Source organism: Magnolia sinica, chromosome 11 (assembly GCF_029962835.1).
Source record: "Magnolia sinica isolate HGM2019 chromosome 11, MsV1, whole genome shotgun sequence".
Classification (NCBI taxonomy): domain Eukaryota; kingdom Viridiplantae; phylum Streptophyta; class Magnoliopsida; order Magnoliales; family Magnoliaceae; genus Magnolia; species Magnolia sinica.
In genome coordinates this window covers 15057873-15129961 of record NC_080583.1, presented here as the reverse complement: position 1 = coordinate 15129961, position 72089 = coordinate 15057873, and the positions used below count along the sequence as shown (strand labels likewise).

General features: G+C 40.5%; 1 long non-coding RNA gene, 1 other non-coding gene and 1 pseudogene across 2 annotated transcripts; all 3 read right to left on the bottom strand.

The window, feature by feature from the left end:
* Window positions 1-33890: 33890 nt before the first annotated feature.
* Window positions 33891-66052, bottom strand: LOC131218026 (tuliposide A-converting enzyme 1, chloroplastic-like; annotated as a pseudogene).
* On the bottom strand, window positions 41258-53462 carry LOC131218866 (uncharacterized). Its single transcript, XR_009157877.1, has 2 exons — window positions 53219-53462; window positions 41258-41639 (listed from the first exon to the last, which is right to left on the bottom strand). It is a non-coding gene; the product is annotated as an uncharacterized LOC131218866 (long non-coding RNA).
* Window positions 45764-45870, bottom strand: LOC131219651 (small nucleolar RNA R71). The gene has a single exon (XR_009158298.1). It is a non-coding gene; the product is annotated as a small nucleolar RNA R71 (small nucleolar RNA).
* Window positions 66053-72089: the final 6037 nt, after the last annotated feature.

Sequence of the window (72089 nt, the reverse complement as noted above, 5' to 3'; positions counted from 1 at the left end):
GTTTACACTACAGAGTTTATTAATCTAGAATGAATTGCTTACTAGGTTCGCTCCTGGTATAGCTGTACTTCTGCATAATGATTGGCTACATTTGGTGAACCAACCAAACCTTGGTATATTTGTACATCCCATCTAGCCTATACGGTGCATATACAAATTTGAAGGAATTAGATCTCTACTTTGTCTGAATAGGAATCAAGTATTAAAATTTGAATGCACATCTACACATTAAAGCTAGCATAACACAGGATGCATATAAACAGAAAAGGAACATAGAGATAGAATTAGTGTCTTAGATAAAAAATATTGCAATGGATTTATTTATGTTTATTTGTTTTAATATATGACAACAACTTTTATTAAGAGAGATATCAAAAAAATAAAATCAAGAAAGAGGCTATGAGGAACCAGTACAGAGGCTAGCAATTTAATATGCACAATGCAATATAAGTGCAAAGTATAAATTTCCATTTTGAACATTCTTTTAAACTAAATAAATATATTACCCAAACAGCGAAGGTTCTCTCCTTGTAGTGTCATGAGGGGCATGGCCTCTAAAGAAAGGATAGTAAGCACCTAACTGATACCAGTGAACTAGCAATTCAGGCTCAGGGTTGCCAAAAAATCCACCAACATCAGCATCTGTATAAAATACATCCATCAAAATAATTTACCTAAAAAAAGGAGAACGACGATCAAATAGAAACACCTTGAGCCAATCAAATCATGAGCTCTACTCACTAGAGAATGACATCCCAGTAAGGCCAAGAGTCAAGATCATTGGAACTGAGACTCTAAGGCCAAGTTTCTACCATTTGATTAGTTTCTGCCATAAACTGGATATTTTAGTAACCAATAAAACAAAAAATAGATATTTTAGTTTACCTACTGGATTTGACTGGAAATAAATAGCCCCAAATAGAACCATCTATTCTATCCCCTTACCTACTGCAGTTTGGTACTACCAAATTAGATAGTTTTGTGGAACTGGAGCTGTGTTATGGACCTGTTTTTGTATTCTGTTTGCTTTCTAATATTATATTCTGATTATCCATTTTTTTTAAAAAAAATTACTTCTTTCAATATGCATAGTTCTTCATATGCATATTCGCACATATACAAATGAATGTATGTGTGTGCACAAACATATGGTTCAACACAACATTAGCATCTTAAATGTCCATATTTAGGATTGTATGTGTTGCTAAGATCCCTTGCTAGGTAAATTTTGTTATCAAGAGACAGAGAACTGAAGAATAGAAGTTTAAAACCTTATATACATCAATGCACTCTGGTGCATAAAACACTATTATTTATTTGATTAATAACCCAGAAACAGTTTCATTTGACAATAACTCATGTTTCTGTAATCATGGATTTTGAAACTCAAGCATCACTTGCTCCATACATAAAACTCGTCCCTTGCTCATGAAAAAAGTTCAAACAGGAAAGATTTACATAGCTTGCCTAAGAGTGCCACATAAAACATAAGCTAGCAATGATATAATCAAAACTAGAACTACTGTATGGATATACCAAATAACAAGTGAAAATAGATAGGCATTTGCTTCAGTATTGATTTGGGGAAGGCAACTAAATGTCAATGTGCACAACAGTAACACCGTCCATGTCTTGATTTTCAGCCCAAATCAAGGGTTGATTTATCCCACTTTGGATTTGGAAGGAAATCAAACGCCCAAATAAAAAGTCCTAGTTGTGAACTTGTTTCTCCCTGGTGTTATTTGAGAAAGATGCAGACCAGATTGCTCATGCATCGAATCTATTTAGACAATAACAAACCCTGGCTGCAAGTACCACATTTGTATCTACCATGTTCATGAAGCTATCATTCGAAAACCGAATCTCATACTAAAAAAACTAAAGAAACAATTTTCACAATACCGTGAGATAAAAGTACAAGAATAAATAGACAAGGAAATTTTCTTATGCAAATACAACTAAACATAGATATGCAAATACTTGTTGTGATGTAACTATCCAAGTTACCATTTTATAAGTATTTTGACACATAAATGCATGTGCAAACACAGAACAGGTGAGGAATATCGCCAAGCTTTCTTGATTGTTGTAGTCTTGGACTTTAAGGCACTGCTATAAAAACCATGAACTTCCTCTAGAGCTGAAAAGCTTGCCAAGCAAGATTCTAGGGGCTCTTTTGGTTGTATGTTTTCATCAGAAGCTCTGCTAGAATTCAGAGGCTCTACTTATCAATACAGTGCAAACAAAGAATGACAAAAACACAATGTCTAATCAATGCTTCTATTACTTACACTTCCTTTCCCTCCAAAGCCTTTTCTGATTTTAACTTTTGAAAGGCTTTTAGCTATTCTAAATTCCCAAATTACAAGATTATTAAAAAAAACAGTCAAGGTAAATTACCAAAGAAAAAGAAAATAAAAAAGGAAAAAAGAAAAGATGAGAAAAGTTGTACAAATGGAGGTAAACATGGATTCTATGTTAGAACAAAAAATAGAGAGAAGTTGTACAAATGGAAAGCAACTGACATGCAATGATTCTCTTCTTGCAATTGAACTACCCATTCTTTTTGCTATTATCGAACATGTCCGTGAATGTGGTAGCATGTAAACAGGGGCCTGTAATAAAGAAACAACATCCATCATTACATGCCATACTGCACTTGGGTTGTAATTCTTACAAGCTCATAAAACTGGGAACTATCAATGCCTGAACTGCTGAGAGGGATAACCAATTTATATCTTATTAACCAGAACCATAGTAAAGTCACAAACCCAACCAAAACTGCCTGAACAGCTGAGAATGATAGCCAATTTATATCTTATTAATCAGAACTAAAGTTAAAAGTCACAAACTCAACCAAGACTTTGAAATATTCACAATTATTCTTGCATATAAATGATTTCGAATTGCAGAAGAGTCACATAAATGAGAAAAAGAAAAAGCCTTCCTACACAAATTTCTACTTACCTTCCTTAATTATTAGAAAGACTTTCTTAAATAGAAAGGATTTACACCCTATGTTTTTAATGCAGGCACCTTTTTTCTACTTTTGGTATTAGAAAGGTACAAAAAGTATAAAAAGTTCTGCTTGCCTAAAAATCAATCCAGTGAACAAAGTTCCACCAGGAATTGAGTGGAACCATCAGCAGTGCATGGATCTCAATCAAATCCAAGACAAAGGAGAAGACCTCATGGTTAAGAAAATTTCCACAGGAAAAGGAAACTAAGAATTACATTTGAGATGACACCATTCCCTTCCATAAGTATAGCTCCTCGAACAGATGGCACTCTAGAAGGATTAGTTAGGCTTGAACCCAGATACCAAATGAAAGCTTCACATTAACAATTCCTTCATGTTTTTGCTTTTTCAAAGAAAGTGAGAGCACACACCACCTGTCATTATATCTATAAAGCTGAAATAAACACTTAAGATAGGGAGCACAGGAACCTATAGTAAAACATGCTCTATACAATGTAATGTAAGGACACAACAAAAAAACCAGGGTCTCCAACAAAAGAACAGGGCAAGCATAAGGAAAGTATGAAACCCCCTGCTCTTGGAAATACACTGGCATGGAGCTATGAAGCAAAACTAACAGTAACACACGACCAACACATGACAAAAGCAACAGGTGTCCACGTTTGCAATTTCCTACAAACAGGAAAAATTGCAAAATCATGTCATCATAAAAAGCCACCTAAAGAATCTATTAATAAACCCTCGACTCTGTTAGCATGAATGGGCGGAACACGCAAAATTCAAATCAAAGTCAGTCAATTGTCATCGGCAACATAGGAAAGAAAATCAAGTGGAGAGATTGATCGTTTGGTCCCAACAAATGTAAGAAACAATCACATGAATTCAATTAACAGAATTTAGGGAAATCTCAATCAAATGACTAATTTAATTTTGAAAAAAAAATGAGAAGACAAAAGAAGGAAAATGAGAATTACTTGTGGAATCAAGGGGAGGAGAAGGACAGTGAGCTGAGAACTTCAAGGAGAGGAGGAAGCATCTGCTTTAATAAGAGTGTGGAATGAGATCCGGATCTGTCTTTTTACTCTCTCAGCTTATGAGAGGAGAAAGTCTTGAAAAATACACAAGAAATCCACATATGAAAAATGGAAAAAGAAAAAGCATCTTCTCACTTGCATCTTCTGAAATCCAAACCCTAGTTCTAGATCTAGTAAATCCCTACCATAACGAGTCAAAAAACCTTGCAAAGTGCAGGAAATAGATCCAAAAGCAGATCTAGATACCTAATGGGTTATCAGGTTGCTACAGCTGGAGAGATCCGAAAGGAGCCGTGAGAGAGAAAGAGGAGAGAGAGAGAAGGAGAGGTGCAGGCGCGAGAATGCTTGGTTTGGGTTTTGGGAGAGGGGCGGGCGCACGAGGGAGATGTGAGGGATTTGGGTTGGGAGATGGGCGCGCGCGGGACTCTTTTGGGGGGAGGCGGGTGACGGACGACACTTGTATATGCATAGCTTTAGGTCTTGTGGGGCCCACCGTGATGTATGTTACGTATGTACTCCGTCCATTCTTTTTAAAAGATCATTTTAAGGGTTGATCTAAAAAATGAGTTAGATCGAAGCTGTAATCGGACCACATAAAATATTAACGATACAAATTTATTTTTTATTATTTCTTATGGTGTGGTCCACTTAGACCTTAAATCTACCTACTTTTTGGGCTCATCCAATGAAATTATATATCATAATTTATGGACGGCTTAGATAAAACATATATATTCCAATGGGCCCTATGGAGCCCCTCAAACACCACCAACTTCTAATAAGATCAGGGTGGAAGGCAGGTTTTAGCTACAGATTAAGGAGGTTTTAGCTACGGATTAAATCCGTAGTAAACTAGCTACGGTTTATATCCATAGCTAAAAGTTTCCATACTCCATAGCCTTTGCTCGATTTTTTGGTAGTGCTTGAGAACTTCTTAAGGGCCACAAAAGTTGACATATTTTATGTACCGAGTCTTGGTACGCATGTCATGCATTGAAACATCAGCGGAAAGCAAGAGCAGCTAGTGGCAAGAGAAAAATAAAATAAAATGCATTGGATGTGATTGCCTCCTAGGTTGGTCTTTGAAACATAAGCAACTCTTATTTAAGGCAAATAGATGGATGACATGATTGATAATTCGACTCATAAAAAATACATGAACTCCATCTATGACTAATGTTAAAGCCAGAATGCGTTGGATTTTTGATTGAATTTTCTAACAAGATTTCTTGCAGTCCCAGCCACTTGTGAATCGCCCTTTGATTTTATCCTTAATTGTTGCCCATCTACATGAGTCGTGGATCTAATTAATCACCTGGCATCCCACCAATTTTTATTTTTTGTTTTGGTGTGTGTGTGGTGTGGTCCACCTGAGAACTGTAAGTTCTAGTTCTCCTTGATGCATGAGTCTACTTGGAAAGTCCAATGGATCGATATAAAATGTCCATTAAGTCCACAACACATTACTTGGGCTGACACGTAAAAAATTGAATGGATTGGATGGTCCAATCCAACCTTTTCTTTCCTTTTCTCAATCCATGGATGGAGTGACTATGATTGCCTGTTACTTATGTTTACATGCACCTCTAATAAAAAAATCTCTTTTTATCTGTCCGACATCCATGCGCCTCTAATATATATATATATATATATATATATATCTCTTTTGAAATCCAAGATTGATATTCTTTGCTAGATTTCTGAAAGTGAAAGATGTGACATTACCATAAGAAAAGAATTGAATGAGGATGCAACCATTTATTCAAGTCAAAAAGAATATTGAGAGAAATAGAACCAGCTGCTTTGATTCGTTCCTAGAAGTACTTTTTTTAATTCATAATTTCACGATGAAACCTAACAAATAAATGGCACAGTATGTTTGAGAATCAATAGGCTACCTCTTTGGTGGGCCACAACCCAAAATTCCTAGTGATAGAAATTGAAATCCATGGCATAAAGTTTCATTCCCTGGTTTTAGACCACAAAATAAGCTCTCTAGCAACGAACTTGTGCAGCCCTAACACGAAATGGGCCAGGCTGGCCCATCATGCACTGGGCCTGGCCTCTGGCTGGGTTGGGCTAAATTACCAGTACCAAGGGGCTTAGAATAGAAGGATGTTTACTATACTAGCCGAGTTCAGGCTGTGTGTAAGGGCCTGTCAGCGTTGACCAATCTTGGCCCACCCAAACCCGTTTAGGGTTTCAGGGGTTTTTTTTTTTTTTTTCGTCATATATATATTGTGCATCATGGGACAATAGTCATAAAACTCACTAACTCTACTTAAAAGACAGCCAAGTCATCATGACTCAGTGAGACTACTACCCGATTTGGTGAGAAACTCACACTTGAGTTTGACTCAGCAGAGTTTGAAAAAGACTCATTGAGTTGACTAGGATCAACTCAGAATGACTTGAACTGAGTCACTCAACAGGTCAAACCCTTTTTCTCTTTTTCGTTTGGCAAAACTCAAAATGATCTTGAACCAATTGCATTATTGTTGCTGCTGTTGTTTACTTCGGTGATTTCATTTGTTTTATAATATTGTAAATATTTCTTACTCCGTTAATATTCTTACTTAATTATTAAATATCAAGCCATTTCACGATGGAGACTCGATCTAGCCTTTGAGTCAACTCAACCTGTCTGTACACTGAGTCGAGTTGAGCTTTTGAACTATGGATGAAGCACACCTAAAAATGGTCCAATATTTTTCACAAAGCTGGGTGGCCGAGCTTGAAGCCTGAGCAAAACTCAAGGCTCAGGCATGTTTGTCTTGGCCCATTACGGGACTAGACTGGAGTAGGCCCATATGTAAAATCTATTCTTGTTATTAGATGTGTAATTCCAGTTTAGGCCAAACACCAAACAATCAGAATAGCTTATGATTCAGGTGGTTAAACTAAAGAAAAGAGTTGAGAGGTCCCTCAATTTTTATAAGCCCATTGTGATGATTATATGAAATCCATTCCAACTATTATGTGTTGCCTTTACATACGGTTTTTAATCATATGCTCCACCTTAATCAACGGATGAGGTGGTATTTAGGCCATTGGCCTAACAGGCACGGATTTTCTACTAAAGCCTTTCCCATGGAGTTCTCATGTGGGGATGCAAGGCAGTGCCCATCAGGATGTTTGTGAGAAATCCACCTAGATCATCCATTTTGTGATCTCATTTTAGGATATTCTACCAAAAATGAGGTGGATCGAAAACTCAAATGGGCCACACAAAAGGGAAATTTTGGGAAATAAATTTCTACCATTGAAACTTTTCTAGGTTCCACCTTGATGTTTACATGCCACCAAAATTGTTTGTGTGTTTTCACCCAAAAAAAGAAAACTGCTGTCTGATACAAGACTTTTGTGGCCATGGGAATGTTTCATTGATGATATAACTGAATTCCTGATACCAGACTTTTGTGGCCATGTGAATGTTTCATCCGTAATAACTGAATTCCCACTGTTTCCTCTTGTGTGGTCCACTTGAGTTTTGGATCACCTCATTTTTTGGGGAATGTTTTAAAATGATCTGCAAAACGAATGGATAGGGTGAATTTCTCATAAATATAGAGATAAACCCACCTTGCATCCCAGCACGAGAACCTTTTTCTTAAATTGTTTGTTTGTTATTAAAAAATTTTATTTTATTTTTTAAACACACGCACGGAAACTTCCTGCAAAACTTTTTGCAGGAAAATCGTGTCCTGGCCTAACAGGAGGTGAGCACCTGGCCGTCATTGTGGATATTAGATAAATATTAGGGTGTGGCCATCTAAGCAACCAAATATTTGATCAGCTAATCCTCTTTCAAAAGAAAATGGTCAATCGTCCATTCAACAGTCGGGATCATAAGGCGAGGAATATCTCGTCGTCGAAAATTATAGTTTATGGTCCAATGGCATTGGGTCCATGATTAGAACGGTCTAAATTGAAGTGTAGGCATGCAATTTGTAGGGTATATGAATCACCACCATATAAGAAAGGCCGTAAAACACAACCGTGCATGGACTGGTTGGTAGATGTGCTTCTTGTGAAATGGGTCAATATCGACGGTCACCCATAAGATAGATTAGTCACTGTCATTTAAGATATGGAAAGACGAAAATTGATTACTGCAACAAGGACACTGCTAGAATACAAGCATATGACAGAGAATTCCTAATATGAGCTTTGCGAGGCCCACACGCACCTCTTCTTTACAAAGACCACACGTGCTAAATCAACAAGTGTGGAAATTCGAGCATGCAATCAAATGAGTGTAGTCAACTCATGACGTGGGCCACACATGTACCTAAACAATTCTGACTTTTGAAATTTTTACTACAATCTATATTCAACCCAGAGCCGTGGCCGACGCCAAGAGCCAACAAACCTGATTTCAGGTACAGCTCATCTTTACGGTGGACCCCACATGATCGAAGACTTGGATGTCTCATGTACGTGCCTGTCACAACGTGTGGCCATGAAAAGTGCGTGCGTGTGGAGAGTGCTTAGCAAACAACTTCTAACACGTATATTCAATCGCCTACAACCGGCTGTATCATAACTTGGAATGCAACACTTTTTTAACTACCAAGGTGTACGTCCTACTTGTAGGAAATCTGAACCTTTCATAACGTGGGCCTCACATGTAGATCATATTTCCAAAAATATTCAGGCCGTTTACCCACTCATTAGTGGGTCAAACCAGTCCGACCATCGACGATCCATTTATTTCAATAGCGTTGGTGAGCCTGATTTTTCCACCAGATGATCTTATGGTGGGGCCCACCTGTTCGAATGGCTCCGATGCACTGCAAAACTGGAAAATTTGGCAGGAAATATAGTGCTGCATGATAAGTTGGAATGCAACCAGCAGATGCACGTGATTAATTCCCATTATTATATACTTGTAGCTCCCTCATTGCATCCGAATGAATTCCGAAACGGCGGTTATCAGCATATCCGTTTGGATGGCCTGCTGCAAAATATTGATTTTTAAAAATATATTTTAATAAAATAAAAAATAATATATAATATATAAAAAAGTGTTTGAAAAAATACATTTTCATAGGTTTTTGGAATAGTCTCATGTTGGAAAAAGAGAAGAACTTTTTGTGGTTTAAATGAAAACAGTGAAGTATTATAATATTTGCTTACCTAGTCCGAGGACTATGCACCCTGCGTGTTCCAGTGTGCGCTCGGGCTCCGGCTCGGTGCGAGGGCGTGGGCATGTGAGGCAGTGTGGCTGTAACAGCTGTGCCATTAGTGCAAAGTCCAACAGTAACTGCTGCATGGCTAGCCTAACAGCCAGAAAATGGCTATCTGCTGTCTCACAACAATCAGCATGCAACAGCTTAATAGCCCATGCACAACAGTCAGAAAATGACTATAAAACAACTAGTTTTCTCCAATAGCTAGAAAACGATCATGAAATTTAATGTAATGACCCGGAAAATTTTGTGCCTACACCCGAGTACTACCTCTATTTTCCTTGGAAGCTATTTGTGGGGTAATTAGCGTTAAACTCGATTGCTTGTGAAATTAGCATCAATCACTTTAAATTTGATCTGCATGACTCAAAACCTGTAGAATCATTAGCGCTACGTTACTCTGAAATCTGGGATTCATCGCTAAATCCAGTTGTTCTCGAAAATTTTTGGAAACCTTGGATCGGACCTGGACCGCGTGTTGAAAGTCCGATAGCGATGATCTTAGGCTGTATTGGTCACCATGTTGGACTTGGCCATCACCTCAAAAATCAAGTCCAGATGATGTTCTGGGTCGATTTATTTGAGTCCGGAGTGAAGAGTGTGAGAACAGTGAAAATTAAAATAAAATTTTATGAAATCTGAGTCGTGTCGCTTGCGCGATGATTTTAAGCAATCTGACCGTTGGATTCTGACCCAATTTCACCCTCTGATCAGGGAAGGTGGCCTAGGCATGTCATTATGCTTGTGGACCTGATCGAGTTTCGGTGACCGTTGAATTGAGTGTGGTCCACCACAGCTGATCTGTAAAGCCGATCAGTACGAAAACTCAGTCTGACCTAGATCCATGGTCAGTGAGCTTAAGTCCGACCTCTCCTGAAAAAAGGCCCACCGGAAGTGTTCCGTTGAATCGAGAGAGGCCTGTTTTGGTTATAACCTAAGTATACCTTGGCCCTGGGGTTATTTTCATCAATGTTAGGCCTATATATAGACCTTAAAACCCTAGCTCTCTTTTCCATACGAATTTCCTAACCCTAGCTAAGAAAGAGAGAGGAAAAGAGAGAGAAAGTGAGAGAGAAGTTGGTGAATCATTTTAGATTCTTTCCTATCACTCTGCATCTTTAAACCTTCACTTTGAAATCGTTATTCCACCGATTCTGAGTTCATCCTTGGATAAGTTAACCTAACCCTAATCTGTTTTAGAGCTTAGATGAGGCTTTGTGTTGTTGTAGCTCATTTCTATTCTTACCTTAGGTTATCCTATCGCCGTTGACGAAGACATATCGTCTGAAATCAGTTCGGTGTTCTTTTCTGGTTTAAGGTGCGGACTTTAATCGTATAGGTTATGGTTTTCAAGGCTTTCAATGCCAGCTAATGGTTTATTCTTGATATGGATGAGATTTCACATGCCAAATGTTATGTTTATTTTACGTTCCTGATATGCATGTGTTATATTGAGATTTGTGTATTCTATGTATATGTATAAAGTACCGTATACGTATAAAATATGAACATGTGATTGCCATGATTATCTGTCGTGTATTTGTGCTAGATGTATGTGTGACAACTCCTTGGCAAAAGGAATTGTCCAAATGCGTGTATTTCAACATACGTCATGTATGTTGAACTATGTATTCTAAGTGTTTGTAGAAATGTCTGAATGATCTGGTGTGTAATATATCAACCTAGTATGGGCGTTGAGAAGCGATTCTCAACTCTCTTATTAGTGTGTATGATTTCCTTCATGCAAGTTACATTCCTTGTTGTTTAATTTCAAGTATTACTTATGTGAAAATCCATGTTAAGTTGATATTCTTCAAATGCTTACATACCACATGATTTGAGTTGTTATTCCATTATTATTCTAAATTGTCGATATGAACATCTGTTGTAGTGGAATGTATTTGAGACTATGAATAGTCTAGGAAGTCGGTAATCGGCCTTGAGATTGTGGCTGAGGCTGCTTTCGCCACAAAGGACGCGATTTGACAAACCCGATTCGTATTAGAGTTGTCGGCAGTGGTTTGGACACACGGAGTGTTTGCGCACTCTATGTCGTTCAACCCAACATGCGCTCGTGCTAGTCGAGTTCGTCAAGTAACCCAATTCTCTGATGTATGTTCACCATGTATGGACGCTATTGCTTGAATCTAAAGTACCGAACTTACCAGTGCAAATCCTGTTAACCGTTGTACCTTGATCCGCTAAGACTCATGAGCAAGACATGGTGGTATGGGACACCGTGGTCGAGCTGTCGGCCTATGCTGGGGTGACGAGTCTCCCCGTAGTGACCAGTGAGCAACCAAACTCGTGAGTCGATTATGGTGGTTTGGGACACTATATTCGTGCTGTCGGCCTACATTGATTGGTGACGAGCCCTTTGTAGTGACCTCGAGCATACCTGGATACCGCATTGAGGTGATGAGCCTTAGTGTAGTAATGAAGGTATGATAGGCGTGCATTGATTGGTGACGAGCCCTTTGCAACGACCTGAAACCATATGATCGTATGAGATACTCTAGGACTAACGACCCTAGAATGGATCACTGTTTGGACATTAATATGAGGAAGGTATCTTAGCTTCCCAATCCTGCTGTATGAAAAGGACTAATAACAACTTGGTAATCATGTTCATGCACCGCATTTGCATGTGCCTGGAAGAGGTGGCGCACTTTGAGGCGATGTCATGCGTAATGTAAGATGAAGACGCTGAGGGTGTACGCGTGAGGGCACGCATCATTCTACATACATCTTTGCATTAAGAAGAGTACTTAAGACATGTTTGATTATTCTACGTTATCATTACTGCTTGATTGAATTGATAACATGTTAACCTTTGCTTTATTGTTCCATTGAGTTGATCACTCACTCCCACGTTCTGGGACGGTGTTTAAACACCCACCAGACTCTGTCTTAGTTGCAGATGTTGATGCGACCTCTGGGGTAGATCCAGAGTTCGATGATGTTGAGGTTGCATTTTCTTTCATGCAGTTTTCAGACGGGTTCTACTGAGCCTTGTTCTGATGCGTAGGATTCTGGGATTTCTTTTGGGTATAGATGATGTAATTGATACTTGTAATTTTGATAGTAACACTTGTAAGTATGACTTGGTATGTATATGTATTTCAGGGATTTGCATATGTACACATATATTTCTTTAAGTCTTCCGCTTGCGTTCTTCACCTATCCCTGAATTATATTTGCAGTTTGGCTTAATCTACTCCATGTTTTATGTACTCATACAGACAACATACATCCATCATTCAAGATGTTGCATAAGTGATGTTTTGAAACTCGGGAGTTGAGTTATGCTCGACCCCCGAATTTCAGGGCGTTACATTTAATTCCCTCGACCATAACCCCCAGCCACCATAGCCTATAAAGGGAGGGCCTGGATGGGTTTCCAAACCATCTCTCAACCCACTTCAACAGACCCATACAAACTGAGACAGCCCACTACTCATTTCCTATACTCCAGTTATTCCAACAAGACAGCAAGGATTGAACCTTTGCTTGAAGAACAGACCAACGGTGTGGTTTAGAACGGTTCAACTGAACCAGTGGCTGAAGAATTGACCAGTGCAGTGGTCTAATTTAAATATTCTTCTTCTCTCTTTTCTTCTGGGATTTTTCTTTTCTATTTATGCCAGATTGTGTAACAGAGTTCCATTTGGTGGGCCTTCGTGTTTGCTGAACATAGACCCACACCAGGCTCGTCGTATCCTAGAAACGGTTTGCCTGTAACCAATCAGTATACTCAATTTACTTGAGAAGGGGCAAATAACGCTTTAAGGATAGCGTTTCAAACGTGCTTCAGCCTGTCCATATTTCAAGCTAATTTTTTATTTTTCAGTTTTCACATTATACAAAAATTATATTAATCTGTATAGTTTCCAACAATCTTTAAGCGTTATTTGATGGAAGCCGACAGTGTTTCATCCATCAAGTTGATGAATCAGGACTTGATACGTATTGATCGATTCGATGGAACCAATTTTACAAGGTGGCAGGACAAGCTGAAATTTCTTCTGACGACACTAAAGATTTACTACATATTAGATCCAAATCTGCAAGTACTACCTGAAGCATCCGACTCAGACACACCTGAACAGGTGACTGTCCGCACCAAACAAGCTGAAGACGAACTCTTGTGTCAAGGATACATTCTGAGCGCGCTCTCCGACTGCCTATACGATCTGTACCAACAGACGTCATCAGAAAAGGAGATCTGGGTTGCTCTGAAGTTCAAATACAATGCTGAAGAAAAAGATACCAACAAGTTTCTCATCGCCAGGTATTTTGACTTCAACATAGCAGATAACAAACCGCTGCTGCCCCAAATCCAAGAATTGCAGCTAATAGTAAACAAAATCAAAGCTATCAAAATTGATCTTCCTGAATCATTCCAAGTCAAGGCTATAATCGCCAAATTATCACCGATGTGGAAAGACTATAGAAAGAAGTTGCTGCATAAAACTAAGGACTACACACTGGAACAAATACAGAAACACCTTAGAATTGAGAAAGAATTCCGCAACCGCGACAGAAAGAATGATTACGAGAATGCCTCATCCAAGGTACATGTAGTAGAAAAACCAATATCAAGAATCCCGAGAAGAACAATTCCCTGAAACCTAATAAAAGAAAATTCAAGAAGAACGCCCAAAGAAGAATGAAAAGTTCAAAGGCCCATGCCATGTTTGTAAAAAAATCGGGCACTATGCTTGAGTATGCCGATATCGCAAATCTAAAAAAGAGGTAAGTGCAGTAGAAGAAGGCGATATTGTAGCTATGATCACTAAGGTGAATACCACCCAAGGCAAAGTTACAGGTTGGTGGTATAATACTGCTGCTACAATATATGTGTGCTATGACAAATCAGCCTTCAAAACGTATGAGGAGTTGACCGATGGTCAAGAAGTCCAAATGAGTAATGAAGTCCGATCAAAAGTCGTCGGCAAAGGAACTGTCGAACTGATATTCACCTTTGGGAAGAAAGTGATTCTAACTAATGTACCGCACGTCTCAGACATGAAGCGAAACTTAGTTTTCCAGGATCTTCTGGGAAAACCAGGTATAAGGGTGGTGTACGAGTCAGGTAAACTAATTCTGTCCAAGAATGAAAATTTTGTCGGAAAGGGATATGCTTGTAACGGGTTGGTTAAATTTTCTCTAAATGAAAGTAGCACTTCTGGGTATATGGTTGAATCCGTTGAACTGTGGCATAATAGAGTAGCCCATATAGGGTATAGTACCTTGAAGTTCATGGCTAAGAATGGTTTAATCCCATACACAGATAATGAAACCGATAAATGTGAAGTGTGCATACGATCTAAAATAACAAAAAAACCTTTTCCAAGTGTTGAAAGATCGTCTCAAATATTGGATCTTGTGCACAATGACATCTGTGAGTTAAACGACATTCTTACTCATGGAGGTAAATAGTACTTCATAACCTTTATAGATGATTGCACTAGATATATGTATATTTATCTGTTAAAGAGCAATGATAAAGCATTGAACATATTTAAAATATATAAAGCAGAAGTAGAAAATCAACTAAATAAGAAGATAAAAATTATTTGTAGCGATAGAGAAAGAGAATACATCTCCAATGAATTCGATAACTTCTGTGAAGAACATGGACTAATACATCAATGTACTGCCTCATACTCACCTCAACAAAACGGAATAGCTGAAAGAAAAAATAGAACATTAGTACAGATGGTCAACTCAATGTTGACAAGAGCAAAGTTGTCACTAAGTCTATGGGGTAAGGCACTGTTTGCAGTGTGTCATATACTAAACAGAATTCTGTCTAAAAAATAAAAATATCTCCATATGAAACATAGAGAGGTAAAAAACCTAACCTAAGATATCTTAAAGTGTGGGGGTGTCTTGCATACTACAGAACTCCTGATCCAAAAAGAACTAAGTTAGGACCAAGAGCTATTAAGTGCGCCTTCGTAAGGTATGCATAAAATAGTAAAGCTTATAGACTTCTAGATATAGAGTCTAATACAATAATAGAATCAAGAGACGTTGAGTTCTTTGAGAACTCACTATCCTTGGAGTCAAAGGATAATGAAATCCAAACTCCTAATAGAGAACCAGATAGCATAGCTCCACAGATGGTGGAAGCTCTTATTGAACCTCGTAGGAGTCAAAGGATAAGGATAGAGAAGAGTCTATGAGATGACTATATAAACTCACAACGTGTCATTTTCCATCTTATATAAAGAGATAGAAAAAATATTATAAGAAAAATACCTATAGTGATGACTATAGAAGATGATCCTAAAACATATAAAGAGGTTGTATCCTCTAGAGACTCAGCTTTTTGGAAAGAAGTTATAAACGATAAAATGGAATCCATACTGTCAAATCAAATATGAGAACTAGTAAACTTACCTCCAAGTTCTAGACCCATAGGTTGTAAGTGGGTATTTAGGAAAAAATATCACATTAATGGGACTATCCAAACCTTTAAACCTCGACTAGTAGCTAAGGGTTTTAGACAAAAGGAAGGGATAAATTACTTTGACACATACTCTCCTATAGCTAGGATAATAGCCATTAGAATATTATTTGCGCTAGCTTCCATACATCATCTTTACATCCACCAAATGGATGTAAAGACCACATTCCTGAATGGTGACCTCAATGAGGAGGTATATATGAAACAACCTAAATGTTTCGTTCTACCAAGAAATGAAAACAAAGTATGTAGATTAGTCAAATCTTTGTATGGATTAAAACAAGCACCAAAACAATGGCATGAGAAGCTTGATTCCAAAATACTGTCTTATGGTTTCATGCATAATATAGCTGACAAATACATATATTCTAAAGTAGATGGTAGTTATATCTTTATTATTTGTCTGTATGTTGATGACATGTTAATAATAAGTAATAAAATAGAAGGTGTAACTGAAATAAAGAGGTTTCTATCTTCCGTATTCAAAATGAAGGATCTTGGACAAATTGATACCATTCTAGGTATCAAAGTTAGAAAACATTATGGGGGTTACGCTTTATGTCAATCTCATTATATTGAGAAGATACTACACAAGTTTAACCATTTAAATATAAAAGAAGCAAAAACCCCATTTGATCCAAGTATCAAGCTAAAAGAGAATAACGGAAAAACAGTTGCACAATTAGAATATACGAGTGGTATAGGAAGTCTTATGTATGCTATACAATGCACTAGACCTGATATCGCATATGCTGTGAGTAAACTTATCAGGTTTATTAGTAACCTCAGTACTGAACACTGGAATGCAATCAGTAGAGTCCTTAGTTACTAAAAAGCAACCAAAGACTTAGGACTATTTTATTCAGAGTTTCCTTCCGTATTAGAAGAATATACTGATGCGAGCTGAATATCGAGTGTAGGGGACAACAAGTCTACTACAGGGTGGGTGTTCACCCTAAGAGGTACAGCTGTATCTTGAAAAAGAAACAGACTTGCATAATATACTCGACTATGGAGTCTGAATTTATAGCCCTGACTACAACAAGTAAAGAGGCTGAGTGGCTATGTGATCTTCTATTAGAAATTTCTTTCTGTGTAAAGCCTATATCGGCTGAGTCACTACATTGTGATAGTGAAGCCACATTAACTAGAGCCTATAGCGGCACATATAATAGTAAGTCTAGACATATCAGTCTTCGACATGATTATGTCAGATAATTGATTCGAGATGAAATCATTGTTATTTCCTATATGAAATCAAGCAATAACCTGACAGATCCTTTCACTAAACCTCTATCGAGAGAGGTAGTAAAGGCTACATATAGAGGGATGGGGTTGAAACTCTTCAACCAAAGTTCCACTAGTGATGGTAACCCAACCTAAAGTCAGAAAATCTCTAATTTTGGATTCTATGGATAAGAATAAGTCACTGATATGTGGAAAGTTTTCAGCACTAAATTATAAAACCTCATCCATAATAGATAAGTGCTGAGCGTTATGAAAGAGTGGTGAGTCTTAGAACTCTTAATGAAATCCAATCTATAGGACAAGTATCTTATAGTAACGAAGACACTGGAAAGATTTCACCTATATGAACGTAGAAATGGTGTCGTCCCTCATGAGAGTTAAGAGTTTTCTCTTGGATCGTTCACGAATTAGGATAAGCACTAGACCATTAATTGTGCTGAGCAAGATTGTGGAAACTCTAACAAACACATAGCGAATATGTGTGTGGTTTCTCCAACTCTGTTATCTAGAAATAACTGGTTTAACGTTACGGCTACCAGTCATTTCGATAGAGTTTTGAGATACTTACACTAAAGGAAGATTAAAATCGAAAGATATCTATCTTTATGCATATAAGCTGATTATTCTAGCAGAAATGTTTAATCGAGAAAAAATATTTTTTAAAATCAAGTGGGGGATTATTGCAAAATATTGATTTTTAAAAATATTTTTTAATAAAATAAAAAATAATATATAATATATATAAAAAATTTTGAAAAAATTACATTTTGTGGGTTTTGGGAATAGTCCCACATTTGAAAAAGAGAACTTTTTATGGTTTAAATGAAAACAGTGGAGTATTATAATATTTGCTTACCTAGTCCAAGGACTATGGACCTTGCGTAGCACTGGAACACCCGCGCACGCACGCTCGCACTCAGGCTCGAGCATGGGCACAAGCTCGGGCTCAGTCTCGGTCATGGGCACGAGCTTGGTGCGAGAGCGTAGACATATAAGGCAGTGTGGCTGTAGAGGAGCTAGCGGCGCACTTTACACTTCGCATGTCCGTATCGTGTCGCAGAGGGTCGCTCCTTCGCAACCTTGAGTGAACCAGAGCGAGACGTGTGCGAGTTGCAGTGCGACTAAGTGGCTAAGACGGATGGCTGGATGAAGGGGAGACTAGAGGATTGAATGAGAGTCCTCCAGTATATATAGAGAGCTGAAAAAAGAGCTGTTGCAACAGATCTGTAATAGTTGTGTCATTAGCGCAGGGTCCGGCAGTAACTATTGCATGGCTAGCTCAATAGTTAGAAAATGGCGAGCTGCTGTCTCACAACAGTCAGCATGCAGCAGCTTAATGGCCCATGCACAACAGTCAAAAAATGGCCATAATATGGCTAGTTTTCTCCAACAGCTAGAAAACGGTCATGGGATTTAATTCCCTAGATCATAACCCCCAGCCATCATAGCCTATAAAAGGAGGGCCTGTGTGAGACCCGTATCCTAGACCGTACCGTTCTATATGTTTTCGTTGTCCTCCTGGTTGAATTCTGGCAACCCTTGACCTGTATCCAACATTTACGCGCGATCCTAAGCCGAGTCCTACATACCAATGTTGGCTCGACTCAAAACTTGTACATTAGTGATTGCGCCGTCACCGCGGTTCCAACATCGCGACTTATGCACTGATGCGATAGCCAGGTTAGGAGATATGAGCCCGCGTTCAGTTCGAGGAAAACGCCGCGCGTTGTAAATTTTGAGAGAATCTCTACAACATGTCACATCAAATCAAGTCAAGTACACCACCATACCTCAATATCACTTCACCCCATCACAAGTACAAGCAACCATCACTCTTTTTCCATAAGTCAACTCTCTCTCTCCCTTACCCATCCCTCTTTTACAAAAAATTCAAACAAATCCATGCTTTCCCATTCCCCTTCCTTACAACACCCATCCCATATCAATCCATCATTCTTCTCTCTCTCTCATTCTCTAGCAATTCCCAAATCACATGAGAGCTTCCAACGTTCAAGCTCATCTCTCCCAAAACCTAAGTGTGGCCCACCTTCTCGTCTCCCATCTCAACCACTCATTCTCCATCAACCTCCATTAAAACAGAAGGCAAGGAGCATAGGAGTCCAAGGAGCTAAAGAAGAATGCCGATAGATGGATGATCTATCGTCAATTTGCATTTGAGGGTCCACTTATAGGTGGGACCCATTATGATGTATGTGTTGTAATCATGAGGGGGCCATAGTGGCGGGGTCCCTCCATCGTCGTTTCTCTCTCTCTCTCTCTCTCTCTCTCTCTCTCTCTCTCTTTGATGGGTGGCCCACCTGGATGAATTGAGTAGATCCACACCATCCATCAGTGGCAGCCACCTTGCTGTCCACCTGTTGGATGGCTTTGGGCAGACCTGAAGCATGGGAAAACATAAATATTAGCTTAATCCACTGATTGGCCACACTCAAGTGGACCCACCGTGATGTTTATGTTATCCACACCGTCCATATCTCTAGACGGTGGGCCCCTTGAGACGTATGTTATGTATCCATCCATCCAGGCCGTCCATCTGGACGCCGGAGTGGATGTGTAATATATGAAATATATATATATATATATATATATATATATATATATATATATATATATATATATATATATATATATATATATTATTGTATGTTGGGTGGGCCCCACGTAGGATCCACCTCTGTGGGCAGCCGAACGGCTGTGATTTTATACAGCAGATATAGTGCTGTTGTATTGAGGGGTTTGATCACCCAACCGTCCATCTGCTGGCATGGTGTCAGCCAGATTCTATGAGCCGCACATGAGACACGTGCCAAATCCACGCCGTTCACTTATCTGGTGGGACCCACCCTTATAGCATGTGTTTCATATGGCCACCACATGGCACCCACCTTGACGTTGCATCTGGAAATCCAAACCATCCAGTAGATGGTCGTCCTCTGGACATTACAGGATCTTTAAAATGATAATAATAATAATAATAATAATTATTATTATTATTATTATTATAAAATATATATATATATATATATATATTACATTCATATATTGATTTATATCTGGTGGGCCCCACGTGGGACCCACCCACCATGGAATGGGTTGGCTTGAACGTCCACACCAGCAGCACGTGCTGCTGTTTGAACGAGCAGCAAGCTCTGTGGTCCCTTTGATCCACGCCATTTGGTGGAGCCCACTGTGAGGTATGCTTCAGATCCACACCGTCCAGATTTTTTTGGACGGTGGGCTGATCATGGGGTGTGCGTCCAACCATCTGATGGTGGACCATACTGTGATATATGTGTCATATCTCCACCGTCCAGTGATCTGGATAGTGGACACCATCACGATGTATGTATCCCTGCCGTCCATTTTTTAGAACGGGATCCCACTGCTGACTGATGTCAGCAAGTCCTGTGGGCCACTAGATATATGTGTTTTCCCTAGTCGTCCATTAATGGACGTGCTGGATTGACGACCTGTAAGCCTGCGATCACCATGATGTATGTGTTATCTAAACCGTCCATCCATTTGGCAGACTCGCCTTGAAAATAAGACAGATCTAATATCAGGTGGACCACACTACAGGAAGCAGTGGGTTTTGAACGCCTACCATTGAAACCCTTTTGGTTACAGCTGTCACGCCCCAAACTTGGAAACCGGGCTCACAAAATTCCCGATCACCGAATCCGGTGCTGACAGCCTCCGTAGTACCCCATTCTCGGCTCCCAGCGTATATACGCTAGATTCCGATCCTGGGATCCTACAAGGAGGATTTTCCAATGTACATTTATCTCGTAATGAGCATAACCACAAGATTACCCAAATCACAAAGGCAACATCATCATCACATATCCACTAATATGATCGTTTGAGTACAATACAGAAAGAAAAATACATATATAAAATAAATCAAAGCTCCAGAAGACCGCTGTACGCTCCAGGCTCAATGCTGCTGCAACCTAACATCACCTGCACGCATCTATCGTGCATAAGCTTATAGAAAGCTTAGTGGGTGGTGAAAGTGTGTGCATAAGGTAAGTGCCAAGTAAGCAACATCAGAGTAATCAGAGTAAGCGGAAATACTGATAAACGCACAATCATACAATGTTAAAAACACTAGCAAGATCATAAATCATACGAAATCAGAGTAATACGAAAACATACTGATAGGCCCATAAATATCATCAATCTTATCCAAGCTATACGACGTAGAAATATAATAAAAACAATATCATATACTGATGAAGTAATGTAGATCAACTATGCAATGCGGAGACAACCAGCCAAATATCAGATGCCGCTGATGCAATGCAATATATAGATCCTGATGAATCCACGAATATCATCTTCATATATAGGCCATATAATGCAGAAACATAGAAACCTAAAATGCTAAGTACTGCGGATGCAATGTAATATACGGTGCGAATGTAATGACCATGCTGGAGTGTGAAGTCGGGATGATAGTACGTAGTTTCGCAGACTACGGGGTCCACCACAAAGGACTTCTATCCAAATCAGTCCCATACCTAAATTTGGATAGTCAAACTCAATGTGGTAAACTCCTAATCTCAGGTTAGTCGCGCGCCCAACCGAAATCCTAGTCATGCGAAGGTACACGTAACAAATAGTTACGCACCACCAGCCCGAGTGGGTAGTGAAGGAATGAATGAATGAATATGCAATTCCTGCTCAATGAGTCCACATATCAGTACAGTTACTCTCTGGGAAATCACCGGGGTCTATTACACTCCAAACCAGGCTGCCGCCCCATCGCGCGCAACAAGGTGAGTGAAAGAGACCTCACTATCCGCCTGCCAATATCGGGCCCAGCTCGTCGATAGCGGACCCATTCCTCGAGCTGGTCAGACTCAGCCTAGCATTGCCCCCTCCTCTCGGGCAGGTAAGGCCGTACCCCTTTCCAACCGACCACGACACAGTGGGAGACGCGGCCTATCGGTATACGGCCCTCATGCGCTCATGCATCCACTCGGTCTAGACGTTGGAGCAACCTCTGGAACCAAGAGGGTTTAGGGACTTTCACCCAGGGATATCTATAGCACCCCATGTAGAACAGATTTCCGGTGTCCCATCTGGCCATCCACGAAATACCTGTGAAGGCTACGACCCTGATGTCGCTAGGGCGTACAGTAATCACAACACACAATGCAAGATGCATGAGTCATACAATCCAGTCATGCATCAATCCTACGCATACCGTGTACCCATGTAAGACAATCTCCGCCTACCAAGGAGTCTCATAACAACATGCCCAATGACATATCCAATGGCCAACCACATCTCATAACAAACATGCAAATGATGCGTATGGGCATGTATCATGATGCTATGCTGTCACATACTCATAACCGGTATCCATGACCGGCATTGACAATCAACCTCGACAATGTAGACATTTAACCATCATTGCCCTCGAGGAATGACCCTCATAGATCCCAACATATAATGGACCCATGACCTCACACAAGGGACAAATATACAACACCATGAGCCTCACTCAAGACCTTAATACACATTACGATGGGCCTTTCACACGAGCCCAACACGCATCACAAAGGGGCCTCAACTACGAGTCGCATATACACCATATAGGTCTCGATAATCGGCCTCAACAATTGAAATCGGTCAATAATCGGAATCAGCACATCGGTCACGATAACGGCCTCGATCGCTAATCGGCAATCGGTCAAGATAAACGGCCTCGATCGCTAATCGGCAATCGGTCAAGATAAACGACCTTGATCGCTAATCGGCAATCGGTCAAGATAAACGGCCTTGATAACTGGCACCGATAAGCAATAGATAAATAAAGCGGGGTCCATAGGTGATCAGCCGATTAACCATAGTATAAAAATCGACACTCGGCCGTGGTCATATCAAATCTGATAGCATATAGTCATCCGTCTATGGCGAATGGGGCCCACTTATTTGGGTTAACCCACGAAGAGAACAGGCCTGACAAAGCCTAAGGGAAGGTCACAATGAGGACGTCTAACCATCATTGCCCCTCAATGTGGGCATCTAACCAACATCGCTCCCAAGGAGTGGCCCACATAAGGGATTTATACGCAACGCAGCGGATATACATGCATCGCATTGGGCCCCACATACATCGCATTGGGCTTTATACAAGGGCCTCGAGTGTATAACAATGGGCCATGTCCATGGGCCTTGAATACATCACTTTGAGCCTCGCCCATGGGCCTAGAATATCAAGCGGGTCGCATTATATGGGCCGCACTAATGGGCCCAATACACCTCACAAGGGCCACAGATATGGCTAATGGACCACGCCAAAGAGAGCCATGAGTACACAACAGGTGGGCCCTGCACCTGGGCCTCAAATACATCCTATGGGCCTCATCACATGGGCCCCAAATACACAATAGGCGAGCCTCAAATATACATCACAAGTGGGCCTTGTACATGTAGCAAGTGGGCCTACTCATCTTAGCTGGGCCTACCAACGGTCCAGCCAAAGGACGGCCTGGATAGATAACAAATACATCACGATGGGTCCCACTAGGATGTGGGTGAGGGCTTGGATTACATCTAAAATCATTTCAATAGTGGCAGGTGCAACATGTGTATCATTATACACTATCATTCTATTTAGCACATGACGCACCAGCGATGGTCAGAACTGTCCAAACATTGTCCATGTAAATCAGCACTATCCAAACATTGTCCAACACCGTCCAGACCCCTAGACGATGTGGATGAAACATGGTGGGTCCTGGCAAAACAGATGGACGATGTGAAGAACACATACATCAAATGGGACCCACATAACTTGCTGACATCATGCAGCGTGGGACCCACTGTCCCTATGGACGGGCGGTTGGGACATAACACATACCCATGATTAGGCCAAACTTGCTGATGTTGATACCACAAGTGAATTGCTGGTGGGGGTCTATATAGTTGGACGACATGGATAACAAATACATCACAGCTAGCCCCACAGATGGACGCTGTGCAATACAACCATCACGGTGGAGTCTCACAGACTGGGCGGATGGCGAGGATAAATCACACTACAGTGGGTCCCACTGTCCCAAACAGTGGACGGTGTGAATTGCAACACGGACAGGGCCCTGACGGATGATCAGGCTGAAAGACATGCATCATTCTAGACCCCATATGGCAGTGAGCGGTAGGGATATACATCTAGGTGGCCCATGCCCAGATGGATGGTAGGAATACAACACATGCTTCATTGTGGGACCGTGCATGGCTTACATCACGGTGGACCCCACCCTCAAAATGGATGGACGGCATAGGTGCCAGGCTTGCTACACCGTCTAGCAACTGGACGGTGCTGATATATATACATCATGGTGCGAGCCAAGCGGTCCACATAGTGGCCCGCCAATATGTTATTAATAATAGAATATAATATTATTTATTATGTATATGTGTGCAGGTGGAAGCACTGCCCATACTCACCGTCCAGATTCATCTGGACGATATAGTTCGGTGTTTAAAGGTGGGTCCACGTCGGAGTGACCCACCCATTTAATATTATCAACATATATTATAATATCGTATATTATATATATGATTCGGTGGCAGGAGGCTACCATATCCATCGTCCAAGTCCAACTGGTCGGGGTGGATGCCAAGATAAAGGTGGGTCCCACCTAGCAGTGGCCCACCAAAACATATCTTATATAATATAATATAATGACATATAAGATAATATAATATCATTATTATAATACAACGTGAATTATAAAAAAAAAGGCCACCGTCCAGGGACCCCTCTGGACGGTGCTGATCCAACTTACAAGACCATGGTGGGTCTCACGTAGGGCCCACCATTATATATTCATATTATAATATAATATATTATAATAACATTACCTTTATTATTATTATTATATTATTATTATATTAATATATATATATATTTTTTCTATCCTTATCTGTTAGCTGGTTAGGTGACTGCACTGTCAGCTCACACTTCCTGGGACGGTACGAATATGACACATGCATTTAAGGTGGTCCCACGTGGAGATTAAGGTGGGCCCACACGATCTGGACAGTCCAGATCTCGTCCAAGGCCTGGACGTCAGGTCGTCCCACATACAGATGGCTGGATGGATGCCCATGCATTAATACAGTGTGGGCCCCACACGCTGCAGTCCAATGGATGGATGGTTTAGATATAAAACATATACATTACGGTGCGCCCCACACCGCATATATGAAGGTGGTTCCCACCACACCGTCCAGAGATCTCTGGACGGTGGGGATTTGAGATAAATACACCAAGGTGGGTCCCACGTGGGCCCATCAGAGACATTATATATATATATATATATATTATTGTGTTATTATAATAATTATTATTATTATCATTATAATTACTGCCATCCAGCGTCCAGCAATGAACAGACGGCTGGATACGTGGCTGGTAGGTGGAGTCCCACCGTCCCTGATGGACGGTGGATAGAACACATACAGCAGGGTGGTGCCACGCCAGTGTGGCCCACCCGATCGGGGTCAAGCTGATATTTATATCTTCCTTCATCAGCGGACAGTGGCACCTGCTGCTGCTATGGCGCAGTCCAGGAGAGTTCTGGATCTGCACTGTTGCAGATGGACGGAGTGGGTATAATACATCCATCAAGGTGGGCATCACAGGTGGCTATGAAGCCGGAATCCAGCTGAAAATTCTTCATTTCCACCATTCAGACGGTCCAACTGGACAGTTAGTCCAACAGGGTGGACAGCAAAACCATCCCACCTGCTGGAAGGTTTGGATCGTCCATGCATGTATCCCATATCCAATAGTTGGGCCACACATAAAAGAATAGAGAGGGAGAGAGAAATAGAGGCACCCACCTTCCTTATTCCTCATTGATGCTCCAAAGCTCCAATGGGCTCTTTCAATGGTGGAGATGAGCTTTTGATGGTAGGATATGGGGGATCTAAAGTGGGAAAAAGGCTAGGAATTTGGAGAGCTTGGGACGTCCAAGGTCTTGCTACCATGGTGGAAAATGGAGAATGAAAAAGGGAAGAGAGAGATGAAGGAGAGAGAGTAATGATGATAGCTCTCTCTCTCTCCTAGCTAGGTAATAAATTTTTGGGAAAAAGGTAGCAAGTATAGGCTAGGGTCATTATTGCTTTGACTAGAAGTTATGGGTGGCTTAGGGTGATGTCACCCTAGCCTTGGAAAAAGTGCCAATGTGATAGGTGGGCCCCACCAAAATACAATCAATGGTCCAAATAGAGCGCGACCTATATCCTTTGATGTATAACTCGGATTGTCGTATGAGACGCGGCGTTGGAACCGCAGCGACGATGTGGTCGCAATGACATAGGTCTTAGGTCAAGCCGACTCGAAATTACAGGATGACACTCAAGGTCGCGCGCAAATACCGGTTAAGGGTCGAAGGTTGCCGAAATTCGACCGAGAAAATCGTGGAAGTCTACGGAACGGTACGGGTTGGGATACGGGTCTTACAGCTCTCCCCTCCTAATAAAAATTTCGTCCTCGAAATTTAAAACACACTACAACCAATACAGAGCTCACCGAGGGAGGGGCTACCTATCGCAAAACATATCAACATAATCGATCACTTAAGAGATGGGGATAATGCCCACGAACCTCAGGCTCTTGCTCCCAAGATGCCTCATCAACACTATGGTGACCCTACTAATCTTCGGATCCAGAATCAGAAATGATCGAAAATGGAATACTATGCAGCCTCACAATCTCAACGGTGGGGGGTAATATCAGAAATCTCTAAGTTATTCGAACTTGGGGATCTAATCATTCTAAGTTCTCAACAATCAAAGAGTGTAGGGTACCTATCAGCAGATATGTGATGTTATCTTCAGGTATTCCCAAGTTATGCTCTGATACCAACTTCTGTCACGCCCCAAACTTGGAAACCGGGCTCACAAAATTCCCGATCACCGAATCCGGTGCTGACAGCCTCCGTAGTACCCCATTCTCGGCTCCCAGCGTATATACGCTAGATTCCGATCCTGGGATCCTACAAGGAGGATTTTCCAATGTACATTTATCTCGTAATGAGCATAACCACAAGATTACCCAAATCACAAAGGCAACATCATCATCACATATCCACTAATATGATCGTTTGAGTACAATACAGAAAGAAAAATACATATATAAAATAAATCAAAGCTCCAGAAGACCGCTGTACGCTCCAGGCTCAATGCTGCTGCAACCTAACATCACCTGCACGCATCTATCGTGCATAAGCTTATAGAATGCTTAGTGGGTGGTGAAAGTGTGTGCATAAGGTAAGTGTCAAGTAAGCAATATCAGAGTAATCAGAGTAAGCGGAAATACTGATAAACGCACAATCATACAATGTTAAAAACACTAGCAAGATCATAAATCATATGAAATCAGAGTAATACGAAAACATACTGATAGGCCCATAAATATCATCAATCTTATCCAAGCTATACGACGTAGAAATATAATAAAAACAATATCATATACTGATGAGGTAATGTAGATCAACTATGCGATGCGGAGACAACAAGCCAAATATCAGATGCCGCTGATACAATGCAATATATAGATCCTGATGAATCCACGAATATCATCTTCATATATAGGCCATATAATGCAAAATCATAGAAACCTAAAATGCTAAGTACTGCGGATGCAATGTAATATACGGTGCGAATGTAATGACCATGCTGGAGTGTGAAGTCGGGATGATAGTACGTAGTTTCGCAGACTACGAGGTCCACCACAAAGGACTTCTATCCAAATCAGTCCCATACCTAAATTTGGATAGTCAAACTCAATGTGGTAAACTCTTAATCTCAGGTTAGTCGCGCGCCCAACCGAAATCCTAGTCATGCGAAGGTACACGTAACAAATAGTTACGCACCACCAGCCCGAGTGGGTAGTGAAGGAATGAATGAATGAATATGCAATTCCTGCTCAAAGAGAGCCATGAGTACACAACAGGTGGGCCCTGCACCTGGGCCTCAAATACATCCTATGGGCCTCATCACATGGGCCCCAAATACACAATAGGCGAGCCTCAAATATACATCACAAGTGGGCCTTGTACTCATCTTAGCTGGGCCTACCAACGGTCCAGCCAAAGGACGGCCTGGATAACAAATACATCACGATGGGTCCCACTAGGATGTGGGTGAGGGCTTGGATTACATCTAAAATCATTTCAATAGTGGCAGGTGCAACATGTGTATCATTATACACTATCATTCTATTTAGCACATGACGCACCAGCGATGGTCAGAACTGCCCAAACATTGTCCATGTAAATCGGCACTATCCAAACATTGTCCAACACCGTCCAGACCCCCTAGACGATGTGGATGAAACATGGTGGGTCTTGGCAAAACAAATGGACGATGTGAAGAACACATACATCAAATGGGACCCACATAACTTGCTGACATCATGCAACGTGGGACCCACTGTCCCTATGGACGGGCAGTTGGGACATAACACATACCCATGATTAGGCCAAACTTGCTGATGTTGATACCACAAGTGAATTGTTGGTGGGGGTCTATATAGTTGGACGACATGGATAACAAATACATCACAGCTAGCCCCACAGATGGACGCTGTGCAATACAACCATCACGGTGGAGTCTCACAGACTGGGCGGATGGCGAGGATAAATCACACTACAGTGGGTCCCACTGTCCCAAACAGTGGACGGTGTGAATTGCAACACGGGCAGGGCCCTGACGGATGATCTGGCTGAAAGACATGCATCATTCTAGACCCCATATGGTAGTGAGCGGTAGAGATATACATCTAGGTGGCCCATGCCCAGATGGATGGTAGGAATACAACACATGCTTCATTGTGGGACCGTGCATGGCTTACATCACGGTGGACCCCACCCTCAAAATGGATGGACGGCATAGGTGCCAGGCTTGCTACACCGTCTAGCAACTGGACGGTGCTGATATATATACATCATGGTGCGAGCCAAGCGGTCCACATAGTGGCCCGCCAATATGTTATTAATAATAGAATATAATATTATTTATTATGTATATGTGTGCACGTGGAAGCACTGCCCATACTCACCGTCCAGATTCATCTGGACGATATAGTTCCGTGTTTAAAGGTGGGTCCCACGTAGGAGTGACCCACCCATTTAATATTATCAACATATATTATAATATCGTATATTATATATATGATTCGGTGGCAGGAGGCTACCATATCCATCGTCCAAGTCCAACTGGTCGGGGTGGATGCCAAGATAAAGGTGGGTCCCACCTAGCAGTGGCCCACCAAAACATATCTTATATAATATAATATAATGACATATAAGATAATATAATATCATTATTATAATACAACGTGATTTATAAAAAAAGGCCACCGTCCAGAGACCCCTCTGGACGGTGCTGATCCAACTCACAAGACCATGGTGGGTCTCACGTAGGGCCCACCATTATATATTCATATTATAATATAATATATTATAATAACATTACCTTTATTATTATTATTATATTAATATATATATATATTTTCTATCCTTATCTGTTAGCTGGTTAGGTGACTGCACTGTCAGCTCACACTTCCTGGGACGGTACGAATATGACACATGCATTTAAGGTGGTCCCACGTGGAGATTAAGGTGGTCCCACACGATCTGGACAGTCCAGATCTCGTCCAAGGCCTGGACGTCAGGTCGTCCCACATACAGATGGCTGGATGGATGCCCATGCATTAATACAGTGTGGGCCCCACACGCTGCAGTCCAATGGATGGATGGTTTAGATATAAAACATATACATTACGGTGCGCCCCACACCACATATATGAAGGTGGTTCCCACCACACCGTCCAGAGATCTCTGGACGGTGGGGATTTGAGATAAATACACCAAGGTGGGTCCCACGTGGGCCCATCAGAGACATTATATATATATATATTATTGTGTTATTATAATAATAATTATTATTATCATTATAATTACTGCCATCCAGCGTCCAGCAATGAACAGACGGCTGGATACGTGGCTGGTAGGTGGAGTCCCACCGTCCCTGATGGACGGTGGATAGAACACATACAGCAGGGTGGTGCCACGTCAGTGTGGCCCACCCGATCGGGGTCAAGCTGATATTTATATCTTCCTTCATCAGCGGACAGTGGCACCTGCTGCTGCTATGGCGCAGTCCAGGAGAGTTCTGGATCTGCACTGTTGCAGATGGACGGAGTGGGTATAATACATCCATCAAGGTGGGCATCATAGGTAGCTATGAAGCCGGAATCCAGCTGAAATTTCTTCATTTCCACCATTCAGACGGTCCAACTGGACAGTTAGTCCAACAGGGTGGACAGCAAAACCATCCCACCTGCTGGACGGTTTGGATCGTCCATGCATGTATCCCATATCCAATAGTTGGGCCACACATAAAAGAATAGAGAGGGAGAGAGAAATAGAGGCACCCACCTTCCTTATTCCTCATTGATGCTCCAAAGCTCCAATGGGCTCTTTCAATGGTGGAGATGAGCTTTTGATGGTAGGATATGGGGGATCTAAAGTGGGGAAAGGGCTAGGAATTTGGAGAGCTTGGGACGTCCAAGGTCTTGCTACCATGGTGGAAAATGGAGAATGAAAAAGGGAAGAGAGAGATGAAGGAGAGAGAGTAATGATGATAGCTCTCTCTCTCTCCTAGCTAGGTAATAAATTTTTGGGAAAAAGGTAGCAAGTATAGGCTAGGGTCATTATTGCTTTGACTAGAAGTTATGGGTGGCTTAGGGTGATGTCACCCTAGCCTTGGAAAAAGTGCCAATGTGATAGGTGGGCCCCACCAAAATACAATCAATGGTCCAAATAGAGCGCAACCTATATCCTTTGATGTACAACTCGGATTGCCGTATGAGACGCGGCGTTGGAACCGCAGCGACGATGTGGTCGCAATGACATAGGTCTTAGGTCAAGCCGACTCGAAATTACAGGATGACACTCAAGGTCGCGTGCAAATACCGGTTAAGGGTCGAAGGTTGCCGAAATTCGACCGAGAAAATCGTGGAAGTCTACGGAACGGTACGGGTTGGGATACGGGTCTTACAACAGCAATTTTGGACCAATCTAATATTTGTTTGTCCTCTTAGCTCAGGTCCTTGTGACCTTATGAACAGACTAGATGGAAATAAATACTATGGTGGGGCCCACTAAAAGATTTGACTATGGTGAGTCCGATTTCGATTGTCGATTCCGATTGTTGAGGCTGATTCTGATTGTCGAGGCCGATTTCGTTTATCGAGGCCGATTCCGATTATCGAGGCTAATTCCGATTGTCGAGGCCAATTGTTGAGGCCGATTCTGATTGTCAAGGCCGATTCTGTTTATCGAAGCCGATTCCGATTGTCGAGGCTGATTCTGATTGTCGATGCCTATTGACGAGACTCAATGTGATGTATATGCGGCCCGTATTTGAGGCCCATTGTGATATGTATTCAGCCTGTGTTGAAGGCCCATTATGATGTATATTAGGCCTAGGTGATAAGGCCCATTGCAATGCATTTGAGGGCCAGACGATAGAATCCATTGTGATGTATATTGGGCCCATGGGGGAGGCCCATCGTGATGTGTATTAAGCCCTTGAGTGGGGCACATGGTGTCGTAAATTAGGACCTTAGTGAGGTCATGGGTCCACTATATGTTAGGCTCTATGTGGGCCACTCCTTGGGGCAATGTTGGTTAAATGTCCACATTGTCGAGGCCGATTGTTGATGCCGATTATCGAGGCCGGTTATTGATACCGATTATGAGTATGTGATAGCATAGCATCATGATACATGCCCATATGCATCATCTACATGTTTGTTATGAGATGTGATTGACTATTACATAGGCCATAGTGCAGGTGGATTATGGGACTCTCTGATAGGCAGAGTTATCCCATATGAGAGCACGGTATGCGCATGATTGATGCATGACTAGATTGTATGACTCATGCATCTTGCAATGTGTGTTGTGATTACTGTACGCCCCAGTGACATCAGGGCTGTAGCCTCCACAGTCATGTCGTGGATAACCAGATGGGATATCGAAAATCTGTTACTAGCATCGGGCTGCCATAGATGGCCTTGAGTGAAAATTCCTAAACCCTCTTGGCACCAGATGATGCCCCAACGTCGAGACCTAGTAGATACATGAGAGCTCAAGTGCCGAAGATCAAGAGACCACGTCTCCCACTGTGTCGTGGTCGGTTGGGAGGGGGTGTGGCCTTACCCGCCTGAGGGAGTAAGCATAACTAGGCTGAGTCTGACCAGCTCCTAAATAGGTCCACTATTGACGAGACGGGTAGGCATTGGTATACTGCTAGCAGGCGGGTAGTAAGGTCTTTTTCACTCGCTGGGCTATGCGGCCTGCAGGGGCGGTAGCCATTTTTGAGTGTACTAGACCCGGTGATGATCCCAGAGATGTATAATACTAATATGTGGACTTATTGAGCAGGAGTTGCATACGCATTCATTCATTCATTCATTCATTCACTATCCACTTGGGCTGGTGGTGCGTAACTATTTGTTACGTGTACCTTCGCAATGGCCAGGATTTCAATTGGAGCACCCGACTAACCTAAGACCAAGAGTTTACCACATTGAGTCTGACTATCCGAATTTAGGTATGAGACTGGTTTGGGTAGAAATCCCTTGTGGTAGACCCTGTAGCCTGCGATACTACGTACTATCATCCCGACTTCACACTCCAGCTTGGTTATTTCATTCGCATCGCATATTATATTACATCCGTAGGCATATGACATTTTGGGTTGCTATGTTTCTGCACTTATATGGCCTAGACAGACTTAATGGATTTACATATTGCATTGTATCCTCGGCATCTGATATTTGACTCTCTATGACTCTTCATTTGCATAGCTGATCTATATTGTGTACTCTGTTATTGTATGATTTATAGCCTTGCAGTATTTCCGTATACTCTAATATCGTATGATTCATGATCTTGTCAGTAATTCCGATATTGTGTGATTAAGACATTGTATTGAATACTTGGCACTTATCTTGTGCACACACTTACACTACCCTCTAAGCTTTCTATAAGCTTATGCATGATAGATGCGTGCAGGTGGCATTTAGTCGCAGCAGCGTCGAGCTCGGAGCGTGCAGCGGACTTTTGGAGCTTTAATTTTGATATATGTATTTCCCTTTCAACTTTGTATTCAAAAGATTATATTAGTGGATTTGTGATGGTGATGTTGCCTTTGTGGTTTGGGCAAACTTGTAGTTATGCTTATTACAAGTTAAATGTGCATTGGAAAATCCTCCATATAGGATTCCAGGATTGGAATCTGGCCTATGGACACTGGGAGCCAAGAATGGGGTACTACGGAGGCTGTTGGCACCAGATTCGGCGATTGGAAATTTTGTGAGCTCGGTTTCTGAATTTGGGGCATGACAGCCTGGATGGGTTTCCAAACCATCTCTCAACCCACTCCAGCAGACCCATATGAACTGAGACAGCCCACTACTCCTCTCCTATACTCTAGTTATTCCCACAAGACAGCAATGATTGAACCTTTGCTTGAAGAATAGACCAACGGTGTAGTCTAGAACGATTCAACTGAACCAGTGGCTGAAGAACTGACCAGTGCAGTGGTCTAATTTAAATATTCTTCTTCTCTCTTTTCTTCTGGGATTTATCTTTTCTATTTCTGTCAGATTGTGTAATAGAGTTCCATTTGGTGGGCCTTTGTGTTTGCTGAACGCAGACCCACACCAGGCTCGTCGTATCTTAGAAGCGGTTTGCCTGTAACATATCAGCATACTCAATTTAGTTGAGTAGGGGCAAATAACGCTTTAAAGACAGTGTTTCAGACGTGCTTCAGCTTGTCCATATTTCAAGTTAATTTTTTATTTTTCGATTTCCACATAATACAGAAATTATATTAATCTATATAATTTCCAACATGGCCATATTCGAATCCAAGTCGATTGCAATCTTATTGAGGTGGAAGCAATGGTCCATGCCCGAGCTAAAAACCATATTTACATCCTTACCACTCCTCTTCATCTCCGCAACATATTCCAGCTATGTGTCCTGCCACCAAGAACGGTGGCAACCACAACCCTCCAATAGGTGGGGCCATGGGCCTCCTAGGACATGTGATCGGATGGTCCTTAGTGCTGCCAACTAGCAATGCCAAAGCTAAGAACTTGTCAATCATCTCCAATGTAAGGAACGCCGAGTCGGGGAATTCTACCTCGGACCGGCTCCACTCAGCACGGACGAAGCCAGGGTGCACCGGCACTCTCCTAGCTAGTCGCAGCGGTTCTAAATCTTCATTACCTGCACGTGCCGCCACTCCATGCATGATGTTCCCGCCAGACGAATCGCCCATGAGGAAGACCCGCGAGAAGTCGGCTCGGGTTCCAAGCCATGGCTCTGATAGCTCAGCTCTAGCTAAGGACAGGAGCCACGACAGGGCTCCATAACCTGTTGAATATCAATGGTTTTTTTTAAAAATAATAATAATAATAATGAAAATTCAAATTTTTCAAAATTTCAGGATTTTCCCGCCAAAACGCTTTTTGAATTTTTTGAATTAAAAAGTGCGGTGCATGTGCTTTGTCCTCCATCGGAAATGAGAAGAAAACTTTTGTGGTTTATATGTGGACTTGTGAAGAGCATTCTTACTTGGAGTTTTTGGAGGAGATAAAACATAGGGTTGCGTATTCCAGTGCTTAGCACTGGAACACATGCACACACGCACGCGCTCTCGCGCTTGGGCTCGGGCTTTGGCACGGGCACGGGCGTGGGCGAGGGCATGGGCCGTGAGGCGGTATGGCTGTAGTGGCGCTAGATAGCACACTTTGCACTTCGCATGTGCGCATCGTGTCGCAGAGTGGTCGCTCCCTCGCGACCTCGGTGCGATGGGTCTAGTGCGATGGGTCTGGTCAGAGCCTTAGGGCGGTGTGGATCTAAAAATTTGAAATGAACCTAGGTTTTATGGGTGATTGAGAACGGTCGAATCTTAAATCCGAGACATCCAGCCGTTTCTAAAAATGGATAGCTACTTTGAAAGCCACAACGGTCTGAAAACAGACGGGCTAGGATAATCCAACGGTCAGATTTTCTGATCTGATGACCAGAAATGTCTGGGATTAATGGACAACGGCCAGAAATATTTTTCAAATGTTCTGGACCATTGAATACCACACAGCAACTGTGTTATACCTGATGCCTATATAAACTGGACCATTCCAGTCCGATTTCATCATCTCAACACACCATCTCTCCCATCAAATCAGATACGATCCATTGCTCCATTCAAACATACTTAGAACATCTCCACCATCTAAGTCTGCCAGAAGGAATCTGTGCTTTAAAATTGTTCCATAGTGGACCTATCGTGATTACTGCACACTGGATCCAGATAAAGCTTGTCTTATCCTGGAAGCAATTCGCCTGTAACCCATTAGCAGTTGATAAGGGGGTGAATCACGCTTTAAGGATAGTGTATTTTATACGTGATTTAGCTTAGTGAAATATTTTATTTCTATTTATTTTTTATATTTTCGGTGTATCCAAACGTAAATAATCAACAAACTTAAAGCGTGATTCCATGGACACTGAAAGTGTTGCATCAATCAAACTGATGAACCAGGATCTGATCCGATTGGACCGATTCGATGGTTCAAATTTCACTAGATGGCATTACAAACTAAAATTCTTACTGACCGCTCTGAAGATCTTCTACATCCTGGACCCGACTCTTCAGCCTCTGCCTGAAGTAAAGGACACTGACCCTCTAGAACGGATTGCTGCTAGAATCAAGCGACAAGAAGATGAATTGCTGTGTCGTGGCCACATCCTCAATGCTCTCTTGGATCGGTTGTACGATTTGTACACGGGGACCACATCAGCAAAAGAAATTTGGAGCGCGCTGGAATACAAATATAAGGCTGAAGAGGAACGTACATAGAAATTTCTAATTGTCAGGTATTTCGACTTCACGATGGTAGACAATCTACCGCTGCTTGCCGAAATTCAAGAACTGCAGCTTATTATAAATAAAATAGAAGTCATAAAAATCGATCTTCCTGAATCCTTTCAAGTCGGAGCTATAATTGCAAAGTTATCTTCGAGTTGGAAAGACTACAGGAAGAAACTACTGCATAAATCTGAATAGTTCACCCTGGAACAAATCCAGAAGCGTCTTCGTATTAAAAAAGAATCCCGTAACCGAGACAAAAAAGATGACGTTAATGGTGCATCCTCATCCAAGGTGAATGCAGTAGAACGGCCATCCCAAAATAATACCTATGAGAAATCTGATTCCCTTAAACCAACAAAGATTAGGGGAAATTCAAGAAAACTCAAAAGAAGAAAAATGATAAACCTAAGGGAGCTTGCTATATTTGCGGCAAGACCGGGCATTTTGTCCGAGTCTGTAGGGACCAGAAAAAGCTTAAGAAAGAGGCTAATGCAGTAAACGATGAAATCGTAGCCATGGTCATAGAAGTGAACCTAGTTCAAGAGAAAATTCTTGGTTAGTGGTATGATACATGTGCCACAATCCATATATGCAACGATCGATTTGCCTTCAAAACCTATGAAGACGAGACCAATGGTCAAGAGGTTCAAATGGAAAATGAAAGACGATTGAAAGTTGCAGGAAAAGGAACCGTGGAATTACTCTTTACCTTTGGAAAGAAGGTAATCCTGACCAACGTACTGTATGTCCCAGACATTGGGAGGAATCATGTCTCAGGGAATCGCTTAAGCAAACATGGGATTAGCGTTATATTTAAATCAGGCAAGCTGATCTTATCTAAGAATGGGAACTTTGTGGGTAAGGGATACGCTTGTAATGGGATGATCAAATTATCTTTGAATGAAAAAAGTTCTTCTGCTTACATGATTGAGTCTATAACGCTATGGCATGGAAGACTAGCCTATATTGGCTACAGTACCATAAAACTCATGGCTAAGAACAGCCTAATATCACAATGAGAGAGATAAAGATAAATGTGAAGTATGCATACGGTCTAAAATAATCAAGAAACCATTCCCTAGCGTTGAGAGATCATCTCAAATATTAGACCTAGTGCATACTAACATATGTGAACTAAATGGCGTTCTTACCTGTAGAGGTAAAAGGTACTTTATAACGTTTATAGATGATTGTTCAAGATATGTATATGTATATCTATTAAAATCGAAAGATGAAGCATTTAAAGCATTCAAGATCTATAAATCTGAAGTAGAAAATCAATTAGATAAAAATATTAAAATCCTCTGTAGTGACCGAGGAAGAGAATATTTCTCTAATGAATTTTCTAACTATTGTGAAGAACACGGCATAATACATAGTGCACAAGACCTTATACACCACAACAAAATGGTGTAGGAGAGAAAAAATAGGACATTAGTAGAAATGGTCAACTCAATGTTAATACAAGAACAATTGTTATTAAACCTATGGGGAGAAGCATTGTTAGCTGCATGTTATGTTTTAAACCGAATTCCATCTAAGAAAACCAAGACCTCTCCATACAAAATATAAAAGGAAGAAAACCAAACATAGGATATCTTAGAGTGTGGGGGTGTCTTGCATACTGCAGAACTCCAGAACATAAAAGAACTAAATTAGGACCAAGAGTTATCAAATGCGTCCTTGTAGGATATGCACAACATAGTAAGGCCTATAGACTTTTATACTTAGACTCCAATATCATCATAGAGTTTAGAGATGAAGAGTTCTTTGAGAATTCTGTATTAACGGAAAAAAAGAATGTTGAGATTCAATCTCCTAATAAAATTATAAAAGAAACACAAATAGAAGAGAAAACTCCTAGTGAACCTCATAGGAGTCAAAGAGCAAGAGTAGAAAAGAGTCTTAATCTTGATCAAATAGACTCTCAGCGACTCTCTTTTCATATAGTTAAGGGTGATAAAGAGAAGGTGATTAGGAAAATATCTATGGTTTTAACTATAGAAGATGAACCTAAAACCTTTAGTGAAACTATGACTTCAAGAGACTCCACCTTTTGAAAAGAAGCCATTAATGATGAAATAGATTCCATAATATCTAACCAAACATGAAAATTGGTAGATCTACCTCTAGGTTATAAACCAATAGGTTGTAAGTGGGTATTTAAGAAAAAAATCACATAGATGGAACAATTCAAACCTTTAAAGAAAGATTAGTTGCTAAGGGTTTCTGACAGAAAGAAGGAATCGATTATTTTGACACTTATCCACCAATAGCTCGAATAACATCGATTAGGATTTTATTCACTCTAGCATCCATACATCATCTTCATATCCATCAAATGGACGTGAAGACAGCATTCTTGAATGGTGATCTCGATGAGGAGGTTTACATGGAGCAACCAGAAGGGTTTGTTCTACCAGAAAATGAAAGAAAATTATGTAGACTTGTTAAGTCTTTGTATGGATTAAAGCAAGCACCAAAACAGTGACATGATAAATTTGATTCTAAAGTTCTGTCTTATGGTTTTGAACATAATATTGCTGATAAATGCATATATTCAAAAGTATGTAATGATTATGTTATAATCATATGCTTGTATGTAGATGATATGTTAATAATCAGTAATAAATTGGAAGGTGTAACTAAAACCAAAAAGTTTCTTTCTTCAGTTTTCAAAATGAAGAATCTTGGACAAGTGGATACCATGTTATGTATCAAAGTTAAAAAATATAGTGGGGGTTTTGCATTATACCAGTCTCATTATATTGAGAAAATAATTAAAAAAGTTTAATCACTTAAAAATTAAAGAGGCAAAGACCCTGTTTGATCCAAGTATTAAGTTAAAAGAAAACAGTAGAAGAACAGTTGCACAACTAGAGTATGCTAGTGCTATAGGCAGTTTTATGTATGCAATGAAATGCACAAGACCAGATATAGCATACATTGTGAGTAAACTAAGCAGGTTTACAAGTAATCCAAGTGTTGAACACTGAAAAGTAGTAAGTAAAGTTCTAAGTTATCTTAAAGAAACTAAAAAACTAGGGCTATTTTATTCAGAATTTCCAGCAGTATTGGAAGGATATACCAATGCAAGTTAGATATCGAGTGCAGGAGACAACAAGTCCACTACAGGGTGGATATTCACCTTAGGAGGTGCAGCTGTATCTTGAAGATTCAAGAAACAAATTTACATAACGCACTTAACTATGGAATCTGAGTCCATAGCTTTGGCTGCTACAAAGAGGCTGAGTGGTTAAGGGATCTTCTATTAGAAATTTCATTTTATGCGAAGCCTATACCGACTATTTTTTTCATTGTGATAGTGATGTCACTCTAGCGAGAACCTATAGCGGAACCTATAATGGGAAGTACAGACACATAAGTTTAAGACATGACTATGTAAGGCAATTGATTCAAGATGGAATCATTGCGATCTCATATGTAAAGTCAAGTAATAACTTGGCTGATCCTTTTACTAAACCTCTAACGAGAGAGGTAGTAAGGACAACATCTAGAGGAATGAGGTTGAAACCTTTACTTAAAGTTTCACCAGTGAAAGAAACCCAACCCTAAATTAGAAAGTCTCTAAATATTGGGTTTAATGGGTAACAAAAATTCATTGATAAGTGAAAGGTTTCAGCACTAAATAAATTAATAACCTCATCTAGGATGATAGTGCTGGCCGTTTTAAAATAAGGATGGGTATTAAACTCTTAATGAAGTCCATTCAAATAGGACAAGTGTTTTAACGGAAACAGTGGAAGGATTTCACCTACATGAACATAGAAGTGGTGCCGCTTCTCATGAGAGTTAGAGTTATCTCGGGATCGTTCATGAAACAGGGTAAGCACATGGCCATTAAAAGTGCTAAGCGATATTATAAAGGAACACCTAACGCATGAGCTATTATGTGTGTAGTATTTTCGGTTATATCATATAGGAATAACTGGTTCAATGCTGTAGCAACCAGAAATTTCAAAATAACTTTAAAATACTTACACTAAGGAAAGATTCAAATCGTAAGATATCTTTTTTTATGCATAATAACTGTTATTATTCTAGCGGAGTTTTCATTGTTTTAAAAAACCAGTGGGGGATTGTTGAATATCAATGGTTTTTAAATAATAATAATAATGATGAAAATTCAAAATTTTCAAAATTTTAAGATTTTCCTGCCAAAATGCTTTTTGAATTTTTTGAATTAAAAAGTGTGGTGTGTGTGCTTTGTCCCACATCGGAAATGAGAAGAAAAATTTTATGGTTTATATGTGGACTTGTGAAGAGTATTCTTACTTGGAGTTTTTGGAGGAGATGAAACACGGGTTGCGTGTTCCAGTGCTACGCACTGGAACACACGCACGTGCATGGGGGCTCGGGTATAGGCAGAGCATGGGCAGTGAGGCAGTGTGGCTGTAGTGGCGTTAGATGGTGCACTTTACACTTCACACATGCGCATCGTGTTGTAGAGTGGTCGCTCCCTCGCGACCTCGGTGCGATGGGTATAGTGCGATGGGTCTGGTTAGAGCCTTAGGGCGGTGTGGATCTAAAAATCTGAAATGTGCCTGGGTTTTATAGGTGACTGAGAACGGTCGGATCTTAAATCCGAAACGTCCAGCCGTTTCTAAAAACAGATAGCTACCTTGAAAGCCACAACGGTCTGAAAATGGACCGGCTAGGATGATCCAACGGTCAGATTTTCTGATCTGACAACCAGAAACGTCTGGGATTAATGGACAATGGCCAAAAACATTTTTCAAACGTTCTGGACCATTGAATACCACACAGCAATGGTGTTATACCTGATGCCTATATAAACTGGACCATTCCAGTCCTATTTCACTACAAGAAAAATGGGCAAAGGCTACGGCCAAAAACCATAGCAAAAGCCCTTTTGCTACGGATATGATCTGTAGAACGTCCATCGCTATTGGTGAGGTAGCTAAAGGTATAGTTACGGATTATATCCGTAGTAATAGATATCAATAGCTACGGGTATAATCCGTAGCAATAGATACCATAGCTACGGATTATATCCGTAGCAATACCTTTAGCTACCCCACCAATAGCGACGGACGTGCTACGGATCATATCCATAGCAAAAGGAATTTTATCCGTAGCAATAGATACCAATAGCACCAATAATATCCATAGCAATAGATACCAATAGCTACGGACAAAAGCCGTAGCTATAGTTACGGATTATATTTGTAGTTATTTTTAAAAAAATTGTAATAATACAACCTGTTTCCATTGCAAGAACCTGCTGTGATTGATAACTCATCTAAGCTTAATGTTGATAGAAATAGAACATAAAATGCAATCAGAAAAAAAATGATGTATTTATTACAAATAGCTATCAAATCATACAATGCATCCTACATTCACATTTCTAAATAAACAATACTTCACTTTGCTCAACCTATCATAAGAATTACAACTAAGGCGTGTCCTCATGTGTAATAAATAAATACACTCCAACACAGTAAACACCCTCCATATGCATTCAATAATGCTCACATTTTTACAGAATTTTCTTCCTTCAGATGGTCAATTTCAGCAAATGCAGAAGATAGAGCTTCTTCGTTCCTTTAAACTGCAGATGTAACTTCTGTGGACTTTGACACAAGATCACTTTCAAGTTCTGAAACCCTTCCCTTGAGAAAATGAATTTCATCCTCCATTGACTTCTTCAGCTTGTCAGCCTGTATAAAAAGCATTTGTAGACACAATCAAACAAGCATGCCTTTGTACACATCTTAAATGGAAGAAAGACAAGAAAAAAAAATCACTTATATATGAAGAAATCAATAATGTACCTACAAATCTTCTAAACTATGGAAAAATCCAACATGAGTAATGTGTTTAAACTTAGGATGGACTTTTAAACTCAAAACCTAGGCTTAGGTTTTGGTTTAGGTTTTAGGTTTAGGTTTAGGTTTAGGTTTTAGATTTAGGTTAAGGTTATAAGTTTAGGCTAGGTTTAGGTTATAGGTTATAGGTTCTAGCTTTAGGGAATTGAGAATATGTTAAGGTTTAGGTTTAGGAAATCGAGTTCGGGTTCAGGATCGGGTTTAGGTTTGGGTTTTCAAGTTTAGGTTTAGGTTTAGGTTAGGGAGTTGAGATTAGGATTAGGTGTAGGTTTAGGTTTAGGTTAGGGAGTTGAGATTAGGATTAGGTGTAGGTTTAGGTTTAGGTTAGGGAGTTGAGAATAGAATTAAGTGTAGGTTTAGGTTTAGGGATTTGAGAATACTTTTAGGTTTTAGGTTTAGGTTTAGGTTTTAGGTTTATGTTAAGGTAAGGTTATAGGTTATAAGTTTAGTTTATAGGTTATAAGTTATAGGTCAAGGTTTAGGTTACAGGTTTGGTTTAGGTTAAGGTTATAGGTTTAGGTTTAGGTTATAGGTTTAGGTTAAGGTTTAGGTTTAGGTTATAGGTTATAGGTTATAGGTTAAAGCTTTAGGGAATTGAGAATAGGTTAAGGTTTAGGTTTAGGAAATTGAGTTCAGGTTTGAGAACGGGTTTAGTTTGGGTTTTCAAGTTTAGGTTTAGGTTAAGGAGTTGAGATTAGGATTAGGTGTAGGTTTAGGTTTAAGGATTTGAGAATACATTTAGGTTTTAGGTTTAGGTTTAGGTTAAGGTTATAGGTTCAGGTTAGGTTTAACTGTAGGTTATAGGTTATAGCTTTAGGGAATTGAGAATAGGTTAAGGTTTAGGTTTAGGAAATCAGGTTTGGGTTCGGGATCGGGTTTAGGTTGTGTTGAGGGTCAAATATTGCATATTAAACCCCAGTTATTGCTTGGATTTATGAACATGATACCGTTTAATGGCCCGCTTTAATCATGTTTGTGATGCAGAGTGTATTTACGAGCATGGACTGAAAAGGAAGCTTAAAGCATGGATTTAACGCTCTGATGACACTAAAGGCAAGGGAGGGACTTCAAGGGACCAAGATCGACGGAATTACACGCCATGGATCTACAAAAATCGAGAAATTGAAGCTCAAGCGGCCTGAAAGTCAGCCAGAATGCAAGATCACTGGGTTTTCATCATCTGTTTGGCTCAAAACTTCATACATGGCTCGAGGACCAAAAACTAACCGTACAGGTCAAATTTCATCCATTGGATGCCTTTGGAAGCGGCCCAACGGACAGATCAGCCCATAAATCAGTGATTTGGGGCCGGCCTAGTATCTGAAAATGCTTCAATTTTCTTTTCAACGCCTTAAATAGAGTGACACATCAAATGGACGGAGCGGATGTCTCACGAACATCATAGTGGACCCTACATATACGGTGCGTGTACATAGTGTACACGCATCGGCCGTGCACCAGACGGTCAGCCCGGTCAGAGACGGGTTGACCCGTCTTCTTCTTACGCAAGGACAGCGGACCGACACTGTCCGTCCATTTTTGGCTAGTGGGCTCTACTCATCATCTGGTTCGATGATCTGAACCTTTCATTGCATCAAGGGGTTAGCTACAACCCTCACCAAGCTCGCTTTTTGGTCCCATGCACGTGTACGCACGTGAATTGTCAGAGAACGCAGGATGAACGGTGGAAGAAAAACAGCAGTGGACTACATCAAAACTCGACAAAAAACCAGTCCATTCTGACCAAAATTTTGAGAGGCATCTGATGAACGGGGTGGATTTCATCAAAAGCATCACTATGGGGCCCACCGAACACGTCAGCACGATGACATGCGAATAGCATCCGTCCATGAAAACTGAAATTTAAAGGGAGTTGCATGGCCCAAATCACGATATTTTCGACGATCTGAACCGTCCATCATGTAGAGGACCCAAGAAAGTCCTAAGGGACGATGTTTCTTTGGAATTTGAACGAGGAAAGTGGCGATTTTTGAAGCCCCGAACTTGGCTGTGAAAAGGCTTTCGCTGCGCATGCAATAGCTTTCCAAATCCAATTTCCACCACTCCAGCCACTCCAGCAGCTATAAAAAGAGTTCCAAAACATAGAGGAGGGCATTCAATCTAGAGGGCAGCCAAGCTTTTTGGATGTGGAAGAGAGAGAGTAGAAGATTTGTTTCCTTTTCCTTTTCTTTTCCTTTTCTTTCTTCTTTTTGTTTAATAGAGATTTAGCCTAATCATGTTTAGATCAGGCTAAACCTCTTAGCCAGGGCTAAGAGGTGAAGCTTGTAGTCTGATGGGGGAATCTTTCGCTTGTGCTTTTTGTTTATACTGAACTGATGTGGATTTTAGTTTATTAATGGGAATGTTTTTAGTTTTTAATGGTCTGTTGTGACTAAAATTACAATGGGTTTGTGATAGCTTTGAGCATATTCTTATCCTTTTTTATGTTTATGACGTCAGGAAGTCTTGTTGTTCACCATTGTCTCTTGGGCATGGTTGGATGTCGGTACCCTTCTTAACCTTTATACATTGCTGATTGGTTAGTAATTAGTTAATTCTGTTGTTTACTTTGTCTCATGGGCATGGTTTGGTGATGGAATCCATTCTAATTCATACACCTTTCATCTCTTAAAAATTATATCAAAGGAAGTTCAGTCTTGATTTTCATGAAGATGGGACTCTAAGTCCAGTTAAGTTCTTGAAACAGGCATAAGATCTCCCTGATCTCTACAAGGGGATCCTCTGAATCCCTAGTTTCCTACCTCTGAATTCATTAAGTTTTAAATAATTATTTCATCATTACTCCTCAAATTACAGTTGATTTAGATTTCATCTTAGTCTAGTTCTAGCTCTACTTAGTTTCAGATTACGTACAGGTATCAGTCCCTTGAGATTCGACCTCGGTCTCACAGAGTTTATTACTCCATCACAACCCTATACTTGGGGAGTGAACAAGTTTTTGGCGCTGTTGCTAGGGATTGACGGTTACGTTTTCTAAGATTAACTAGTTTCAGGATTAGTTTGATATTAGGATTATCTAATTTTAGGTTTAGATTTTCTAATTTAGAAATTTCCCAATTGTAGGTTTAGGTTTTCCTGATTTTTAGAAACTAACCTTTTTTTCCTGTTTTGTAGGATTCTGATATATACTTTCTAAATTGGTAATATCTTTCTTATTTTCTAGTTTTTCTAGCCCTCTATTTCTAAATTAGGTTTTGTTCTAGGAATTTTCCTAATTTATTTCATCTTTCCTTTCTTTTATTTTATTTTTAGAGACTTTCTTCTTTTACTTTTAGAATCTAGGTTAGTGATTTCCCTTTTTAGAAACTCTTCTAACTTTAGAAACTTTCTATTTTCAGATTTTGTATTTTTAGAAACTAACTTGTTTTGCTTTGTTTTGCAGGGTTTTAACTTAGGGACTCCGATCTGGTAACTTCTTTCCAAATCCTCTCTTTCTTTTTAGATTTTTTTCATTTCTCTCTTTCGGGTCTAAGTTTAGAATCTGAATTGAGGTTGTGGCTGCAAATCAACGTCAAACACTACCTCCACCTGGGATTGAGGAAGTCCACGATGAGAATGAGGTGCATCAAGCACCCTCGCCTCGTACTTTACGAGATTATTTACAACCGGCGGGGGTGCGCACACCCTCATGCATGGTTTTTTCAGAAAATACAGGACACATGAATATCAAGCCAGGGGTGATCCAACTCCTCCCTAAATTTCATGGGCTTGAATCTGAAGAACCGTATCTACACTTGAAAGAGTTTGATGAGATTATAACCACTTTATATTTTCCAAACGTGTCTGAGGACACAGTCAGGTTGAAACTCTTTCCCTTTTGTTTGAAAGAGAAAGCTAAGACGTGGTTACATTCACTACGTCCTAGATCTATTGGCACATGGAATGATATGCAAAGGGAGTTTATAAAGAAATTTTTTTCATATCATAAAACGAACACCCTTAGAAAATTAATCATGAACTTCGCCCAAAAAGAGGATGAAACATTCTTCCAATGTTGGGAGCGGTTCAAGAATCTTGTCAGCTCATGCCCACAACATGGATTTGAAACGTGGCACATTACACACTTCTTCTATGTTGGACTGACATCTTCCATGCGCCAATTGGTCGAGACAATGTGCAATGGAGAATTTATGAATAAAAATATCGATGATGTGTTGGATTACTTAGATAGACTTGCTGAAAACACACAAGCATGGGACACATACCCAAAATCAAATACCACTTCTAGGCCCACTCAATCAAAGGAAATGGGCGGAGTATATCTTCTAAAAGAGGATGATGATCTCAATTCTGAAGTGGCTAATCTCATAAAGAAATTCAAGGCCATAGAATTAAAGAAGGACAAGGGTAAGGAAGTTGTTTGCAGTATTTGTGGTTGTAACAGTCACACAACTGAAAATTATCTAACCATATCCGCCTTTCAAGAAGTACTGACTGAGCAATCCAATGCTGTAAATAATAACCAAAGGTCTTTCAATGGACCCACCTCTAACACATACAATCCTAGCTGGAGAAATCATACAAACTTCAGTTGGAGGAATAAACAAACTACTACTCCTCAAGGTTTCTTTAATCAAATCTCAAATCAAGTGAACCCTCAAGAGGTTCCAGTTCTAAAACACATTCAAGACCAAGAGCTACTTAATCAGAATACGGCACAAGCAATCCAGGAAATCAGATCAGCAATTGGAATGCTTGTATCGTCTGTCCAAAGGATGGAGTCACAATTAACAATTGTGGGATAGGGGATGCTTCCTGCTCAACCTCTCCCCAATCCTAAACCACAATATGAAATAAGTGACCCTAGCTCTTCAAATCAGATGGAACAAACTAGATCCATCACCACTCTTAGGAGTGGGAAGATCATTGACAAAACCATTCCAGTTAGGGTTGAAAAGCCTAATGATCCAGAAGATGACAAAGATGGTGGACTTAGTATTGCTCCACATGAATTAGAACCGAAACCTCAAGGGAAACCGATTGTTCCATTCCCCCAACGGTTGATTGCACCAAAACCTCTCTCTAACTCTCAAGATATTTTAGAGGTGTTAAAACAAGTGAAAGTCAACATTCCTCTACTTAATGCCATAAAATAAATACCTTTATATGCCAAATTCTTGAAAGACCTATGCACGATCAAAAGACGACAGAGTATTCAAAAGAAAATCTTCTTGACTGAGAAAGTGAGTGTCATCCTGAAGCAAGACGTGCCGCAGAAATTCAAAGATCCCGATAACTCAACCATATCATGTGTAATCGGGGACTATCGAATTGATCATGCACTTCTTGACTTAGGAGTGAGCGTCAATCTGATTCCCTACTCAGTATACAAACAGTTAGGTTTAAGTGAATTAAAATCTACTCTAACCACACTACAACTTGCTGATCGCTCTGTTCGTGTACCAAGAGGAATAATCGAGGATGTGTTGGTCTAGGTCGATAGATTTTACTACCCTGTAGATTTTATCATCCTGGATACCGAACCCATCGATAACATGAGCACTCAAATTCCCGTCATTCTTTGTGGCTCATTCCTTGCCACTTCAAACACAATTATCAATTGTAGGAATGGTATTATGACTATGTCTTTTGAGAATATGACATTGGAGTCAAACATCTTTTTCAATAACGGCAGACGGTTATAAGATGATGACGATTTTCACGACATTAACATGATCGACTCTTTCGTGGAAAATAGGACACCTTTGACCTTATCCTCTGACCCTCTAGAGATATGCCTAGCCCACTCTCATGATTTTAATGATGACATGATTAGGGAGATGGGTGTCATGCTTGATAATGTACCGGTATTTGAAGTTAACCGGTGTAGGCCACTATTTGAAGAGTTGCCCCAAACCGATGCAGTGTCTCTACCGTCTAACTTCAAAGCACCGAAGCTTGACCTAAAACCTTTACCCTCTAATTTACAATATGCCTATTTAGGTCAAGAAGAGACATACCCAGTGGTGATTTCATCCCACCTTGAGAACAAACAAGAGAGTATGCTCATTTCTACTTTTGAAGAAGATAAAGGAGTTATTGGACATATCATCACAGATCTCGATAGGATGAATGAACTCCTTTCAACTGAATGTTTCGACTCTTTGGATGATTATTTGGCACACTTTGCAGATTCAAACGATCCCATAATACATGAAATAGTGGATGTCTCGCAAGACAATACCTCGGTAGTTGTCATGGACCGAGAGAACCTTTATTCTGAAGTACCTCCTCCCCCAGATCTTGAATGTTTACCATTAAAGGAGGAGGAACTGAAAATTGAACTAAAGAGTGAAACTTCGGTGTGTGTTGAGACTACACCACCTATTACAAATTTTTCTGAATTTCACCTACTTGTAGTCTCTGATTCATTATGGTGTACTAACATTGAAATTTCCTATGTTATAGGTGAATCATATATACTCTGCATACCTCAAGTAATTCAATGGAAAATTTCTTATGAGGTACATAAGTCTCTCTGGAAAGTCATGCGCCAGGGCGCCCAAGCCTATTGCAAAAAGGGCTTTTGGATGATCCTGTTGAGGAACTTACTGAGAAACTTATCAAGATGTTGGCCGGAAGAGGAATCTTGCGGCATGATCGAGTAGTTTTTCCTTGCTTTCATAGGACCAGGATAGTTTGTTTTATACTGCTTTAGGATAGATGGTAAACTTAGCACTCCTGGCAGGCAACCTAGCTTTTCATTCCATTTTATTTTCTTAGTTCAATGTTTGTGGGTAACATTGCTGCAAACTCTCACGAGACTACAACTCGTCCACTAGGGGCAACCTAGGGGTTTAAAGGCTTGTTGCATATGTTAAATGCAATCAAGAGCACTTGCGAAAGTGGTATAGGTAGGATTTTATTTTTATTTTTGTTGGTTTCTCTCTTGTGCAGACCCTCTCTTACGTAGATATTTATGGAAAGCCTCTTAATTCTTTCATTCAGGTATTATCTTCACATCACTTCTCATTTACTTTCGTTGTCCCATGTGTATTGCATGCTTATTCTTTTACCTTGAGGACGATGTATATTTTAGGTTGGGGGTGGGAGACTAGGTTATCTAATCAATATTTTCTTGGTCTTGAGCAAGAACTAGGTTACCTAATCAGTATTTTCTTGGTCTTGAGCAAAAATTGTGAAAATTTGTAAATTTTTCTGAAATTTCTTGTGAATTTGAAGTGATTTTGATGATAATCTCACACTGAGAATTTCAAGATATGTGATGTTGGTAATTTATGACTCTTGGATTCAGTATCTGTTAGATTTCACAGTTAAGTTTGAATTGTTAATCCAGAATTAGAAGTTGTAAACATTGATTGAGTCATGATTTCACATGTCACATCTCGCTTTCACATTAAGGTTTCAGTTTAATATTGAAGGGTTAACTTGGTAATCACTAAGCATGTAAGGAACCAGCCTGAAAAATTTGCCGGTCATGATCAATTGAAGAAAAAAAATTACCTAGCTAAAAAAAAAAAACAGATACCTTTGGAAAGGGTTGGGCGAATAATCTTCACCATAGGTTTGCTCCCTATAGGTGCGGATTTAATTCCCCATATATGATATGCGAAAAGGGTTGGGTGTACTGTCTTCACCATAGGTTTGCTCCCTAGAGGTAAGGATTTGATTCCCCTTCTTGGCATTACTTTTATTGAAAAAATTAAAAGCTGAAGGAATAAAAGAATGATCTGTGGGGCAAATTTTGGTTATCATGAATTCTGTTGTTGGCTACCAATGATATCCTGAAATAGAGAAGTGAGTTTCATGTTGATAAGCCGAAATTATACTATACACCCATGAAACTAAATGTTTAGAATTATTCTAATTGATGGATTAATACTTTGAAATTGATTATGACGTTTACCGTGTGCTTGAATCTAGGAGAAAGTTATGCCTAACATTCATGAACCTTAGAATTCTGAAATTTGGATAGTTTTTCAAAAATCACTCGAGAAATTCTCCAATAATTCTTAACTTAATTTTCGCATATTTTGCTCGGGACTAGCAAAATGCTGGTTGGGGTTGTGTTGAGGGTCAAATATTGTATATTAGACCTCAGTTATTACTTGGATTTATGAACATGATACCGTTTAATGGCCCGCTTTAATCATGTTTGTGATGCAGAGTGTATTTACGAGCATGGACTGAAAAGGAAGCTTAAAGCATGGATTTAACGCTCTGATGACACTAAAGGCAAGGGACGGACTCCAGGGGATCAAGATCGACGGAATTACACGCCATGGATCCGCGAAAATAGAGAAACTGAAGCTTAAGCGGCCTGAAAGTCAGCTAGAATGCAAGATCACTGGGCTTTCATCATCTGTTTGGCTCAAAACTTCATACATGGCTCGAGGACCAAAAACTAACCGTACAGGTCAAATTTCATCCATTGGATCCCTCTGGAAGCAGCCCAAAGGACAGACCAGCCCATAAATCAGTGATTTGGGGCCCGCCTAGTATCTGAAAATGCTTCAATTTTGTTCTCAACGCCTTAAATAGAGTGACACATCAAATGGACGGAGCGGATGTCTCACGAACATCACAGTGGACCCTACATATACAGTGCGTGTACATACTGTACACGCACCGGCCGTGCACCAGACGATCAGCCTGGTCAGAGACAGCTGACCCGTCTTCTTCTTACGCAGGGACAGCGGACGGACGCTGTCCGTCCGTTTTTAGCAAGTGGGCTCTACTCATCATCTGGTTCGATGATCTGAACCGTCCATTGCATCAAGGGGGTAACTACAACCCTCACCAAGCTCGCCTTTTGGTCCCATGCACGTGTATGCACGTGAATTGTTAGAGAACGCAGGATGAATGGCGGAAGAAAAACAGCAGTGGACTGCATCAAAACTCGATAAAAAACCAGTCCATTCTGACCAAAATTTCGAGAGGAATCTGATGAACGGGGTGGATTTCATCAAAAGCATCACTGTGGGGCCCACCGAACACGTCAGCACGATGACGTGCGAATGGCGTGCGTCCGTGAAAACTAGAATTTTCGGGAAGTTGCATGGCCCAAATCATGATATTTTCGACGATCTGAACCGTCCATCATGTAGAGGACCCAAGAAAGTCCTAAGGGACGGTGTTTCTTTGGAATTTGAGCGAGGAAAGTGGCGATTTTTGAAGCCCCGAACTTGGCTGCGAAAAGACTTTCACTGCGCGTGCGATAGCTTTCCAAATCCGATTTCCACCACTCCAGTCACTCCAGCAGCTATAAAAAGAGTTCCAAAACGTGGAGGAGGGCATTTAATCTGGAGGGCAGCCAAGCTTTTTGGATGTGGAAGAGAGAGAGTAGAAGATTTGTTTCCTTTTCCTTTTCTTTTCCTTTTCTTTCTTCTTTTTGTTTAATAGAGATTTAGCCTAAGCATGTTTAGATCAGGCTAAACCTCTTAGCCAGGGCTAAGAGGTGAAGCTTGTAGTCTGATGGGAAAATCTTTCGCTTGTGCTTTTTGTTTATACTGAACTGATGTGGATTTTAGTTTATTAATGGGAATGTTTTTAGTTTTTAATGGTCTATTGTGACTAAAATTACAATGGGTCTACGATAGCTTTGAGCATATTCCTATCTTTTTTTATGTTTACGACGTCATGGAGCCTTGTTGTTCACCATCGTCTCCTGGGCATGGTTGGATGTCGGTACCCTTCCTAACCTTCATACATTGTTGATTGGTTAGTAATTAGTTAATTATGTTGTTTACTTTGTCTCATGGGTATGGTTTGGTGATGGGATCCATTCTAATTCATACACTTTTCATGTCTTAAAAATTATATCAAAGGAAGTTCAATCTTGATTTTCATGAAGATGGGACTCTAAGTCCAGTTGAGTTCTTGAAACAGGCATAAGATCTCCTTGATCTCTACAAGGGGATCCTCTGAATCCCTAGTTTCCTACCTCTGAATTCTTTAAGTTTTAAATAATTATTTCATCATTACTCCTCAAATTACAGTTGATTTAGATTTCATCTTAGTCTAGTTCTAGTTCTACTTAGTTTCAGATTACGTACAGGTATCAGTCCCTTGGGATTCGACCTCGGTCTCACCGAGTTTATTACTCCATCACAACCCAATACTTGGGGAGTGAACAGGTTTGGGTTTTCAAGTTTAGGTTTAGGTTTAGGTTAGGGAGTTGAGATTAGGATTAGGTGTAGGTTTAGGTTTAGGAATTTGAGAATACATTTAGGTTTTAGGTTTAGGTTTAGGTTTTAGGTTATAGGTTTAGGTTTAGGTTTTAGGTTTAGGTTAAGGTTAGGTTATTGATTATAAGTTTAGCTTATAGGTTAAAGGTTATGGGTTAAGGTTTAGTTTATAGGTTTTGGTTTAGGTTTAGGTTAAGGTTTAGGTTTAGGTTATAGGTTTAGGTTTAGGTTATATGTTATAGGTTATAGCTTTAAGGAATTGAGAATAGGTTAAGGTTTAGGTTTAGGAAATCGGGTTCGGGTTCGAGATCGGGTTTAGGTTTGGGTTTTCAAGTTTAGGTTTAGGTTTAGGTTAGGGAGTTGAGATTAGGATTAGGTGTAGGTTTAAGTTTAGGGATTTGAGAATACATTTAGGTTTTAGGTTTAAGTTTAGGTTATAGGTTTAGGTTTAGGTTTTAGGTTTATAGGTTTAGGTTATAGGTTTAGGTTTAGGTTTTAAGTTTATGTTAAGGTTAAGTTATAGGTTATAAGTTTAGGTTATAGGTTATAGGTTTTGGTTTAGGTTAAGGTTATAGGTTTTGGTTTAGGTTTTGGTTTAGGTTTAGGTTTTAGGTTTATGTTGGGTTTAGGTTTAAGTTATAGGTTATAAGTTATAGGTTATAGCTTTAGGGAATTGAGAATAGGTTATAGGTTTAGGAAATCGGGTTCGGGTTCGGGATCAGGTTTAGGATCGGGTTTAGGTTATAGGTTTAGGTTTAAGTTATAGGTTGTAGGTTTAGGTTACAGGTTTAGGTTTAGGTTTAGGTTTGGGTTAAGGTTAGGTTATAGGTTTAGGTTATAGGTTAAAGTTTAGGTTATAGGTTAAGGTTTAAGTTTAGGTTATAGGTTTAGGGTGTGGTCCCTGCAAATACAGATATAAATACGGCCTGTCCAAATGGCCAAGCCCCTCCAATATTTTCCATAGAATATGGACAGCTTCATCATGGTCATAACAACGGTTCCCCCGCTCAACATCCGAATAGCTCCGACACACATCCGGATCTACTTCATCAATTTTGAGATAATATATAAACATGGGCTTGCCCATTTATATTGCTGTCCATAAGAAATGGACAGCTTTATTATGGTCATAACAGCGGTTCCTACCTTCCAAGGATCCCCACTCAACATCCGGATAGCTCTGACGCACATCCGGATCTACTTCATCAATAAATCATATAGTATAAAGGAAAGAAGACTCACCAATTTAGCTAGCAAGGAGAGAAAGTGTGAGTGCTTGGAATGTCGCCATTTCTTTGAATAATGGATGCGTATTCCACAATGCAATATGAGAATGAGTAAGTTTTTTAGTTTCTCCGACAATGCATATGGGCACAGATTTACAAATAAAGATTTCAAGCTAAACCAGAATAGAGATGACAGTGCTTGGCACTTCCTCCCAATCTTGGTCCTCAAGATAAGTGGGGCTCACATGGACTGCATTAGAATTTAAGCTAAACCAAAAGAGAGAATACAAGCAAGAGATTACTACCTGGCCAGACATAACTTCACCATTGATCCAACTAATGTTAATTTCAAAATAAAGGTATGCTTTGTAGTATTGGCCCCTACACAAACTGATATACAACCTCAGCTCTTGTAACATGAGAGATATCTAGATAGCAAAGATACACATTAGATAAGATCCTTTTTTTAAACTATGGTTTGTGAAGTCAGTGACATTTGGGACCATTTATGCAGATCTTGTTTCTCATAAAATAAGAGACATGCTGCTATTAAAGAACAAAAAAATGAACCACGTCTAATTGAAATGTGTTCTCCTATCCCCAATAAAATCCAATTAACAGAATAAGATGTAACTGTGTAGCCAAACCAGAGATCAAATGTATAAACATGTCAATCAGAGCAATACTTCAAATAGTTTCTTTTAGTTAAAATGAGGAAGAATGGTAAAGCAAAACAGAAGGTAAGATATTAAGACAAAAAAATTCTCTATTTTCCCCTTTGAAGGTTAAGGCAATATCTGTTACAACTCAAATTCAACAGACCTAGAAACCCAATCCTCGACGTCATTAAACCTAGAACGAGCTCTGATGCAGATGAGTAGGGTAACTAGACATGCATACAACCATTCAGCCTTAGCGTTCAAACATGAGCATCACAGGTGATCTACATGACCTGCATTAGGACATCTCAGCTGTATATAAAGTTGGACTTATTATATAGATAATCAGGTCCAAAGCAATAGGTGGATCAACCCCTAATAACACCACACCTGATTAAAATGAGCAGGTGGTTTAAAAAAGCAATTATTACCATAAATGCATCAAGAACCTGATTGTTAACAATCCAATCTAAGGTCTAAGTCATCTACATGGTAGATCCAAACTGATGCACAACTTTAATGTTTTTTTTATAATAATAATAAATTAAAAAAAAAAAAAAAAAAAAAAAAAAAAAAAACCTTTTTCACCCTCCATTTAGCAAGATGCAAAAAACATCAAAACTAATACACACGGGAGGATTCGAGCCAGGACACAACTCAAATATCCTATAGCTGCATTTAAGAGTGCATGTAGAGAGAGCAATGGTTGGTCTAGCAAACAATTATATATGCGCACACGCACACACACACACACACACACACACACACACATATAGTTTACCAAATGCTGAGTGTCAGATGCTATCATTCTACAACACCAACCAAATGCAGACCTATGGAAATATAATCCAAAAATGGGCCTCCAAAAAAAACTTTTCCAAAAATAATAACAAGAACATACCGGAAAATGATTATCTGGTCAGGCTTCTTTTTCCCTGAACTCAGATAGAAATCTAGTAGAACTTCCCTAGAATCTTTCTTGAAAGTCATAATCTACTATTGCTGGGAGGTGAAGTTGAATTGAGATCAACGAAAGAAGTTACCTTTGCCAATCTGGCAATACTTCATCTTTCACGCTTTTTGTTAGCATCCATGGGACTCTTGAAATTACCAACTGAGTTCTTTTCATCATTTTCTACCAGCAAAGAGGACTCCTGCACACATGGGTCCAAACCAAATTGCAATTCAAACCAACAAAACCCAAATATGGAAAAATTTGGGAAGCAAATTGTCAGTATGAAAAGTTAGGAAAAAGCACACTTATGGCTCATGGATGAGAGTTTCTGAATCACCCATGTCATTCAAATGTCGCACAATGCCTTTCTTCTAGAAGTTTAGCATGCAAGGCTTGGATCATGCCCCAAAGGTTTCTGAAAATTCGACAAATTTCCTGTAGGTTCTTCTTCACAAGCACCACGAGAGACTTTTAATTCATTAAAAAAAAAAAAAAAAAAGACAAGATTCTGAAACATTCAAAATTGAAATCTGCACGGCATGCTAGAGTGGGACAAATGGGTGTGGCGTTTGTTGAGCCTCCAGGTGTCACTCCATTTCCATTCTGAGACCCACAGAACTTGATTATGTTGACTTCATTTGCATTAGTACATACAGGCCCTTGAAGCCTGATCATCATGTCAAATAAATCACTTAAATCACCATGGCAACCAAGTACAATATTTCATAATTGAAATACAATTCATTGGAAATAAATCACTTAAATCACCATGTAAAACAAATCATTCGCTGTAAGACCCGTATCCTAGTCCGTACTGTTCCATCAAATCCCGCGATCCTTCCCGTCGAATTTCGGCAACCTGTGACGTATAATCGACGTTGCGATCGACCCTAAGTCGTATGTTATAGATTTGAGTCGGCTTAATTCGAGACTTGTACCTTTGCGACCGCACCGTCGTCGCGGTTCCGACGCCGCGTCTCTCGTACCGATCCGATACCCTGGCAGGAAGATGTGAGCCGGCGTTTATTTCGAAGAAAACGCCGCGCGTTTGCAATCCCAAGAGAATCTCTACAATGTGTCAAATCAATCCCATCAATCAATCCCATCCATCACCTCATGTCAAGTACAAGCAACCCATACTTTCTCTCTCCAAAGTCAACCCATTCTCACCCTCTCTCTTACACACCCATGCTAGTCAAGTACACATCACCTCACCCATCACTCACATCCATCACTCTCTCTCTTTACATCCCATCTCCCTCTCTCTCTCTCTCTCATTTCTCAACTCAATTTCAAGCAACCAAGTGAGCTCACGTCCAAGCTTCTCCATGTGAGAAAAAAATGTGATTTTGGTGGCCCACTTTCCCATCCCAAACCCTCCATCCTAGCCTTTCATTTTCCATCTTCCACCGTTGAAGTGAAGCTCAAGGGGACCGGCATTCCAACGGACCGAGAAGATCAACCGGTGGGTGCTTCTATAGGCTAGATTTTCATGTTCTTATGATGGGCCAAGTGAGGCCTACCGATCAATGGTATGGATCTCACTTTGGACCCTTGATGTGGCTAATGGCCCACCTTGATGCTTAAGATCATTCCATGATGGGGCCATTCTCCATGGACCCCATCATGATGTTTGCTTTCTTGTATGAATATGGTCATCTAGACCTTTTAGTTTGGTGGAGAAAGGATCTCCACCGTTGATTTTAAATTTGGTGGGCTCATATGCAATGGGACCCACTTGATGTATGATTGGACACTTAGAACGGAGGGCCCATAGTGCCGGGGTCCCTCCATCACACGTGTCCCACGCTCTTTTTCTCTCTCTCCCTCCCTTTCATTTATTCTTCTTTTCTTATGATGTTGGTGTGATTGTATGGCCCGCCCGAATAGACCCCACCATAAGGCTTGTATTTTATCCTAAACCACCTATGGGTGGGGCCCACCTCATTTGTATTATATCCACAACACTCATCATTGGTGGCCCATCTAAACAGGGCCCACCTTATGCATGTGAAAGACCGGGACCGTCCAGCGTCCCTGGACGTCCATGTGAAAACACAAATATAAGCTTGGTTCACAAGCTTCTTGGTGGCCCACTTGTTTAGGCCCCACCTTGATAAATGGATTCAATCCACGCCGTCCATCCTCTTAGCTATCTCATTTTAGCCGTTGAGTCAAAAAATGAGGTCAATCTGAGATTCTGGCGGGCCATTGCTTGGCAAACAATGATTTCCACCGTCTAAAGTTCACCGAATTTTTCTACACGCTGAAACAGGGCCAATATTGGACTTGATAAACTTGTTATGAACCGTGAAATCTAATGGTTAGAGTGGATTATCTTGAAGCGGGCCCCACACGTGAAAAACCATAAAAAAATAAGTTTTTTTCAAAAAAAAAAATGCAAACAGCAGCATAGCTGCTGCTGCTGTCAGACGCCAGCGCGCCAGGGCGGGCGGGCGGACAGCACCGTCCCACGGCCTCTGACGTGGGCCCCACCTTGATGTATATCTTCCATCAAACCCGTTTATATGGTGGGCCCTTAGGGCAGAGGGCCGCCCTCCAAATTTCAGCCTCATCCAAGACCCAGATGGCCCACATCATGGGAAACAATGGGATTGGACGCCTGCCTTTGAAATCCTTTTCTGGGCCACGGAAGTTTTGGATCAATCTGAAATTTGTTTCCACCGTTCCTCCAGGTCCATGCGACCTTATCAACGGCTTAGATGGAAAATAAATGTTATGGTGGGCCCCACGTGGGACCCACAGTGATGTATATACTTCCTTCACACCGTACGGACGGTGGAACCCACCCTGTGTATGCGCCGTCCACGGCAGTGGACTCCACCATTATTCATGTATTTATCCATACTGTCCACTGTCTGGACAGTGGATCCCACCATGATGCTTGTGTTGCATCCCCAACCGTCGATTCATTTTGCAAGCTCATTTTAAGGTATGATTCAAGTGGTTCAAATGAGTCAGATATGTGGTTCAAGTGGGTCCTACCACTATTATTTGAAGTGAGGATCGGTTGATCCTTTGGCATGAATTTCATATATATATATATATGTATGTATATATATATGTATGTATGTATGTATGTATGTATATGTATGTATGTGTGTATGTATATATGTAAGTGTGTGGAGGTTTAGGGCCCACCTTGACATTTATAAGTCCCGTGTTATAAGGCCCATTTGATCTACATACGGGGCCCAATTGGTGTGGTCCATTTGAGATACGTAAGGCCCATATAATTAGGCCCATTTGGCATGCATAAGGACCATGTTACAAGGCCCATTGTGATGTTTTCAAAGGCCCGTGGGATATGGCCCATTGCAATGTACATAAGGCCCGTTGGTAAGGCCCATTAATGTGGCTCATTTGATGAATGTAAAACCCATGTGATTAGGCCCATTCTGATATATTCTAAGGCACATGGGTTATAGCCCCTTGCAATGTACATAAGGCCCGTTGGTAAGGCCCATTAATGCGGCCCATTTGATGAATGTAAGGCCCATGTGATACGGCCCATTTGATGTGTCTAAGGCCCATGGGTCGAGGCCCAATGGGATGTCCTTAGGGTCCATTGCAATGTGTGATTCCATATGGTTTGTGTAATGGTATTTTATGGCGAGCCTTGCCTTGGGAGCAATGTGGGTTTGACGTCCATGTTGCAAGGATAATGTTGGTTAAATGTCCGCATTATAACTCTCCCTAGGGCCCATTGATAGGCCCATACTTGTTGATAGTTCATTACTTTATAGCATGCTTAGTGCACTTTCATGATTCATGCCCATACGCATCATATGTATGCTTGAGATGAGGAATGTTTGATCATAGCATAAGCCGTCGGGCTGAGACATTTACGGGACTCCTTATGAGACGGAGTGCCCCACATGATCGCGTGGTACACGCAGGATTGGTGCATGATTGTACGGTGTGACTCATGCATCTCGCATATGTGTGACTTGACCACTGCACGCCCTAGCGACATCAGGGCCGTGGCCCCACAGACACATCGTGGATGGCCGTATCGGATACCGGAAATGCTTGGTTCTAGCACTGTGGGCACTTAGGATGTCCTTGGGTGAAAGTCCCAGAACCTTTTGGTACCAGGAGATGCTCCAACGTCTAGACCGAGTGGATACACGAGCGCCCGAGTGCCGAATACCAGTAGGCCGCGTCTCCCACTGTTTCGTGGTCGGTTGGAAGGGGGTGTGGCCTTATCCGCCCGAGTGAGGGGGCTATAAGCTAGGCTGAGTTTGACCAGCTCGCAAATGAGTCCGCTATCGACGAGCCGGGTAGGTATTGGCAGACTACTGGTCAGGCGGATAGTGTGGTCTCTTCCACTTGCTTGTGAGGTGTATTAGACCTCGGTGATATCCAGAGAGGAACTGTGCTGATATCCAGAGAGGAACTGTACTGATATGTGTACTTGATGAGTACTGGCACGCTTGCTTTGCATCTCGCATATGACATTTGGCTACATAGGCCTCGCATCGCATGGCCTTAGTATGGCCGATAGCATTCATGCCTTGCATCACATGGCTTTGATATAGCTGATAGCATTCTTGGACTTACCGCATATTTCCGCATTACTCTGATACTATACACTTGGCACTCGCCTTACACACTTTCACCACCCTCTAAGCTTTCTATAAGCTTATGCATGATAGATGCGTGCAGGTGGCGTTAGGTTGCAGCAGCGTTGAGCTTGGAGCGTGCAGCCGAGCTTCTGGAGTTTCTTTTACTATATTGTATTTCCCTTTCATACGCATTGTACTTAAAGTCTTTGATTTAGTGGATATGTGGTGATGTTGTTTTGTGACTTGGTTATGCTTGTAGTTATGCTCCATTACAAAAAAAAATTCATACTGAAAATCCTCCTTGTAGGATCCCAGGATCGGAATCTGGTGTATGGGCGTTGGGATCCGAGAATGGGGTGCTACGGAGGCTGTCGGCACCGGATTCGGCGATCGGGAATTTTGTGAGCCCGTTTTCCGAGTTTGGGGCGTGACATTCGCCTTGTGTTATTGGAAACTATCATAGAAATAAGAGGGGCTGTAAAAATTCAGTTCAAACTTTTCAGATGGCTGTAAAAATTCAATATGTTATGGATCTTTTATCTGCACGTACCAAGAAAATGGTGAACGCCTAAACGATCATTTGGGAAAAAAATGGAAAAGTGATTACCCACTTGTAGAACTTCCTGAAACAACATAAATTACTTCTTCAAGCTGTTGCTTGAAAGGACTTTCTTCCCATAACGGCTGCTCCGGAGTGCTAAAACATGGGGCCTGATGGCCTCCACAAAAGCTGCATTAATAGCACCCTACTCTGCAGTAAAACAGTGACAAGGTTACAATCAACAAAGAAAGAAAGGAAAGAAGATGAAAAAGATTTTCTTCAGTAGAGTTTTTCTTCCACTGTGAGATCCCTTGTCCAACAATCAATTTGGTCCTACAACTAGATATGTGGCTCGCACGTAAGTTGATATCTATCAACAAGGACAACATGCTAAAATAGCTTCAAATTTGCCCAAGGATCCTATTTTTAAGCTTAATTTACTCAAATAAACTAAACAATGATAATATACCATGTTACTCAATTTTTTTAATACACATGAGCTTTGACTAGAGTTCAAATGATTCTTCTATAACAAATGACAGAATTAATGCTGAAATTACAATTATGTTAGCGTCATTAATTATGGCAAGGATTCCAATCCACTAGAGATATTTAGTCTTTAGATGAATAGAAGATCGACAGCCCTTACGTAACTTGCATCAGTATCAAAGAAATGAACATGTATATACACTAACGAGAAGTACATGTTAAAGATGTTGGTGGATTTTGAGTGGAGTTAGAGAAGGTCACCTCAGTCAAAGCTCAGAAAGAGATTTTCTAGAAGGTCACCTCAGTCAAAGTAAATCAACGATTGCTTTAAGAATCCCAATGCCAGAAAATGCTTACCAATCCAGCAATCTTTTTTATCATTAGGCTGGATTAGAGTTCAGTCTCAACATGCATCTTTTATGAAAGTACAATGTATCGGACTAGAAAGGAAACACAGAGAAGTAATAGAGAAGTCTATGTTACATCTAGTAAAAAGATCCAGATTAACCATGCTTAAAAGAAGAGCACTCACACATTCTTCAAGCCTTGTTGTTGAACAAAATCTAGACATCGTTTCACAAAATCCACTTTGGACCACATTTGGGAGTTCTAAACTAGCAGTTGGGCAGAACTGATTGCTGTAAAAAGACCACATAAAACTAAATGGCAGTTTGATTTGAGCGGAATCTATATCTCATGACGGTTTGACAGAAAACAAGCAACCCATTCAATGAGGAATTTTTTCCATCACTTCCAAACAAGGCCTTTTTTCACTTGTGGGTAACCACAAAATGTGAAGGGGAAAAAACTAATAACTAAAGACAAGTTCTCTAATGCTTGATTTAGTTAACTAATTTACTTATTTTCCATTAGAATGTTTTTGGGATAACCAAGAGATCAAAGCGAGGAGGATTTCACTTAAAAATAAACACCTTCATTGAAACATCAACAATAGAAACAAATCCAGGAAGGATTGATAAAAACATGAATGCAGATTGTATAGCTTATCTGTTGATTACCTAATCACAGTAGTTCAGAGTAGAAAATATAGCATATCTGTTGATTATAAAATCTGGTTGGTTAATTATTTTATTTTATTTTTTTAAGTGACAAAAAAAAAAAAAAAAAAAAAACAGCATGTTCCCTTTTGAGGTGAACTCTCATCAGTTGAAGCATCAACAAGCATTATCCTCTAAAATCTCTAAAAACTTCTTAACCTGAAACAAAGGGTAAAAAGCAAGGGAAAAAAAAGACAAAAAAAGAAACCAGATTCTGATCCGAACCTAATTCAAAGCTCTATCAGATGCCGTACATATTAGTTTGAAAATCATTCATGAAGAACTTAGATTCAAACAAAATGAAAATGCATAGTAGGGTACAATGGATGAACAGTTTGGACCTCATACATATGTGACATGTTCAAAATGCCAAGTTACTAGGACAGATAGCAGATAAATGCTCACTTAGGATTAAAAGCACCCACAACAGGGGCTTCTTGAAAGTTCAACAAAGCTAGCTGCTTTTGAATAGCAGCCACTTTCTGGTTGCCAACTGTTTGGATGTAGAACTTGCCATCTCCAATACTTCAGCTACCACCACCTGAAAGCAAAGGCCAGGAAGATATGTAAATTATATGATTTAAGAAAACAAATGAGAAAGATGACAGACAAAGAAAATGTGACAAAGCACCTAAAGTACTTCCTTTTGTTTACTTTCAACAACAGATGAACCATTTGCAACTTCCTGTCCTTCAACATAGTTCTCCCAAATCTGCGAAAAATATATGTAAGCAGACCCTTCAGAAGGAAAACCAGTCCTGCACCATTTGAATTAACATTTCTTTCATCAGAACAAATGCAGTTGCATGTTTTTCATCCATTGGCAATGCAACCACAGTGATATTTGTGTCAGTTTCTTTATGTGCTTGAATGAACCTCTCATAATCCATACGATATAAATGATCTCCAGCAAGAACCAGGAACTCCATGACATTGTGTTCCTTAAATTGCCATAAATACTACATCACAGCATCAACAATTCCTTGTAAAATACATCACATATATTCATTGAACAAGGTCCATTAGCATATATAAGACAGGGGAACGCGCTGGCGGATGCCCTCACTAGGAAAGGCAGTGAATCTCAATGTAATTTTTTTACTTGCTCGTGGGAGGGCATTCCGGGCCATATTCGCGGCCTCATCTTCCTAGACAAAGTAGGTCTAGGTTCAATTAGAGTCAGTTGACATGATGGGACCCTCCAGAGTTTCTTTTTGTGCTCTGGGCGTCTCGAAATAATTGTACATGCTGATTTTGAAGTTAATGATATCCCTTTTTGCCAAAAAAAAAAAAGAAATATATATATATATAAGACAGTTTGCATAGAAGGAAAGGAGCTCAATACCATCACACAATCACACACATGCACCTTAAAGCACCCGAGTACATGATTGTTGAAAATTCTACCAAGAGTAGAAATCCCAAAAATCATGAATATGTCTCTCATTGACCAATCCAAATGCACCTTAAAGCAAAGGACCAACACCATTAAACAAAAAACTAAACAAAGGAATATATCGAACTTAATAAATCTTCAGTTCCTGTCTTTCCTGCCAAGTCAAACACATTAATTTCATAAGTTGAGAATTTAGAGAAGTGGTGGTTGAAAAATATAGCACCTGAAGAAGTACAACAATAATCTGGTCTAGGCTCAAATAAGAAAAAAAATAAAGAAAAAAAGAAAAGAAAGATTGATTGGGTATCTGCAAGAACCATGAAAATTAACACAATCTAAGCCCTTTAAACCTTAGTAACTTACATGAGTACTTGATCAAGTTCTAGGCGACTCAAACTACGGCCACCATCAAGTCAAATTGTATCTTCTCTTGATGAGAATTGGTTGATAGATCTATATATAAAATTCAGCAAAGGGGCACACACACACACACATATATAATTCAATTACCATAACATAGCCATCCCTATGAACATCAGCAGATCAGAGCAGCGCATCAGTCCACAGCAGCCCACCCCTATCTGCAACCATCTATACTGCTACACAAGGGAACAAAACAGAACGATAGTCTGAACAAAAGAACATTCACATCATGGTTATGGGCATGCCGGTTTGCTGAAAGAAGACAGGTTCTGAAAGTGGCAACGACTAGTTGCCTAACACTTTGTAGGAACACAACTGAAACTTGCAGCCTAACCTTCAGATGATACCGGACCACTGGAAGAACATCTCCCACCCTGATTTTCAGATGAGTCTCACCTCTTTTTTTTTTTCCTTTTTTATTCAGAAAAAAAAGAAAAAAGAAAGCATGTTGTATAATCATTTGGGTGGGCTCCTCAAAAAGGAACAGGCCACACCTATCATCATATAGAACCGCTATACAACACAAAAAACTGAAAAAACTATAAAAATACAGTGCCATGACAAAGTCGAATACGACCTTAAAAGGAGAGACTACATCCTTGTATTTACACATTTGTTTGCCAAATTTGGAAAGTTGACTATTTGGATTTCAACCTTCTATTTAGAAGGAACCAACTGGCCAGGTAACATATCAGTTCCATCAAATTTTTGTTCACGACCCATGTAAAGTGGGCCCTGATTTGCACAGTTCAGTTCAGGTTACCTCTTAACCACATCACAATTTCTGTGTGCATGTGTATGAAACATCACATTCTTCTTGAGTATCAAAGTTTTCTCTTCACAACAATGGCACTTAGCTAGATTCGAGGCAATGTAGACATATTGCGAATGAATTTGTAATCCATCCCCATTAATTGCTCAGGCATTGATTCAGTAAGAGTCAATTCTAATAAGAAAATGAAAACACTTGCAGGAAAAATAGAAAGCGTATAAATTTCAACAACGTAAATTTCATAAATATTGTATTCAAAGGGATCTCCTCATCCGTCCACGAGTGTCATCCACGATCTACCTAGTGGTTCCAACTGTGGAATTAATCCACATTCTACAAGAGTAACACAATCCAGATTCTTTGTTGAAGCATTTCTTCAAACATGTAGGCAACCATGGACAGTGGCGGATATGGCTGCCACTGCCATGGTTACTGCTCAATTTCTAGCCATCAAAAGAGGAAATGAGAGAGAAAGAGAAAGTACCTTCGACTTCCTCATCTGATTTCTTCTATTCTCTTCAACTGTTGGAGAGAGATCGACGAAAAGACTGCTTCGAAGAGAATGAGCTGGGAGAGAGACGTCGATAGAGAGGGAGGGAAATCAGGGAGATCGAGAGAGGGAGGGAGAGGAAGGGAGGGAGATCGAGAGAGATGGAGCAGAGAACGGGAGGGAGAGGGGATTAGGGAACGGAGAGAGAGAGAGGGAGAGAAAGAGTGAGTGTGTATGTGTGTGTAAAATACCCTCTTTTGGGCGCGGCTCTGTTTTGAGCCCGCACCCAAATTTGGGCCGGACGGACGCAACGGTCCGAACAGGGGCTCCGTGGGGCCCACCATGATGTATTTGATTAATCCATTTCAATAAATAATTTTAGTTTATGATACAAAATTTAAGGTATATTGAAGGGCCAAGTGGACCACACCATAAGAAGCAACTGTAATTTAATATCCATGTTTCCTACCGTGCGGTCTACTTGAGCCTTCGATCCACTTGATTTTTTTTTTTTTATCATCTAACGTAATATTTAAAAATATATAGACGGCTTAAATATAATGTATAGTTTTTTTTAGGCCTCATTGAGCCCCTTACAACACCATTAATTATTAATGGTGTCTAAACTTTTTAGCTACGGATTAAAACCGTAGCAACTATAGCTAAGGTTTATATCCGTAACAAAAAACTAACGCAGTCTGTATTCTTTGTCCTTTTTTTTGGTAGTGTTTCATCATCTCACCACACCATTTCTCCCATCAAATCAGATACGATCCATTGCTCAATTCTAATATACTTAGAACATCTCCACCATCTGAGTCTGTCAGAAGGAATCTGCTACCTTAAAATTGCTCCACAGTGGACTTATTGTGATTGCTGCACGCTAGATTCAGATAAGGCTTCTCTTATCCTGGAAGCAATTCGCTTGTAACCCATCAGCAGTTGATAAGGGGGCAAATCATGCTTTAAGGACAACGTATTTTATACATGATTCGGCTTAGTGAAATATTTGATTTCTATTTATTTTTTATATTTTTGGTGTATGCAAGCGTAGATAATCAACATAACCATCGTCAATCGCATCAGGAAGCCGGTGCTCTGTAGCTAAACGCAAGTTGACCGAGACACAAATGGCTGGAGCTGATGCAATGAGCTTGGTATAGAACTGGTGGTATATGTACCAATCGGCTTGAGTAACACAAAAGCTGCCGCCATGGAAGTGAAGGAGCACAGGAAGCCGTACACCATCGTTACATTCTCTTCAGGTATGTAGATTCGGACAGAGAGGCCTGAATCGGGATCGATGACCACATCACGAGTGGCCACCCAGTCGATAAACGTCTCTTATGCGGGGACAGGAGTGACCAAGAACTTGGCTTGGGTGGGCCCAGTCCATGTTCAATCGACGGAGCCGTCATCGTAGACGCGGAGCCAGTTGGGGACTTCTTCTACCACCTTCTTCTCGGAAGCCATGACTACTCCAGACTTAGTTCCTCAAGCTGGGGTGATAACCTCTCGTTTTCTTTTATAAGGGCATAGATGAATGAGATGAGAAGCCGTTGACTACATTATCCTTGAGGATATGTATGACGAATCCGTATACCGCAAACAAAATTTTCCTGTATTATGAGAGGTCCACCTCATCGATGACTTTGTCAGCACCGCTGGATTAAATGCAGTTTGCAGGAAAATCTTGTTTTGTGACAAGCAAAGGATACGGACTCCTGAATGATATCCGTTTGTCAGTCTACGTTTCCACCATTGACTTGCTCTGCTGATCGTGGATTAGGTATGAAAGTGGGCCATGCTGGCCTTGGGATTAAAGGCCTGTAAGATGGGCTTCTGAATGATTTTGAGTACATGTATGATATATTGAAATAAATGCCCTTTAAACCCCAAGTAAACCAGGCCAGAAAGGGCTATGGGCACCTAGACAAAGCCTTAGTCAGACCCACTTAATAAAGGGGCTTAAATTTCGGGCAATCCCCAGCCAGAATGCTTGATCGCCTGGTCCTAGTGCTATATGGGCCACACCGGCCCGGTGAGGACAAAGTGCTAGTGGGGCTGGATCTTGTTTTGGATACGTGAAGGTGGAATGGGTGCCAATTAGTGGGCTGCGTCAGTCTTGGCTCTAGATGCTTAGTGGGCTGGACTAGCCTTGGATCTAGTATCTGAGAAGCCTCATTCCAGCCCATGCCGGCCCATTTATGTTCCTACCGTGGGTACAGACCATAGATAATTTTATTTTATTTTTTTTTCAAAATTGGAAGATCATAGCCATCCAATGCTCATCATATTTATTTCCATTGAAGTATTAGTAATGTCCCATTATAGATCTTTTGGGGGCTTGTTCCATCCACAGTTGGATTCATCAAATAAACGTACGGCTTGGATTACCAAACCAGGTCCCCATTAACAGCTTGAGGGTGGAGGATTCATTCCTCCACCAAATAAATAGTCTATATTCACTATAGGCTTGCGGGCCACTATAGGTGATCAAGTTGGGTCCCACTTGATGGATGGCCCTAATCACTTGATAGAACCTGGGTGACCCGAAATCAACGGGATCTAAATCAAAGGAGGAGATTGACATCTCCACTCACCTCTTTTTATATGTATTTCCACTCGTTAACGGTACTCCATTTTATTAAAAATGAAACCGCGTAGAGTGTGTGGCCAAAAAAATATGAGAAATGTTCACATACAATGTTTACATGTAAACTTTCAGATGCAACACTTCCATACCAACCTGCTGCGTATGTTAGATCATCCGATCCATCCAAAATATGTCTGAATTATGAAATCAGCTGTAATGTGAAGGCTGGCCTGATTCATTTATTAGGCTAGCTACACCATCTAAATCAGGGCAGCCAATGGTCTAAATTGAACTACATGTGTGCCCCACCTAATAAGTAGATTGGCGTGATTTTCACTCAAAATGGTTTTCGTAGTGTGTCCCACCTTTTGAACGGTTCATATGTTTTAAAAGAGTGATATTTTGACCAAAAAGAGAGTATTTTATGTGAAAGTTAACATACAAGGTTATACCCAAATTATGACGTGATTTTTAAACCGGGCTGCCTAATTCTCTCCTTTCTTCTTTGGATGTTTTCTTTTTCTTTTCCCATTTTTTCATTTTGATAATGACAGGGAGGTTTGCTTGAATACCAGGACAAGGATTGCCGGCCCACGTGATGTTTGAAAGAAGTCCAATTTATCCACTTGCTGGATCATATTACCACGTGAGCCAAAAAATGAGGCAGATGCAAAACTTAAGTGTGCAGCACGAGAGGAAGAAGTTATAAGGAAATGCCTATTCTTTAAAACCTCCCTTGGTCCACCTTGATGTTTATATTCCATATGCTTTTATTATTAGTCTTATACAAAAGTTTTCTAGCCCTATGAATGTTTCAATGCTGGACGTTTAATCTACAGGGTTTTGGGTTGTGCCGCTCACTTGATGTTTTAGATCTATTTCATTTTTAGGCTCATGTCCTAACATGATTTGGTGAAATGAATGGACAAGATAGATTTCTCACAAATATTACAGTGGGCCTTACTTAAGCTCTGAGAAAGGTACTCCTGACAGGTCGTGGCGGGTTTTTTTCTTCTATCATTTTTCTCATTTGTTTTTTATTATTTTAATTTGGATAAAGAAAGGAAGTTTGCTTGAATATCCAACACCATGTCCTTTTTTCCCTACTGCTTAGTTTTATTTAACTTTTTAATTTTCATAGAGAGTGAAGACGTTTGCTTGGACATGCATCCTAATGTCATAATGTCATGACACACCACACATTTGGATTTTAGCTACTGGATGAGGGTCATTTTTCAATGATCTAAACTGTTTATGTGGTGGTGCTGGCTGATATGGACGTCTTTCAATTATCTAAACTGTTTGTATGGTGGTCCTGATCTTGAATGGGAAATAGTAGAAAACAGAAAACTCTTAAATCAAAATACTTGGACATTTGATCATCCACTCTTTTCCTTTGAAAACAACAATGTCGTTTACTTTTGAAACTAATGAAAGTCGAAATATTTGAATATGAAAGAGTTTCTGAAATTAATGAAAGTTGAAATATTTGAATATGAAAGAGTTTATGAAATTAATGAAAGTTGAAATATTTGAATATGAAAGAGTTTCTAGAAGGATTTGGTACTGACCGGTTAGTAATGGCTGGTGCTGATCAGGGCTCCGTGGGCCCTATCATAATGCATGTGTTATATTCACACCATCCATCTATTTTTCCTAATTATTTTAGAGCCTAAGCTCAAAATAAGGCAAATCCAATCCTAGGTGGACCACACCATAATAAATTGTGATGATAAAATGCCCACCATTAAAAACTTCATAGGGCTCACAACAAGGTTTATTTTCTATCTTATCTATTAATTAGATCACACATACTTAGACGAAGGGAAAACACAAATATCATCTTGATTAAAAAAAAACTTTTATAGCCTCGAGAAGTTTTTAATGTGGTGTGGTCCATCTGAGATTTGGATTTGCTTTTTCTTTTCTCTTTTTTTTTTTTTGAGCTCATGCTTTAAAATGATATGGAAATTGGAAGAATGTCATCAACAAAACATATGCATCATGCAAGGCCAACTAGCACCTACCAGGAATGACTAGTACCGGACCTTAAAATGGATGGTGAGGAAATCCTGATAATAATAATAATAATAATTTCAAAAAAATAAAAATAAATCATTGGCTGAAGTTGGTAAGGCTCCACATAGCAGTCCTCCACCTCTCCGCCTATTTTCAAGTGAGTTTGGGAGGTTACTCCCAATGCTTAGTGTACCAGCGCATTTAGGAACGGTAAGTGCTGAAAAGCTCAAGACCTCATCATGATGTATGTATTCTATTGCATCACATAACACGGAACAGTGGTGATTAAATGCCCACAATTAAGCACGACACGGAACAGTGGTGATTAAATGCCCACAATTAAAAAACTTCTTAATTGTGGGATCCTTGCGAAACTGGTGCTGAGAGGAGAAGCTGGGTGAATGGAGTTTGGCAAGGCAAGCTTCTCCCTAAGCTAGCTACTTTCCTCTGGAGATTACTTCATGGGGCTGTTGCGATGGATGATCATATCCAATCTAAAGGTGTGAAGCTGGCCTCCATATGCGTCTATGTTTCGCTGAAGAGCCTGGCCACTGCCCTCACGTTGAAGATCTATACCACCTATTCCTCCACGGAGAGTTCGCTTCGATTGAAGCTAGGATTAAACAATGATGGCTAGTAGTGTTGGGAGGAAAATGCAACGTAGAGTATAGAAAGATGGTGCCCAACCTCATAATTTGGGAGATTTTGAGGGCTAGTAACTCCATGGGGAATGGGGGGTCTTCAGTGCAGCCACCATCGCCAGGGTGAAATGGTGGTTGGACTCTCTTTGCTCAGATAAGTCCCAACGTTGCAGAGAATAGGATTCGAGGTGGTGAGGTGGATCAGGCCACAGGTTGGTTGGGCCAAGCTGAATATTGATGGGTCGACAAGCGGCAACCTGGGTGTTGAGATGTGGAGCCACATCTGAACAGGGCCGCTCGACCAGTCGAGGGTTCGTTCAACTCAAAGTCTAGCGAGTTACAATTTTTAGTTTCCGAGGTGCTCGACCAGTCGAGACCCATGCTCGACCGATCGAGGGACCGCTCGACCAGTCAAAGTTACGCAGATTCGTTTGCGAATTTGATGCGGACTACGTAAATTTGAAGCGGTTTCGCAAGAGTATGGAAGGAAAATTGCCTAAACTATAAATAAGGGTCCTAGGGTTATTATAGGGTATGGAAAAAGTATTCTAAGGTGTATGCAAGGGTTTTTTCTATACAACCAAGGGAAAGAGGTTAGTATATTGCTTGTAATCTCGTTTTCTTCATAGTGGAATTTTGCACCTATGGTTTTTTACCCTTGTTGGGGTTTTTCCACGTATATTCTGTCTTGTGGTTTGTTTAGTATACTTTGATTCTATCTCTAGATTATATTTCTTTCTATTTATTGGTTGTGGGTGAGACCGAAGATTGGATCTCGGTTCACTAGCGTTGTTGGTGTGCTGCACAACAATTGGTATCAAAGCTATTAGTTTAGTTCAAGTGAGAGCGATGATGGAAGAAGGGAAGACTAGAATTGAGAAGTTTGATGGTTTAAACTTTGCTTTCTGGAAGATGTAGATGGAGGATTATCTGTATCAGAAGGACCTCTATATTCCTTTAGAGGAAAAGAGAATAAACCAGAGAAGATAATAGATGATGAATGGTCTTTATTGAATCGGAAGGCTTTAGGAACGATCCGACTCTCTTTATCTAAGAGCGCCGCCTTCAATATATCCAAAGTGAAGACCACAAAAGAATTAATACAAACTCTAGCTACTATATATGAGAAACCTTCAGTGTCCAACAAGGTTAATCTTATGAAACGGCTATTCAACATGAAGATGTCAGATGGTGGGAGCGTGGCTGAACATCTAAACGAGTTCAATACAGTTATGAGTCAATTGAAATCTGTTGGCATCACTTTTGAGGATGAGGTCAGGGCATTATTGGTCTTGTCCAGTTTGCCAAACAGTTGGGATGGTTTGGTGATTACCGTGAGTAATTCTTCAGGGTCGACAAAACTAAAATTTGATGATGTGGCCGGTCTAATTCTCAGTGAAGAATCTAGAAGAAAGACATCGGGAGTTTCAGGGGATTTAGGGAATGCTCTAAACGTTGAAGGAAGAGGAAGATCGCTGAATAAAGGAAGCAATAAACATGGATGTTCTAAATCGAGGAAGAAGTCTAAGGGATCGAAAGACAAAGACGGGTGTTGACATTGCAGGAAGAATGGGCACATGAAACGTGATTGCATGGTACTTAAGAAAAAGGAAGGAAGCTCTCAAGGTAAGAAGGATTCAATGAATCAATCTGAGGAGAGTGACACAGAGGCGTTGATATTGTAAGACCCGTATCCTAGCCTGTACTGTTCCGTCGACTCCCGCGACACTTCCCGTTGAATTCCGGCAACCTACGACCTATGATCGACATTTGCGCGCGACCCTAATTCGTATCCTGTAGAATTAAGTCAGCTTAATCTGAGACTTGTATCATTGCGACCGCACTGTCACCGCGGTTCCAACGCTAAGTCTTGCATACCGATCTGATACCCTGACAGGAAGATGTGGGCCGTCGTTTATTTTAAAGAAGCGCTGTGCTTTTGCAATCCCAAGAGAATTTCTACAACATTTCTCATTAATCAATCACTCCATCAATCAATCACATCACAACATGTCAAGTACAAGAGCAACCCATGCTTCCTTTCTCCACAAGTCAAGCAAACCCCAAAGTCAACCAATCTCTCACCTCACCCATCACTCACCTCATATCCCCCACCCATCACTCTCTCTCCCTTACAACCTTCTCTCTCTCTCTCTCTCCTTTTCTTCACATTTTCCAAGCAAGGAAAATGGTGCACGTCTATGGCTTTCCCAAGTGAGAGAAAAGTTAGTTGTGTGGCCCACTTCCTCTCCCTAGATC